General features: G+C 43.6%; 4 long non-coding RNA genes across 8 annotated transcripts in view; 2 read left to right on the top strand and 2 right to left on the bottom strand.

The window, feature by feature from the left end:
- Positions 1-4,835, top strand: part of LOC144366951 (uncharacterized) — a 6,919-nt gene extending 2,084 nt beyond the window's left edge. The window contains exons 2-4 of one of the 2 annotated variants that reach the window (XR_013426170.1): positions 1,641-1,719; positions 2,258-2,348; positions 4,310-4,835. This is a non-coding gene — a long non-coding RNA (uncharacterized LOC144366951). Of the gene's footprint in view, positions 1-442; positions 1,720-2,257; positions 2,349-4,309 lie in introns of those variants that run through there. The other variant, XR_013426169.1, reaches the window with a different exon arrangement.
- Positions 4,836-5,391: 556 nt separating this feature from the next.
- LOC110599138 (uncharacterized) lies at positions 5,392-9,061 on the top strand. Of its 3 annotated transcripts, XR_013426168.1 has the most exons (5): positions 5,394-5,642; positions 6,605-6,753; positions 6,895-7,002; positions 7,611-7,720; positions 7,793-9,061. It is a non-coding gene; the product is annotated as an uncharacterized LOC110599138 (long non-coding RNA). The 3 variants fall into 3 exon arrangements; XR_013426167.1 differs by having other exon boundaries at positions 5,392-5,642; positions 7,145-9,061; XR_013426166.1 differs by having other exon boundaries at positions 7,611-9,061.
- A 27,692-nt stretch (positions 9,062-36,753) lies between these two features.
- LOC120892598 (uncharacterized) lies at positions 36,754-54,669 on the bottom strand. Its single transcript, XR_005737373.2, has 4 exons — positions 54,321-54,669; positions 40,375-46,654; positions 37,905-38,115; positions 36,754-37,044 (listed from the first exon to the last, which is right to left on the bottom strand). It is a non-coding gene; the product is annotated as an uncharacterized LOC120892598 (long non-coding RNA).
- A 16,503-nt stretch (positions 54,670-71,172) lies between these two features.
- LOC144366546 (uncharacterized) overlaps positions 71,173-71,574 on the bottom strand; it is a 6,469-nt gene continuing 6,067 nt past the window's right edge. For both annotated transcript variants that reach the window (XR_013425600.1, XR_013425601.1), the window contains exon 2: positions 71,173-71,574. This exon is cut by the window's right edge. This is a non-coding gene — a long non-coding RNA (uncharacterized LOC144366546).

The raw sequence follows: 71,574 nt of genomic DNA, 5'->3' as shown, positions 1-71,574 counted from the left end.
GCACATTCACTACATGTGACACCAGATTGTCACCAGAATCAGCCTGGGCCTCCCCTTGTCAGAAGGACCATCAGCATCTGACCCCAGTCTTCCCAAGTGGTGCAGTCTCCGGCAGGTGTTACAAGCTAAAATTGAGTTTTGTGGCAGCTGCCCCTGGAACCTCAGAGCCAACCCTGCACGCGGGGACCGAGGGGAACAAGGAAGAGGCTGCCGGTCACTGTCCTGGCCTACTGGCCGCTCCTCCCCCCCTGCAGAGTGTGGCAGCTTACAAGGAAAAGTTGTTTTTTCTGACTTGCTTGTTTACCCAGTGTTCACCATTTAAAAATAATGCAGCGTCTTCATTAGGGGTAAACTTACAAAACATTACTCCTACTTGCACATTTCTGTAGGTGCCAACACACCTCCGCAGGCCTTCAGACAACAGTCACCTAGCAACAATTTCTTCATACATTAAACGCTTTCAAACTCTCACATTTCTCTTCATGAGAGCTGTATATTTTACCTTTTATTTCCTCCCTGCAGCCTAAGGAAAGAGCAATCAGGAAAGAGCATGTCTATTCGACTTAATCATAAACTATCCGTTTCAAATAACTGATTTGAAATGTATGAATGTTTTCCTTAATAGTTCGTTAATCCACTTGTGACCTTTTATTGTAGTGGCCAGGTGTTAATTGGGATTAGGTTCCAGTGCAGGGGACAGAAACACCAAAACGCAGTGAGTTTAACCAGAAATGAATGGGGGCCTGTGGTCCTGGGCTGGTGTGGTGGCTCTGGGGCCACTGGGGACCAATGGCTGTCCGTCTCGATTGATTTACCACCTTCAGCACCAGTGACTGTTTTTGTCTGAGATGACTGTTGGAGGTTTGGGTTTTGGAGCCTCATTTCAGGCACCAGGAAGAAGGAAAGAGAAGCAAAAGCCGTGCTTCCATACTCCATGGCGACTTCCCACAAGTTTTGCCATTTGCTGTATTCCACTGGCTAGAATTGTGTCCCATGGCCACTCCTTGCTTTAAAGTAGTCTTTGTTTTGTGCCTTCATGTGACCAATTAATCTTAGGGTTTTCTTCACTGAGAAAGAAAAGGGTGGAACTTTGGAAGACACTTGATAGCGCCTCCTGCAGGTCAAATATTAAGTTTCAGGCAAGCTGCAGAATTTACATTTCATCCTGAACTCTTTATTTCTTCCCGAAGAACAACTGTTCTGTTTTCTTCTTTTGAGAGCAACAGATAATTTAACAGAGGTGAAAATGCAAACAGGATCCGAGTTGTGCTGTTTAGGAGGTTTAAACAGAGTTCTAGAGGATTACACAGAGTTTTAAGGCCCATAAACAATATTGAAACAAGACTGTGCTATTTGTCACCCTGAGGAATTTGGAGGAAGGCCCATCTTGGTGCCCATCCAAGGGCATTTTCATTAAATGTTCTATTAAAAGAATTTCCCATGAGCTGCGTGTCGCAGCAGGGAGGCCAGGTTGAAGAGTGCGGATCATTAAATTAAACCCGTTTAAACAGGAATGTGTGCCGAGAAGCGTCTGGGGTTGATGTGAGTGCTTAGTGACCTCATAGTTAATAGTTATATTCGGGTTTAAAGACAAGGAGCCTATCAATCTTACCCCAGGATGTGCTTCTGGGCCTTTCCAGCTGCCTGTTTCTGGGGTCAGCATGATCATGCCTTCGTTGGTTGAACACCTGCTGCTGGTTCAATCAGGGCAGTTCAGAGGTAAGTGGGTGCCTCTTCTTTAGCCTGGAGATGTGCTTTATTGATCTGGGGTGGCTCCAGATGGTGACATTTGTTCAAGGTTTCCCCAGGGGATTCTTGCACTCAGCGAGGCTTGAGGACCAGTGGGTTAAATGCCTCCAAGCCAGACTCCTAAGAGGCCATGAACCATCTCTTAGGGAGGGAGCATCATCGAATTAATATTAATCCCTTGAATAACTTTCCCATATTTGAAAGGTGGCTCAGTCCAGCCATTAAATAATTTCATAATTTTATGTTTCTATTCTGGAAAATTCAGTAGCAGCTATAAGATTTGGAGTCATATCTATGTGTTTTCCAAACTCCATTGGGTCAATTGATAGCTGTGCAATTGGGACCAGTTGCTTAATCTTTTTTTCTGTTTCTGTATTTGAAAAACAGGATAAAACAATATCTTTTGGGTTTATGTGATGATTAAGTGAGTGACTTGGATAAAATGCTTAGTGACATAGTGATTACATCTGAATAATCCAAGAGCTTATAAAATATTTTTATTCCACAGTTATATTTTTACAGCATGTCTTTAAGATTGATAGGCCAGATGTCATGAGTACACTGGTGAGAGCACTTACAAGATCAAGACCTCACTCCAGGTAATCATAGAGACTTCCCCATGTGGGAAGCCCATCTGCTGTATACCCGATGAGAATGTGAGGTGTACATAAATACGGGCCATAGGATGGCAGGTCATGTGCAGAGAAGGGACAGGGTAGAAATGTAAGGCAGGATAATTGAAGCAGGGGTTGCATATCAACCACCAAGTCCATTTCTCCATGTTCCATCTTAGAGCATCGTAGGATATTTCCAAACCTCTTGCAGTTATTGTGATTAGATGACAGTTCTTTCAATTGGAATGTGAGTAGAAATGACATGTGTCACTTCTAGGTCTGGACCTTAATTTATAGGGATAACTTTCCAATTCCTACCAGATGGGAACTGCATGTCAGAGTTCCACCTTTGATCATGCAGAAAAGAATGTCCTGCGGAATGGTGGAGCCACAAAGTGGAAGAATTCTGTGTCCTGAATGACAGTCCTGATGTGAGCTGTCCTAGGTCTCCGGGAAAGGGCTACGTGAACTTTGTTATTGAAGCTACCACGCTGTTAGATTTCTTTGATAGCAGTGTACAGGCTTCATCTGATGCATTCTGTGTGTTAAATCCTAAATTAGCAGGCTTTTTTTTAAATAGACAATGAGTCTGCAGCTCAGAAGTTCTCAAAGCAAGGTTCCCTGGAGCGGCAGCCTTTGCACCTGTGAATCTGTTAGAAGGGTAAAATCTCAGGCCCCCCCACCCCCAAGGCCTTCAGAAACTTGCAGGTAGAGCTTGGTAGTCAGTGTCTTAGGAACCTCTCTAGGTTATTATGAAGCAGATTTAAGTTTGAGGAACACTGTTGTGAGGGGCAGGGAGGTCAGGATGGGTTAGGAGAGTTACCCGAAGAGGCTAGTACTGCTTAAAGAGAATGTCCACTGGGCTCGAATCCTGGCTCTGCTACTTGCTCTCTGGGTGACTTTGGGAAAACAGCTTCTCTGTTCTACTCAAATTCCAACTGAAAGAATTGTCATCTAATCACAATAACTGCAAGAGGAATAATAATCAGACAACAATCCTAGGGTTGTCATGAGGGATCAAATGAGTCAACATGCAGAATGCATTTACAGTGGTGCCTGCCACTTAAGGTGCTACCTGTAATTACCACGTAAGTGATGAAGTTATGTTGAAGAGTGGGAATTGACCCACACCAAAAAAGGTGTGGAGGCAGGCCACGTAACTTGGCTCTGATGACAGATAGATGACACTCCACAGTTCACCTGTATTTATTGACCTTAGCTCTATGCATGACATACTCTTTAGTGCTGGGATGAGTGAAGGGGAAGACTTCATAGGTCCGCGGAAGGTTTTATGGATGGGTTTTTTGACTGCCAACTCTGGCCTAGACTCCACAATCTTGAAATGATCTAATATCCATAATTCCAGGCAATTTTTAGTCAATTTCAAAATGTGGTTCTCAATTATTCTCATATACATCAGAAGACACACCAGGGGGCCAGAGTTACAAAGCACAAAGGCATTTAACTGCTTGTCTATCTGATTTTAATGTTCCATAAAAGCTATTTTTTATCGAAAAATCTGAGCTTTTACATCGAGTGATGATTTGACATTAATGCATATTCCTCTCAGAAGTAATCAAAGAACTGAGGTTTTCTATCAAAGCACCTGATTGCACTTTAAACTTTATTTTTCTATGGCATTGCGGGAACGGAGAATTCTTCTCATGATTTAGGAACGATTATGCACGTACTCTCTATATAGTAAGTGTACTATTCCACCGTACCCTATATATAGTAAGTGGCGAGCTGAGGCTTGTGCTGTGGTAAACCAATCACCCTAGAGACCTCGAGTTTCCCTCCGAGGCACAGTTCAGCACCGGGGCTGGGACAGGAAGAGGCCTTGCTAGTTTATTTGAGTCTAATGTACACAGAAGAGACCCTAGGATTTCATTTCCTAAGCAAAATTTAGTCAAATATTAGAAACTCTGTCCTCATATTGCTTTCAGATCCAGGAGATGCTGCTTTCCTGTGGGATTTATCCTTTTTCTTATTAGAAGCTCAACATCTGTTCTTTGGCGGCTGAAGCAAAATGTGGCTAATGGATTAAAAAAAAAAGGAAGAAGAAGAAGAAGAAGAAAGAAGAAAGAAAGGCAACTCGAATCAACAGCAGCTTCAAATCTCAGCAGTTAGGAAGTAGCACTCTGTGACTTGGCATCCTGAGAACTTATATTTCTGAAATAGAATAAAAGAAAAGAAAGGTTTAGGTTGAATATCAGAAAAATTGAGAAGAACAGCAAATATTGGAAGAAACCAAAAGCCTCAGGGGTATTTAAGTATACTCTTGGACTCAGACGGAAGCAGGCATAGAAAAACAGACTGGGAGACAGCTGTGGGTCAGCAGCAAGAATCAGCCTGTGACCCCAAGGAGGATCTCCCCATTATTTATATGTGAATTTTCCAAACTTTTTAGGAAAATTGGGTACTATGGTAAATGTTTACTGTTGTATTGTGATTAAAATTATGCACAAAATATTAGATGTGTTTTTAATCCTTTTCTCTTTGATCTTCTCCAAGTGCTTGAACCAAGATGAATATAATAATGTCCTATTTATAAAAAAAAAATGTAAAGACTGAACCTTTGTCTTTGTGGAGGAGAGATTTCTTTTCAACTTGCTGTCTCGTGGCTCCTCCTAGAAATGAGCCATTGTTATTACCGAGGAGAAAACACCACTTAGTTATTTAACTACACGCAGGGGTGCATGAGAGACGGAGCAGGCGTTTTACACAGTCACAGCTAATCTGTCCTTTTGGCAAATGTAGGTAACTGAAAGCTTATCCCTTTTTTTTTCTATTTTATTAAACGAGAGAGAAAAATTCAGGTGAAATTCACTAATGTTTGGTAGCAAGCCCAGCAGCCTCTGTGCTGATTTGTTCTGATTTACGGCTTTGAGGAATAACTGTGCAAGCTCCTGAGTTTGGTTAATACAGGCTTTGCTTTTCAATTAATTTAGGATTTCAGACACAGTGTAATTCCAGTGTTAACAACCCAGTGTTACCAATCAAAACAGAAATCTCTTCCTGATCCCTGCTAGTTTGCAAAGTGGAGAACATAGAGGATTATGACTTACCTCTTTGTACATTCTCGGCAAGCTGCAAGTTCCTTTAGACAACACCCACACCAGCCAGCCCAAGGCCCCCGCCTCCTGCCTCCTGTCTCCTGTCTCCTACTGCTCTTGCTCAGCTCCACCCCAAATGGGGGCTCACCGTGGGACCCCGTGCTCCCTCTGATTTCCGCTTCTTGATTTGATTCATTCTCATCGGTTCTAATCCCCTCTCAAGGTCAGTTCCAAGAGCCACGTTCCCTATGGAGCTTCTCCAGTTCCCTGCTGCTGCGAGCCGAGTCTCTTGTCCCTGTCCAGTGTTTGTGTCATAGTCTGACTTTGTCTTGGCTTCAGCTTTCCCTTTTCCTCCTGTAGAAGATACCAAGGGAGAGACCAGATCTTAGTCACTCATCGCTATGCATCATTTCTGTGTGGCATGAAACCATCCTCAATAATGGAGCGTACAGTCTCTATTTTGGGCCCCGGGTAGGCACAATGAAAGACTGTAAATTACTACCCCGAAAACTCAGTAGTTGGTTGGGTAGTTAAGACTTGGGCAAGGAAAACTGTTCCATGGGGAGGAATGAAGAAAATTCAAATGAGAGATGATAAGTGCCATGAAATATTCACAGAATGGAAATGCTATTGTGTGATGGGTAAAATGTGGGGTAGTTGGAGCATGCATGAAAACCTTCCGGAGAAATCGTGAGCTAGCGCATGAAGGACACTGGGGGCAAAGGAAGGAATCGATGGGGAAGCCAGAGTTCCAGAATTCAAAGAGATCTGAGGAGCAAAAGACGGAGCTGGATGAACAGGGGTCTTCAGAGCTCTTGTAGGCTGAGGATATGCTTAGAAATAGCTAAGAGTGCCAATCACAAATCATGGCAAGATGACTTTCCAGGGAGGGTCATTTGGTGTTTGTGTATAAGATAGAAGGTGGGAGGTGAGGAGGTGAGGGGGATTGGTGAGGTGAAGGAGGTGAGGCTGGTCACGTTAGCCTGCTACCCATATCGCGTAGACCTTCCCACACGAGTAGGAAGAGGTTCTCCCTGTCAAGAGCAACAATTATTTACACGTAGGTAACAGTAGAGATGTTCATGAAGGAGTCGTTGTTTCACAAAAGACTCAACACTCCTCTAAGGACAGTGAGCTCTTCTGGTGGGTACAAAGTTATCTTTGTCTTTCACAAAATGCATTCAGGAACAACCGGGGAGCAGTTTGAGGAGCATCTGTATCTGCTTAGAAAGTGTCTTGAGCAGAGTTCTCCACTGCTTCCCTTAGGATTTCAGGCTTCCTCGGCGGTCTGACCTTCAGTGATCTCCAAAGTGGATATCTTAAGCTTCACGGAGGTAATCAGGACAGCGTACACATTTATAAAACAATCTTACAGATATTTTTTTTCTTAAAAAGCATTGCACTGACTTCTCAACTTCCATAAGATACGTGAGCTTCACAAGGCCCACACAGCCATCTGTCTTTCTTGATTTCAGATCATTTCCATCTATTCCAGGACCCAGGGGCAAAGGATGCATGTGCATATGTGTGCCTGTGTGCGTTGCAGAGAGCTCGGGAACAAACAGGACACACCCATGATTTAGGTTGTATTCTCCATTTCTACTTTTGGAACAATTTCCTTTCTTTGGGTTCTGTATAGTTAGTTATTTAGCAGAACTATTTGCTTTAAAGTTATTATTTTTAAAACAAAAAATTTCAAACCTTTTTTTCCCCCTCTTTTAATAGCACAAAGCAGCTTGGATGATTATAGCAAACTTTCAAAGTCATTGCCTCCAAGTGTCCTTTTCACGGTAGCAGGATTTTCACAGTAGCAGCCCTGAAATCTGACTATTAAAAGAGTTCTTGCTAAGAATTGTGAGAATTGTGTCCTTACATATTCTGAGAGTGTTATGGTTTGAATTTTGTTCCCTTGGAACTCAAAGTACGGCCTTAGTTGGAAACAGAGTCTCTGTATATGCACTCAAGGTAAGATTGTCACATGATTGTGCTGGTATAAGGAGAGAGGGGGCACAGAGACACCAGGGAGAAGACAGACTTGGCCATGTGTAATCAGGGGCCAGGATTGAGGTGACACCTGTAAAAGCCAACTGTGCTAAATATGGCCAGAACCACTGGAGGGACACGCTCTTCCCTGGTCTTCAGAGTCACCGCGGTCCTGCTAACATTTACATCTTGGATGTTTTGTTTCCAGGACTGTGTGAGAGAACATATTTCCAAAGTTTCAATCCTTCCATGTCTGTGGTACTTAGCTTATGGTCACCCTAAGAACTCATCATGGAACACAGGACTTCAGCTATGTAGGTGGGTGAATCTAACAATGTCACGGCTGATGATGGTTTCACCCACATGGCTGAGGAGAGCATGTTCCTCTAGGGAACATGTCCACCATCGATTGTCCTTGCCATGGCCGGCCATCTAAAGGAGAATTGTCAAACGATGAACAATACCAGTCCACATTTACTCAGCACTAAGTTAGTCCAGTCTTGTCAGAACTTGATGTCTGTCAGCTGACTTCATCCTACAGCTACCTGTGTGAGGTGAGACACCTTTGACAGGTGAGGAAACTGAATAGTGTGCCCAGAGTTACAGAGCTGGGGGAACTACGGTCTGAACTCAGTTTGACTCCAGAGCCTGCTCTTGTACCCATTGTTCCCTTCCTGTGTACTCCTTCCAGAATTCTACCATGTGGTGCTTTTTTAATTTTTGGAGGGGTAAAGACAGAAGGAAGCAATCGACCACGGTGTGTGCATATGGTGCACCTTACTTCATTCCTTAACATTCAGTCCTTCCAGGTAGTTATTCTTGTGACCCAGAGACAAAGAGACTGAGGTCATACTGAGAAACCTGCCCTTGGTGAGTGGTTTGCAAGTGATTTGAACCTGAAACCAATAAACAGCATTTCTCCAGTGCCTTCTATGTGCAGGGTGTACCTTCTCTTTATAATAACCTTGTAAGGTAGGTGACTTGGGGAGACACAAGAATGAAGTAGCAGAAATTAAAGAAAGTCTAGAGTGGGCTTTGAGATAGTCAGGGACCACCACAGGGACAAAGGGCAGATGCAGTCCTGAGACCTTAACTCATGACCAATATGTTCCCCATTAAAAGTACCACGGAAACTGAAGGAGCCCAAGCCCCAATTATAACAGGGACATAGAGGCCACCTGGGATAAAGTGCTGACTCTTCACTGCCCTGTGGGTAGCTGGAAGCAGGACAGATCTTGGTATCTCTGCCTTCATTTTCCACCTGTCCCCTTTGCCTTCAATGTTGGATCAGATTCCTGCTCAGCTCTGCACATGGGCATGCTAATCATTTAAGGAGTGTTGATCTAAAACTGATAATGCACCCTTTCCAGGCTGAAGACACCAAGACAAGACTAACTCAAGTATTTTCAACAGATCGTCAACTGCCAGCTTTCACAACATCCTGTTCCAGATCCTTGGAGTAGCCTAGAAGTCTCTAGAACCACCTAGAAAAACCAGAACGGAAGTAATGATCACCAGAACCTGGTCCATCCCTGCCACCCCATAAAATGCCTGTCACCTCCCTGTTGGGGGCTCAGCTTGATCACTTTCTCCCTCAGGGCTGTCCCCCGTCTCCTGCAGGTCAGACCCAGCAATTAAAGCTCTGCCTGTGTTCCGGTTCCTTGGCCCAGCGTCCTTTCTGTCATCCCTGGGTAAGAAGTTCCTGCGTCAGTTCCAGCTGCGGAAGGCAGCGCCTGCCCCAGGGAACCAGCAGGATGTAGATCTATCCATCAGGCTGGACTTGCTTTGGTTAAGAGAGAGGGTGGGAAAACGGAAGAAAGGGCCGAGCCTGGGATCACAGTAGCATTGCATGAAGGAGAGGAGATGAAGTGCGTGAGGATATGGCTCCTGCTGACTTCTGCAGCAGCATGACTGATCTCCAGGTAGTCAAGCTGCTTTCTCTGTGCTTCTAGATCAGCTTGTTCATGGAGCCCGGTGGAGGCTGCCATGTGCAGCTGGTGGGGTGAGCAGCCAGTGTTCAGGACTAAACTGTTCAAGATTCAGAGCTTGGGTTGCTCGCGGGCCCTTTGGCCAAGGAGGGAGGTCCCTGGTATCAATGGCGGTGTCAGCATACCTGGAATTGTCATTTTCCAGGAGAGAATCTGAAACTTACAGAGTGCCAGTACCTTGTCTAGGTTAAATAGTAAATAAACGTCAGCTCTAGGGCACGAAGTCAGGTGTATCTGGAGTGTTAAACCACGCAGCAGAACATAGCAATGCTCTCTCTTGCATGCACGAGTTTCCATGGGCCTTCCTTTTGCAATTTGTACATAAGCAGTTCCTTCTTCTGTTATCTAAACTTTGTAAGAAGAGATTCCAGAAGCTTGTGTAGTGGAGAAGAACATCAGATGTTGGCCACACGAGATTTAGAAACTACTTCTGATAATTTTAGCTTCTTTGTTTGACATTAAAAATCAGAGATTTTTCTCTTTCTACCCCTATGTCTCAGGTCCTTAAATGATTGTAGGGTTTTTCTGGATATGCTTCAGTGTTCAACTTCTTTCTTTCACAAAAAAAAAAAAAAAACTTGTTAGGGGGAAATTATTAAAACATATAACATCTCATAAACCTGTGGCAGTTCACCACTGCCAACAGCAATTACTTCTGGCCTCCATGCCTGTGAAGCATGGCTTGGACCATTTTAAATACCCGGATGCTCATGTTTCACTCTGGAAAAATACTCTTAAGCTGGGTTCTTAGTTATGTATATATATAAATAATTATAAGTTATGTATATATAAATAATTTTAAAATCAGATATGATTATATGTACAGGATAAGCTCACCGCCCACCCCCACCCCCAATCCCACACCACAGGGCATTCATGAAAATACAAAGTCCCCACGCCCAGGTCTGAGGAGCCAGTTTCTGCTGCAATTTTGTTCCTTTACAGCAGGCTTCAAAATGCTGGATAATGGCTTTCATAGGAAAAACTTCACAGGTGAATCTGACCATTGCAAATACCGATTTGCAAATGAGGGCCAGACTCACTGAGCGGACTTCAAGGATCTGATTCCCCAGGTCAGGTGTGTTCAAGATCCTGGTGCTTTTCTGGCCTTGTTATCTGAAACTAGTATGTCCTAACCCCTGTGCCCTGCCCATTATTATTATTATTTTATTCTTCCTGCATTCACTTAAAATACAGTCCCTTTATGGAAGTATCTTCTAATCTATTTTCATTTTGACTTTTCTTTGTCATTTTTCTTGACACTTTTCAGAGCACCAATTTTATTCTGCTTGAAAGGATTCGATGACATTGTACCTTATGCTCATTTAAACTCACCCTCATCCAATGTTAGGTCTTCCAAAGAGACAAAGGAGAGACAGCGGCCGGTGCTGAGTGGGGACCTGTTGTTTCTGTGGTCAGAATCAGTCCTCTGGTGCTTTTTTTGGTCTTGGTCCTGGTGAGGCTCTTGAAGTACAGCCCGATTGGTGTTCCCAGGACTGACCGGCTGTGGATGCCCGCTCTCCTAGCAGGTGCTGGTCCCAGTCTTGTCTCTGTGTTTGGCCGTGTGCACACTGTGTGCCACGGTGATTCCCTCATTTCTTCGTGGTTAGTTGGGAAAGGAAGTAACTGCTACAAACAGCCTAGTGCCTGGGGTCGCAGGCGCCTAAGCCCATGCGCTTGGGTTTGAATCTTACCTGTACGAATGGTGGAATGGCGAGCCCAGGATAGCCCCGTTTTATACCCACGGCCCTTGTGTTCTGACCAGTTTGTGGCTTCTTTCACTCTCAAAAATACCCTGGGTTGGATGACAAACTAGATTATTGACATCTTCTGGGGAGACTTCCTTAGTCTCTTTAAACCCTAGCTTTTTTTATCTATAGAATGTGGAAAATATTTACTTAAAGGCTGTTTCTAAAGCATGAAGAGTAGCACTTTCTAATAAGCAGGAGCCGTATTCCTTCCCTCTTAGTTTTCACTTGGTGGGGTGTTGCCTAAGCTGTACAGTCCTGAACTTCACCAACAGGTGGAGCTGTGCCGACTCATGCAGTAAATGCCCTGCTCACAGTAGTCACCTTTGACCCCAGAAAAGTGCTAGGATAACTAAATTGTTTTGTTAGATTGTTAGAATGAGGCATTACTTCCACATGTCAAAATTTCTCTCCCTCTCTCTCTCTCTCCCTCTCTCTCTCCCTCCCTCTCTCTCTCTCTCTCTCCCTCCCTCCATGTATATATATATATATATGTGACAAACTAGATTATTGACATCATATATATATATATGGGGTAGGTGGGGTGGGAGAGAGAGACTACTTTCTCTTTCTCGCCTATCTATAGATATATCGGTGTGAATAAAAGCACGAGCTTATAAGGTTTTAATGTGAATGTTCCTGCCCCTTACATAAGGGCTCTTATGCTCTGTAAAACATGGGCAAGCATGTGCAATCTTCAAATAATCTCAAGAATAAGGACAGCGAGATAGCATCCATCTTTTATGGCTTTGTAAGCCCAACTCTCAGATGTTTTTAGAGTTAAAAGAATTGAAGAAATCAGAAGTTAAAATTACTCATACCTAAAGAAATACTAATTAGTTCTTGGATCTAATAGGATTGGGGGTTGAAAAGCACATTTTAGGAAAACCCCGTACATAATACAAGGCAGAAGACAAGGCAATGAATAATTAGGTAACAGGTACAGCAACATAAAACTTCATATGCATTTGAAGATTTTTAAACTTCTTATTAGGCCTTGGTAATTGGTGGGGAGCCTGAGCTGTAAGAAATGAAGCTCACTTAAATAAATATCTGTGGAGCTGAGAACACACATGCTTTGCTTTATAAACCCTGCTCTGCAGGCCTCGGGAGCTGAGGTACCATGTGGAATGCAGATTCACGCAGCACCTCAGAGAAGCGTGTCATTACTCTTCCCACCTTGAGAGTGGAATCTGTCAATCAACAAGCTTATTTTGCAGGTCCTGGAGGGGAGGCATGACATATTAAGTTTTACTCCCTCTTATTCTTGGTAACACTGGATCTCAAGTGCCCATTAAGCAGCATGTTCAATAACTCAGTCTGAATTATGATGAAGGAGCTCTCTGGGGGGCTCAAGGCTGGCCCCAACCAGCCACTGCCATTAGTCCACAGAATGAGCCTCTGATCATAGCCCAACATAGTGACCCCCCCCCCCCCAGACCACCTTCTGGGAAACACAAAACACCCACCCGCAGGGAGGATCAGAGGAAACTCCTTTGTTCTCTGGTTCTCATGCAGCGTCACCCGGGCTGTCTTAAGAAGCCAGTGGGCGACACCTCCTTTCTTCTTTCTGTAATGACATATGTGGCACTTCAGCCTGGGATTCAGATCTTAATTTTTCAGTTCTTTTTTCATGTCATGATAAAAAAGTTCTGGGGAATATATAGTGTCAGGTTCCTTTCAGATTCATCATTTCAATATTTTCATCTGCTGCGACTGTTTAATTAGGAGAAACTCCTTTTGGTAGGCTCCTTTTGTATAACTTTAATGAAACTGAAGAGCATGAAATGTGGTTTCCCTGCTTTTAAATGAAGCTACTTTTATAGAAATAAGATGAGAAATGGAGAAATTGTTGAAGTCACAGTGCATGAAATTAAGAGAGCCCAAACTGTATTGGCAATAGCGCATTTTTTCCCCCCTGCTTCTTCTTAAGTTGATGTTTTTGAAGGCCAAGGTTGTAGTTGCTAACAAACTGGGCTGATGCTGTTCTCTTTTTTTATTTATTTCTTGAAGTTCATAGGATTCTGACAGACATGCCTTTAAGGATTCAATTTGTTGTTGTTTAGGAAAATCGTATGAAGCAAACTACATGTGATAGAGGGCTATTTTCAAACAACAGGAAAGCGAATTAACGATGGCATCTAGTTATGAGGTAAAACCTGGAATTGTGCTGACTCTCACGTAGAGCACGATTCAATGCGTAGAATTGAAACAAAATAATTACAGAAAGTTTTCAAGTCACTTACGCTATAATCATAAGCCATATATTAAGAGGCTACGCCAAACCAGTAAGGTGTTGGTATGTGGGTATCTAGTCTTCATCAAATTTCCTATCATACTCTGCTATTTCTACAAATATGAAGAGAGGAGACAAAGCAGCAGCAATTTTCTCTTACATTTAATCAATGCAATAACCACTTAGGAAATTTAAGTAACAAATTCAGGAGGTCCACATTGCCTTGTTGTACAATTCAGAGTAACTCAATAATCAGCAAAATTATTTTGGTAGGTTTTGGAACTGCTTCTAAGTGCCAGTTAAAAATTATGAAGATATTGAGTGAGATTTTCCTGCTGATTTAGAGTAGGTGATTAGTGTTCTAAGCTGGAAACAAAGAGGCATTAAGTACCTTCACGTTTAGAGGAAGAACTTCCAAGAGCCAGTAGCACCCAGAAAACCCCATCAGGGATTTTTAGCTCACTCCCCACCCCTCTCTGCGTGAAGGAGAACCGGGGGCCACGATTCATAGGCTTGCTTTTCAGGCTGCCAGGGTCTCCTTTTCTCATGAGGAAGCTGGGCACTAGTTGGCTTTGACGCCCCCCATTTTGCTCTTGGGGAGTCAGGAAGTGATGGGGGCAGGTGTGGAGCCAGACATACCTTCCTTTTGGTGAGAAGACTCTCCAAGGCACCCAGGTAAACTGAATAACAACTGCCAGAGTCAGCACATCCAGAGGGTATAGATGGCCGCTCAAGGTGAGGCAGGAAAGCATCTGCAACCAGCCTCAGTGGTCAGTCAAGAGGACTCTGCCCCTCCTTATCTTGGCTCCCCTCTACTCCAACCCCAAAGAAGACGTGCATTGACAGGATGGAATGAAGTAGGGTCCCACGCCCTGCTCCACCCAAAGACGTGGAGGAAGAGGAGGAGAGCTGACCTTGCCCTGCTATGCTCCCCGGGTTTCTGCAGCAACTCATCTTGGCCAGGGGCCCCCAAGACAGAGATGAGACTTGAGAACTGCGATATGAGAACAGTTTTAAACCAGATATCGAGGTAATAATTTTGTGTGAACTAAAATGCAAAAGACTTACTAAAATGTTGGACCAAACAAGTTGAAAGAAATGATTAGGGAAAAGAGTAGTCTACGTTCCAAACGTCAGCTTCTGTTTGGTTCCTTGGATCACGTTTGATCTCCTTTTGAAATTTTCTTTTGAGTTTAGGGTAAAGCTACCAAGGCAACCCCTCTTAAAATTACTAAAATTAAGCACGCAAAAACAAATACTGACTTTTTTTTTTTTTTAATAACCAAAGCCTACCCTCTGGTTTTCCTGACATTAAAGCACATTATCAAGATTCCCTAAGAGATTAGATTTCTGGAAAAAGCAAACAGCAACAGCAGCCGAAAACAACAACAAAAACTTTGACAAAATAACACTCTGCCTTCTTTATTTTTAACAAATTACTTTCAATGGTGCAAAATTAAGTTTATAGTGTTTTAGTTATCTTTCTAGAGGATTAATTTCCTGTTGTAGCTCTGGTTGATAAATTTCCTGCCCTTCTGCGTCTGTCTGGTTGAGGTTTATAGAGAAGCAACTCAGGCAGAGACTTGTGTGTGGGAAGTACTGGCCAGAGCTCTCCGGGTCCACACCCAGAGGAACTGGAGGAGGCAGGATTAGGAACCAGACTGCAAGATGCGATCATAAGGAGACCCGAATCACTTTTATTGCTCTCCTAAAACAGAGCCAGACCAGTCTTGGGGGCAAACTGTCCCTGGAAAGGCTGGAAGCTTTAGTGGTAGATACTCCAGTGCACCAGTGAATGGCTCTCCAGAAAATAGGAAAACACAGTAAAGGACATTTATAGTGTTTGCCAACGTTCATGGTGTAAATACTCCCATTGTGGCTGATTTCAAAACACTGTCACCATGTCACTGATCAGTACTTGTGCAGAGACCCTTGAAGTTGACTTTGGGGGAGGCTCCAGCATGGGAGTAGTCAGTGCCTGGGGAAGGGATCTTGGAACTGCAGGTGGTATTTGCCATACTGACTTCTTCTCATATAAAGAAATGCTTTTCAAACTTCAAAAATGTTCAGCTACATTGGACATCCTGTAATGGATAGTTCCAGGTTTCCACGCAGTGAAATTAAACCACCCGAAGTGAGAAAGTCATTGACATTCCCTGGTATCCCAGCAGCCTGTTCTGATTTGGCAGTCTCCGGCTCTGAACCAACAACATCTGCTGGCAATTTATTCTCTATTATCTTCTACCTACCACTTAACCTACTGGATCAAACAATTCTATGTTCACTGTTCCCTATTCACCTGTAAGCTGGAGTGCTCACTTGTAAAAATTTAAATGTAGCTGTAGAAAATTTCTTATTGCAAAGTCCTTAAAAAGGTTACAAATATATAATAATTTTATCGATTCCAAGCCACCCCTGCCTATAGTCAATTTAGAGTTTATCTGCCTATGATTTTGGCTCCATTGACTTTCTGAAGACTTAGGATGGGAAAACCGTGTGGAAGGATGGCTGAACTCCACCTGGAGAGGTGCTGAGTGGTGGAACCCAGAGACAGGGCACACTTCCAAGCTTTCCTTCCTTTTTCTCCTGTTTCCCAGAATTGGCCTCTTTCCCATCTGGGATGCTTTCTTCCCTGTTCATGTAGAATTGAAGCTAAGGAAAGATGGAGTGCTTAGAATGTAGGAGACACATAATAAATACGTATTGTAATTCATTTCTCTCCTTGTTTATTTTCCCATTCCCCTCACAACCTCTTATATGTAATTTTGTGTAGCAGTGAGGGTCTCCCTTCATTTCCATGCAATTTCCCTTTTCTCTCCCATTCCCTCCCATCTCATGTCTCTGTTTAAAGTTAATCTTTTTTTTTTTTTCCTGCTCTTCCTCCCTGCTCTGTTCATAGTTGCTCTCATTATATCAAAGAAGACATTTGGTATTTGTGTTTTAGGGATTGGCTAGCTTCACAAAGCATAATCTGCTCTAGTGCCATCCATTTCCTGTAACCGATGTGATTCTGCAATCTGCATTTGGGGTAAAAATTGGGAGTTCATAACCCACTTCAATCTAATGTATGAAATATGATATGTCAAGAGCTTTATAATGTTGTGAACAACCAATAAAAATAAATAAATAAATAAAATACGTATTGTTTTGTTAAGTGAGATTGTATTGTTCTGGCAACTCCAAGTCCCCTGAAATGATGAAAGGGGTTTGAAAAGTTAAGGTGTTTGCGTCGTTTGTAGGAATAGTTATCTCTAGCCTTCAACGAGTTGTAGAATAGATCTCAGTTTCTTTTTCCACCCGCTTAGCTTCCTAGTTTGCCTTCTGCAAGTTGGTTTCATTTATTTCTGGAAATTGGCTCTCTGGAAATGTTTTACCTGAGACAAAAACATCCCACAGTCCCTGAGAAGGGATGGAAATGGGAATGGCGTATTAATTATGGCAAAGGCAGAGCTGATAGAGTAAAGCAGGCCAGAAATAACATGGTTTCCGGAAAGTAGAGCTTACTCTTGAGCCAGTCTGGCTGGGGAGACAGGGGCCGGCTGTGGTCTGTCATGGGCAGCCCTGATGGACACGTGCTCTGTCTTGTTCTGCTGTCTGTGGTCACCCTTCTCTACAGAGCCGTCCTGGTCTACAGAGCCCACGCTGGGGAACACCGGCCCTGGGATGCTGTCTAGGTTGTATTTTAGTTGACGGAAAGGGGAGTCAGTCATCTTTGCAGCAATGTGACGATGCAGTTTCAAGGTGTAAGCATTACTTTAACTCACCTTCCACGGGAGGCTGGAAAGTGTCATTTCTAGGTGGAAGGCCATGATTTGAGCACAGCTCTCTGTCTTCCAGCCTGGCCCTCTCTATGTCCATCCACACACTTCTTGCCCTGTCCTCCCAGCATCACCAGGAAGAACACCCGAGACCCACTGCTTACGGGGTCCGGTGGAACCTTAGAATCAGATGAAGGGTTTCTAACAGGTCTAGACAAGTTCTTCATGCTCTGGTGACTGTAGAAACAGACAAATTATTAACCTACCAAAAAAAAAAAATCCTACAACTAAAACGCTCCCTTGAGAAAAGGGATAAGTTGGAAACACAGTAGCCCTGGTCATCACCAAGGCTTCTGGCCCCAGTGGTGGAGCGAGGTCTGCAGTCAGTTGCCTGAACTCCCCATTTCTGTGTTCTGGGATAGCTCCCCCGTTCCTGTCCCTCTGTGGAGGCCAGCGCTGCCTTGTGTAAGAGGAGTGCCCCTCCACGGTGGACCTTCAGGCGACGTGGGTGTTGGAAAGTACAGTGTTGCTTCTGGTTGAAATAGGCCAACGCCTCGAGTTTTCCAGACTTGTGATTTCTCAGGTAACATGAAAAACGTGGTCCTTCTTCTACAGACACACCTCCGCCTCTGATGGGATTATGTCACCATATGTCCATTTTCAACTGATAATACCCTAAGCCGGAAACACAATTAATACTTAACCCATAGCATGACATACCTTAGTGACACAGGACCCTGCAGTGCATGGGCAGGGGACCCTCAGGATCTCCTGCTGACTGGGAGCTGCAGCCCTGTCCAGCATCCAGAGAGGGTGTTGCACCACACATCCCCAGGCTGGGAACAGATCAAAATCTGAAGCCCCTTTGCCACTGAACAGAGATGGTTTCTGCACCACGTAAAGCTGAACAATGATCAGTCAAGCTGTCGTAAGTCAGAGACCACCTGCATTTGCTTTTGCCCCTGCACAGAGAGCTCTTCTAGGCTTGGACTCAGGCTGTGGGGTCTCGGGTGTCTGCTGCAGCATTTCCCAGTGGGTGCCCCTGTTCCTTAGTTGGGCTTGGGTTAGAGGATAACTCCCTTGGAGTTATCTGTCCTGATGCCTCTCTCACCAGGAAGTCTTCAACAGAGGCGTGTGGGAGAGGCTTCAGGTAAGGGGCTTCCATTCTGCTCTTCTTAGATGTAGAACCAACAGTTCTCTGAGGCTGTGAGGCTCCAGATTTCTAGTTCTCAAGAGATTTAGATTTCTGACTGCAGGCAGAAGGGAATGTCTCCACATCATTTTGAAACTGGAAAATTCTTGCCTCAGTTTCTCTCTTTCCTACAGATCTTCCCAAAAGAGGTAGGAAAAATTATCCCTTGTCTCCTGGTTGTTCCCACTGTTTCCTCTGGGGCTCCAGGACCCTTGGGCACGCAATCTGCCTCCTAAGTTACACAGGTGACAGTTTACCAAATGTGGCAGAATAGGGAGTACAGAAGTTTAATAGGCATTACCCATTTCTTTACTGTCTAACACCTAATTTTTGGACCGGTTTAGAAACATTTTAGTTTTTTTTTTTAATTATCTTGCTTCCAGGTATTAGTTTCTGTTTTATTATTTTAATTATGTATTATTATAACTGTTGTATATCATTGCTAGTTTCTTGGCTAAGCCAGGATGAAGATTATATTTCTCTGACACAGAGATCCCCAAATGCACCGACCTATGATAAGTATCAGTCTGGCTGATGCAGGCTCCGAGGGCAGTTACGCGGTACAGGGTCATTGATGGGCCTCGATTTCTTCCGTTTCATTCTCCCACAAACCTCCCCAAATGCCTGTTTTTATGGAAGACATGGAGAATGTCTTTGAGAGAACTAATAGTCACAAACCATTGCTAGTAGGCCCAACTATTTCAAATACGGTTTAGTAGTATCACACAGATCATTTGCTGTGCTGTAATCTTAGCCATTCTCCACAAATGCCTTTTTAACTGGGAATGGTGAACTTACTGTTTTTCAACTGAAGGTAGTCCATCCCTTTCGAAGGCAGGTGGCCATATGCAGGGGCATTTGGGGTACTGGCCATGTCTGGTGCTGTGATCTGAATCTTTGTGTCCCCTCCAAATGCACACATAGGTATCTAACCACCAAAGCATTGGCATTAAGGCATGGGGCCTGTGGAGGTGGCTAGGTCCTCAGAGAGCTGTCTGGCTCCTCCACTACCTGAGGACTCAGTGAGACAGGGACATCTCTGAATCAGAAAGTGGGCCCTCACCAGATTTCCCACCTTTCAGGATCGTGAGGAATGAATTTCTGTTGTTCATAAGCCACCAGCTTCTGGTATTTTGTAATAGCAAAATTAAAATCACAAAATTCCTGGGTGGGAGAGACTGAGCCCTTGGCAGTGGGTTGAGAGGCACAAGGGAGGCTTAGTGTTTAGGGGACTGGAATCAAGAAAAGAGGGAAGGAGAAGAAAGAGAGAGGCTCGGAGTCAGGGAGTCCGCCTGTGTCCACACAGAGCCCAGCCCAGCTGGTGTTCATCTAGGCAGGTGGTCGGGGAGAAGCTGGAGGCTAAGGCAAAGAAGGCTGTGCACTCAATGTCACCAGGCAGCCTGACACCCCTCTGATTCCTGCTGCAAATCGAATACCAGCACCTGCACAATAGAGTGGAAAACAAACCAGCAATGTCCACCAGGGTACAGCCCAGGAACGGGGTCCCAGGGAACAGGATCACAGCACGTCGTTGTCATCAGCCTGAGCGTGCTGGGGACCTAGTCCAATCACCACCCCAGAGGGTCAACGTGCCATTTGGCTTAGTTTTTTTGTGTCCTTCCCTTTCATGTATTGTTTAAACAGTGAAAATAAACCTGTTAAAAATAGAGATGATGGTTTTTGAAGAAGAAAATATAAAACTAAATACATTATGCATCTATGTATACAGAGGAGTCCCAACAGGACTGTGGAAGGGACGCACCTGGAAGATCCTCACTGGCCACAGTCTGCGCTGGGCGTGGGCACACACACGCCCTTTTCTGTGGGTCCCGAGCTGTGCATTTTCGTCGGGCGCCGTGTGGAGGGTTGGGAACATGGGAGAGTGGGATGACAGGACTGTGGCTTGCTCTGTGTGGTCTATGGCTGTCAGCTCTGGAGCGCGAGTTCCTAGGGTGTTCTGATTTCAGGTGGCTTCACACACTGCATGTACACGGTGACAAGTGAGTGTAGATGACGTCCTTGCCTCCTGTTCCCTCCTCGGTGCTGTCCAGTTGCTCTTTACGGGCCTCTTACAATCCAGTACCAAGGAATATCGCCTGTAGGGACGTGGCCTGTGCTCTTCTTGAATCGCAGCACAATGGGACTTTCCTAACTTCAGTCCTTCCTCTGCTAATGGTACCTTCCTATTTCCAGGCACAGGGGTTTACCTTTTCTTTTTTTGATGACGACTTAGTCGGTGTGTTTGGGACATGAGGTGGCCAGCTGCTCCCCGGTCCTCACTAACCCTCCCTTTAGTTCACACTGACCAGCCTGAAATTGCAGAGTTTAGGGAGGGAGGAAGTGGCATCCAGGTAACGGGTGTTGCAAGACCATTGTTCTCCCCCCTCCCACTGAAACCTCTCACTGCTGTAACAGCAGAGCCACTGTTGGCTCCGGGCAGCTGGGTGGCAGTGGCAGTCACTGCAGGCATGACCAAGCCGTTCTGGAGCCTTCTGGGACATAAAGGCCGTTTGCCTTCCTCTGACCTTCCCCGTGACCGAGGTGCTTGTGGCATGGGCTGAGATTCATGGGGGAAGGTCCTGGGAGGTCAGAGCTCACAGGGACTTGAGGACCATCTGCCTCGGCTCTTTTTTGCAGACTGGGAAATGGAATCCCTTGGAATGCTAGTGGGTCCCCCTCCAAGAGGCCTTGCATGTCTCCTGACATCAGCAGGAGACTGCTCACGGGTACTCAAGTACAGACACGTCTCAGGATGCTTTATTAGCAAACAAGAATGCTTTCTGTTTTGTGACTTTTCTCCGAGGAAGACCTGAGCAGAATTGAAGAAGAGGAGAGATGTTTGAATCTCCCTGCTTCTTTGCCCTGTATAATTTTTGTACTTGGAAAAACAATTATATACTTGTTCCAATTTCCTGAGAAGATGGTGGAATTCCTCTGTCCCTGTTGGAAATCTCCTTCTCTTTTCTTTGTATCAGTATCCTTTCAGATTTAATCTTGAAGTGCAAAGTGCTGTTTGACTGCCTTGGCTAATATCTCAAGTAGCTACATGCCACTGTCACTGAAGTCATGGAAATCATTCCTTGCCAATAGCCGGGTCCCCTTCTCTCAGAGACTGCGTCTCAGCTGACGTTTTTTCAAGTGTGCATCTCCTTGTAGGTGATAGGGCTTGTGACTGCCCTATGTTGTCAGGAACAATATCTGCACGGACATCTTCAGCATTTGGTAGGGATTTGGAGAAACCCCCAAGTCTGGATCTGCAGGCATAGGACGGCATGTTCTATTTTGATTCATTTATTTTCATTGAATGGATATTTGGGGAGTTCCTACTGTGTGCTTGTCACTAGGATTGCTGCTCTTAAGGAGACTGGAGCCTGCTCTTCAGCAGCTCATGGCACAGTTGGAAGGTGGGCAGGATTATGAATTGCTGCCGGACCTGGGGTGACACCCACTCTGAAAGGCCTATTGGAAGAACCCTAGTGGGAGAGCAGAGCATCTGCACTTCACCTTGGAGAACTGACCTGGGCAGGAGGCTGGGTTGTGGGGAGCTGGTGAGACCAGGCATAGAGATAAATTGAGTCAACCGTCCTAGCCCAAATAGAAATGCTGGTGGCATGAGATCAGGACGTAATAGTTGGGGTACACTGAGGGGGTTCAGAGCTGTTAGATTGTAGGACTGGGTACCTGGCTGAATGTGGGGAACGAGGCCGACTTGAATGACTTCCAACATCTGAATCGGTACCATTTGCCATGATAGAGAGAGGATGCAGGTTGCCCAGTGTGGGCAGAGTTGGGGTTGGGGAGCAGAGAAAAAAGCCAGTGGGACCCTGAGGGACTGTGTCGAGGAAGAAGGCAGCTCATCCGTCTGCAGCTCAGTGGAGATATTGGACTAGAAATGCAGATGTGCTGGTCACTGGCACACTTTTGGTAGTGGAAAATGTTCATCTGGATATGGGAACCAGGCACCAAGGCCCAACGAAACAGTGGGTGTGAGTCAGGCTTCCAATCTGAGTCCCAGCTGCAGCCCTTAGGGGCTGTGTCACTCTGGGAAAGTTCCCTCACCTCCCTAAGACTTGGTTTTCTTATCTGTAGAATTCGAGGACACACAGTAGTTCCCTTATGAAGCATGAAAGTTCTTGGTCCCAGGGCTGGCACCTGGAAATACCAGTCCACACTGGCTGCTGCTCTGAGGAACATTCCGTGGAGATTCTAAAGTGGGAACTGGAAAGAGGATTGCAGATGGGGGGCATTCAGCATTTCTGAGGGAAGCGGGAGGGAAAGGCTGCAGGAGGGATGGGTAGACCCTGAGAAGAGGCAGTCCAGAAGTGGGGAGGGGGATGCATTTCCATAGTGAGGGGTCAGCAGTGTGCAATGCTACCTGAGCCCAGTAGATCTGGCAAACAGTGGGAGATATTTCAAGAGTAAAGATAAGACCAGCAAAGCAGTGGGGGCCCAGATCACAGAGCCTTCTCAGCCACACCACTGTGCCATGTAGTAGTTGGAAACAGTGGATTTAAAAGAAAATGGAAGATGCGATGATAGAGAAAGGAGTGCAGAAGATTGTTTTAAAAAGCCTGGCTACAGAAATAAAGAGAATCTCAGTATCTAGAAGAGGCTTCAAAACAGGAAAGAGGGCTTTTGTAAAGATGGGAAGGATCTGGAATGTTCCTAAAGTGAGGGAAAACATAAAAATGCAAGATGCTGAGATGCAGGTTAAATCTCAATGTCGCTCCGTCCGATGCCAAGTCAAGTGTGTTCGCTTCTGAGTCCAAAGTCTCAGGAGCAAAGAGGAAGAGAACCAGCACTAGCTAATTGCCAGGCACTGGGCAAGAGTTTGCTGTTCAGCCATTTTCTATATCTGCATGGAGACCGGGCAAGCGAGTTGCCCATTGGTAATTCACATTTCCCACCCCAAGAAACTAAGGCTTAAAAAGAGTAGGTGATTCAATCGTGGTCACAAATAACAGCTGGACTTTGACCAAGTTCTGGTGATTTCAAGGCTGGTAGCATGGCTCCTGAGCTAGTCGGTGGCTTCATTTACAGGTGGATTCTTGGAGGAAGTGTCTTTATTTTGATGGAGGGCCACGGCAGACCGTCTGTCTCAGCACACTGCCTGCATCCCTGGGATCCCTTCCCGTTTTGCTGCACGCTGGATCTCACTGCTGGCTCCTTGCAGCCAGTGCCTGCCCCTCGTTGCTGGAAGTTGTGGGCTGTGAAAGGCTTTCCAGTGCAGGGGTGGAAAATTTCTGGAAATTATATTGACTCCTGCACTCTGTGCTCCTAGTCCTAGCAATGCTCGAGGATGCCGGACAGTGGCTTCCCGCTTTCTGGCCCCCGTAAGTGTGACTTACAGTGTCGCGCTGTTTCCTCCAGGGCGTAGAGCTAACAGCTACCCTCTACAGCACTTTCTTGATGTCATATTTTCCGTTGGTGTCGTTAGTGTCCCTGTCAGTGCTGAGACAAATCATCACAACTTTCGAGACTGAAAGCGACAGAAACTTATGACGTCCTATTCTGTATTTCTGCAGATCCGAAGTCCTGATGGGGTTTTGCTTGCTAAAAGGCATTGACTGGGACATACTCGTTTTTGTAGGATCTGGGGGAGAATCTTCTCCTGTTCACTCAGGTGCTGGGCAAAGTTCAGTTTCATGTGGTTGAGGTCCTCTTTTGTGCCTGGCTGTCAGGTGGGCCCTCTCTCAGCTTCTGGAGGCCTCTCTCTAGTCTTTGTACTTGACCTTCGACCCCCAGAGCACAGAGCCTCTGCTCCTCCTGCTGCCTCTCCCTGGCCTATTCGTCTGCTTCCCTTCTCATCCTGTGATCAGACTGTGATCCACACACTCCAGGGTCACCTCCATACCCCATGGTTTGCTGATCAGCAACGATCATCCCATCTAGAATCTCAAATCCTTTGGCTGTAGAAGGCAACGTATCCATAGGTTCTGGGTATTAGGAGTAGACATCTGGGCAGGGGACATTATTCTGCCAACCTCAGGCTCCTCTCCTTATTGTCCCCACTCTCTGTCTACTGTCTTTTCCTAATAAGTCACATTCACAAAAATATTTATCTCAGGGTCTGTTTTCAGGGAGTTCAACCTGGACAGTGATGAATCCTCAGAATCCAAGGTTAGCTTTGGTTGGTGAGTTGGGACTATCTGGTGGGAGCAGGTGCTCCTCCAAGTAGAGTCAGGCAACAGCTTCACTCCGCCTGTGCCCATCCTTGCTGGGCTCAGTGGCCTCTGGCAGCCAAACAGGAAGAATGGGGAGATTTTGCTAATGGGATCTCCCTGCTCACCTGCAGCCCTCCGTGCCTCAGCAGCACGGCACCCACAGCCTCCCTGTGGGCCTGTCTGTGCACAGCACTTACAAACACAAGCAGGCGATTTGCACCACTGTCAAAGGCGGGCGCTCATTACTTAGCACAGCTTGGAGCCGAGGCTCTCCTGGCCTCGATGTTGTGTGGAGAGGCATAGAAAATGAACATGCCACCCAGTTCAGGGTCAGCGTGCAGAACAGGAAAGGGGAAAATGGACTCTTGACAGCCTGTCGCGATGATTATCGGCTGCCTCCCTGAGCCTTGTGGGCTCCCATCTCCACGCACATATCTAGCGGGCAACGCTCTCCTCACACTCCTCTTGCTGGGGCATCGTTGGGGTCTGTTCCATCCTGCCCTGAGCACCTCCTTCTCCAGGTACACAGATGCTCCCCCTGCCCCACTGCAGCAGGGTCCCCTGTGACACAGCTCCATGGATCCAAGCTCAGGACGCTGTGTGGTGCGTGAGCCAGGTGGATCATGGGCTCTGCCAGGTGATAAAAGAGGGAGGGGGTTGGACCAGCAAGCCCTGCTGAGCGGAGTTTACACCTGGTCCTTGAAAACGCCACTTCAGAAGCCATTAGCAGGGAGGCGGCGAGGAGGGAGGCCTCGGTGTTAATGGCTCTGATATGTGCCCCACACTTACTTTCCTTTGCCTTCGCTCCCTTTCTTTCCCCAGACCCAAAGCTCCAATTTAGACTTCCACTTCCCTTACAACATAATCCTCACTCCCTGAAATGTACACCTACATTCCCGGCTCCACAGGACAGATCTGTTCATAATGCTACTCGTGAAAAGGCTTTTATCCTCTCAGATTTGATACTTCTCAACATTTTTTTTTTTTACTACTCCCTTCAAAATATACATTCTTAATATCCCAACAAAGGGGAGCAGATTAAAAAGAGAAATACCATAAAATAATTCGGTGAAGAACTAATAAAAGATGCAATCAATCAAGTGAGTGACAGTAGTAGTTTCTTTTAACACCAAATCTAATGGTTTCTTTTTCTAGTACAAAAGTGCTCCATTAACAGTGTGAGTCTTTTATTTAGGTAATTCACACGAGTGGTTGCCAGATGTAGTTTATTTTCAGGAGGGCACACTTATAGAAGCAGCACACTGAGCCGGAGACCAAGTTCTCTCTCTCTGACGTACTCTCTAATGACCTTTCAGAGGGAAAATAGCATTGAAATCCTAAAATCGAAACCCTCAAAAACAGATCGGAGTAGCACTTCGCATTGAAAACGACGGCTGGTCTGCAGAGAATCCCTGAGTGAGCTGCGCCATCTCTACTCATCTTCCCCTCTTCCGTGTGGCCGCCTGCTCTGGTGGACAGGCCTGCAGCAGATTGCACAGCTATTCCGTTCCCTCCTGTCAATCAAAGCCCTCCAAGGCGTTGGCATCAGGGGCTCCAGTCAAATCCTGATCACTCCCGGATTCACTGTGTGATGACGGATAAGTTCCTGCTCTGAGAATCCTTTAAGAAATGAGCACCTTCCCCAGTAAGGCCTTTTACCCCGAGAAGCAGCTGAAACAGTGTCCAACAGAGATGGCGGCAAATGGGCTTGTTCTCCAAGAAGCTTGGGTGGGAATCCAGCCGCGCTGTGTGCTAACCAGTTACTCATTTCCCGGGACACTTGCGTCCTGTGTTGATTGAAAGTGTGGACAGCAGTCCCTAAGTTTCATTCTGTCATCCAAAAATATATATTGAAGACCTAATTTTAAATGAGAGGAGGTGTATTGAGATACCTAATATGATGTCTGTCTAAAAGTCATTTTCCTAAGAAAGTGATCTTTAAAAAGTTTTTTAGGTAGTGAAAATTTCTGGAAAGACAGCTTTGTTCTTTGGATTTATATTGTCATCTAGCAGCTCACTCTGTTGACCAGTGTGGAGCTGGCCTTGGGTGACGGATACCTAAGTGCTTCAGGGGGGTTTTGGGGACATTGAGATCTGATCTTGGTGAAACGTGACAGATGATTTTACCTCAGGAATTCCATCAAATATGAGAAGATAGGCAAGTATCTTAAATTAAAGGTAACTTCTTGAGAATGGATGGACGAAGGCTGCTTATGTTAGTAACCTAGGAGGTACAAAGGTTTAGGGAGAGGAACTTTGTCGTAAAAGTAGGAAACTAGAGTTTAAATCTTGGGTGCGCTATTTAGCATATATGTCCTAAGAGCAATCTTGAAACTTCCATGCTTTAATTTTCTATACATGTAAAGCATTTGGATGTAGTGGGCGATCCCTAAGATTTTTTCTAGGTTAAGAATCATTGCAAACTGTTTGTTCTCAACACATCTCACGGCAGGAGCTGGCGTGGCCCCAGCTTTATTTGGGTCAAGGCCCAATAAAACCCCTGTTAGCACTTCCACTTCCTTCTGCATTTCTTTGGCTGACTTTGCTCCCTCTTTTCTTCTCTCACCCTCTTCTGTTCTATCCATTAAATCTGTTGGGTTGGACACCTCAGGCTGTGAGTAGAATGTACTCAACACAGTGCTTGCTAGGGAATCGCCTCCCCAAAGGATTCCATAAACGACTCTGTTAGTATGATGACAAAGGGAAGAACGGTTCAGACAGATGAATGCAATGCCTTCCAATGTGTGAGGAAGGGCTTGCGAGATGACACAACTCCCGGATGAGGACCAGTGCCAAAGGGAAGCGGAAGGAAGAGAAGCCCAGGAAAGTGAGTGGCTGGCCCAGGGCCACTGTGAGAGGGAGTTTGTTAAGGCTCTCCTGAAACCTCCAGAAGACACTTTTAGCAACTTGACAAAGAGGAGGAGACTGAAGACCAGAAAATTGACTTTCATTACTCAAAGATGCAGTGCTGGGAAGCGACACAGCCAGCATCCAGATTTGAGCCATTCTGCAAAGCAGGGGACTTTTCCCTCTGGGTTCTCTGGATTTCCAGGCCCTGAGAAGAAGGATTTGGGCAGAAATGAGGTAGGAACCCTGCCTGGGTTTGACTGTGACAGACAGGCACCCAGCCAATCAGGAGGAAGCTTGAGGTGGGTGGGAGGGACCTTCCTTTCCACTGTCATCCAGGTCTCTCTTGGTGGCTTCGCAGAGGGAGGGCTGGCTTTGCCTGCTGCTTAGATGAAAGGGAAGTGTGGGATATTAAACGGTAGCACTCATGAGTTTTCTGAGGTCGGGTGGCCACAGGCAGCATGGGAAGACAGAAGGTGAAAAGCGTTTTGAAGTGTGAAAGTGTGTGCGTGAGCTTCCAAGTGTTATTTGGGTGACTCGCTGAGAAGATAGGTTAATGCATTCACTAAATTTTTCAGTTGTTTAAAGAATAATCTACTCTCTTGCCTTGTGCCGGACTAACGGGGCTTCCCAACAGTCGCATAAAAAGTGAAATAAGATAGACCAAACCGCGTTGTCCTTGAAGCTCTCTTCCTAAGCTTATTTAAAATTAATACACTTGAACAGAAGAGCCCACCTCTCTGTGGCCCCCGGTGGCTGGAAGCTACGTCTGATCCATATTAATGAGCAAGGAGAATGTGGTTCCTGCCACCCTCGTTCTGTTTTCGTCCTCCTGACGCTGCTCTTGCTGTCAGGGCTTCTCCTCTGATAATGAAAGGCAGCGCCAGACACAGACACTCATTCCTTCCTCCTCTCAATCCTCTGCCCTGTCATCTCTCAGCAACGGAAACTTCCATTAGCGTTCATTTTAATAAGCTCGTTTCTTGGGGTTATAAGTGACAACTTTTAAATTAGTGGGGATCCGTGCCAGTTTTCAAAGGGGAGCACCGACATGTTACTCTCTCACAATTAGGTTTTAATTAGCAAGGTCACTGCGAATTCCAAGCGAAGGCAGCAGGGCACTCTTTCTCTCCCCTTCCCTCCGTTGGCAACGTCTGGTGGATAATGGGACCATAGATTGTGTCAGGATGCTCCTAGGTGATGTCGATAATGTCAACAAGGCTGCAAGCCTGAGCAGATCCCCACAGTACTGATGCATAGATTTCCTCTCATTATCATTCCGCCTCGCGTGTGTCCTGCTTCCGTGCCTCAGTGGATACTCATCAAGAAGACTTTACAGGGCTATTTTCAATTCTTCTTCTTCTTCTTCTTTTTTTTTCTAACTACAGTTAAGACAGAAGAAAGATTTCATACTAAGTTTGGGCAGAAGTTTCAGGGGAAAACCCCGGAAGGTCTGTTTAATGAAGAGAACCTGTTCTCACTGGAGAACTCAATAAGAGGGTTTGTCAACTCAAGGCCATTTGCTGGGGCCTGCTACCCATGTGGGTCCTTTCTGTAGACTGAGGGGAAAACTGAGGGCTGCTTTGTCCTCTGCAGTCTCTGTGGCATGATGGCTCCCAGCTGCTTCCGACACCCCTGGCCACCCATATAGCTGCACTGCCCTTGCTAGCGGTCATTGATGAACTCTCCAAATCTCTGTCCTCAGCCCCTCCATCATGTGCAGAGGGCTTTTGAATTAGATGCTCGGATTGAGCTGAGGGAATGGCACATCGCTTTCTAAAGCTCAGGTGCGACTGGGGAGGGCAGGCCTGCTGCTCTAACAAACACAGCAGAACCCTGAAATGAAGTTCAAAACAAGTTCATGGGTTTGTACCTAATGGTCTGGGAAGGTGCCCTCAGTGGTGTGCTCCCTGAAGAACCAACCCATACCAGCAACCTCAGCTCAGACCCGTGAAAGACAAACGGTACTTGTTCGTTTTTAGAAACAGTTTTGTCCAGTCTCATACCATATTCCCTCTTTTGAAACTCCACAGAACACCTTGATGTGAGATGTTTCTAAACAGATTAGTTAATTAGTTTGTTATGTGTTTAAAATAATCGAAGCTTGAGTTTGATTTGCAGTCTGTCACCGGGAGCAGCTGTCTAAGCAGTAGAGGACGGGGACCACCTGGTATGCAGTTCTCAGAAATGGGACTTCAGGATTGGAAATCACCAGGCTTCCAATGCACTCGTCTGGTCCTGCAGGAAGCCCTGAGAAGGGAGTGTAAATGAAAAACATCCCTGCAACCGCAAGTTACAGGGTCTTCTTGCACGGGGTGAATTTTTAATTGGATCTGAATTCTCACTTTCTTTCTTGGAGTCTGATCACTGTTTCTGCAGCAGCTTTGGAAAGAGTGGAATATCTGAGTGGAAGAGCACTTGGGTGTGGGACTTACCTGATGAGTGATGACCTCGTGCCTCAGCATCCTGGAGATGGTCACCTGTTGAGATTTAGTCCACAGAGCGCTTTCTTACTGAGGTCCCCATCTTCTGGGTTCTGCTGTGGCTCCTCCTGGCCCTTTAACTTGGGGTACAAAGGTGACATGACAGTCAGGAAAGAGAGCCAGGGCAAAATTTCAACCCAACACAAACAACTTCTTTGTTGGTGCCGCTCAGTCTTCCCTTGACTCCAATTATTTCAAGTTTCAAAGTAATTGCTTTGTGCTATTTGGAGCTTGTTTATGGTTAGGTACTTTGCTTTTCAGACCCGTATTATTAAAATATCAAATACATATTTGTAAGTAATGCTGGCAACCATTCTTCTCTCATAATTGCCAAAATTCTTTGGCATGATAAGAAACCGCACTGTGTTACTCTCGAGGAAGGCTCTCATTTTCTCCAACGAGGCACCGAGTGTTATTGCAGAACCTTCTTGACAGTTTTGGCAGGAAAAATGTGTGGGGAGCAGAAAGCAAAGCACTGCGGCTCCCACCTTGGGCTTTCCTGCCGCATCCCAGAGAGCTATTGAGCTCCTCCGGGAACTCATCGATTTTATCTGTAAAACAGGTAAAAACGTATCCCAGCAAGATAAACCCTGAACGTGTTCCCGAGTTAAAAAAGCAACAAGAAGATATGAGAATGGCTTTGGAAGGAACAGAAACACATGAGATGGTGTCCAGTGACAAAGTGGAAATGGCCTTTCGTCACAGTGAGGGTTGAATGCCAGGGTCAGTCACACCGAGAAAGCACTTAACGTTGTCATCTGTATAGAGAGCTCTGTTTACAAGGCAGACTAGAGAGTCACCTGTTTTCTTCTACAGTCCTTTCTAGACTCAAGGTCTTTGTGATAGTAGATAATTCAATTCAAAGGGTGTTTGTTGAACAACTATTATGAGCAAATCAGCATGTGAAAGTTAAAAAAAAAAATAAGCAAGGGTTGAAAAACCTAAGCCAGATATAGACCATGGGATAAAGGAATTATGAACCTGATAAGAGTAAGGCAGAGTGAGCAAGCCCTGGGTTTGCTGCCAGGGCTCCAGACAAGCATAGACTGACAGACACTGATGGACAGTGAAAGGTCTCAATGAAACTGTGATATTGACTTGTACGGTTGAATCACACACTGACTTTAAAGAGCAAAGGCCACGTTTTATGTTCTTCATACACACAGATAATATATTTTGTAAGTTTTCAAGTCATGGGATGTTCATTAACAACTGTCACTCCAAGAAATCACTGGAAAATGACAGTGTGTCGTGTGACCAGATGGACTGGCCCCACTTAGTGGATTCTTGATGGATCCTGATGAAGAAGAGAGTGGACTGAATTTCAGGGATAGCTATAGAGCCAAATTCAAGTCTTGCATCCGCTGAGACCGGGGTCTCCCTAGGACTGGCGGGTCCTGAAGAAGCACCCAGGGTAGACTGAACCATTTGTGTTTCAACATTAGCCTGACTGCACTTAGAGCATCTAGCGTGTGAAGACCCTAAAATAATCTTGCCTCGACCTTCGAAACCATGGAACCTTGGACTGCTTCTAGTTTTCCAATTGTTCTAGAAGCTTCTCCTCATGCAATTGAATAAATACTTAGGGTTCTACTGGAGATGCACGTCTTGGGGTGGGCTTATGAGAGAACCTAGAGACAGGGTGGCTTCAGCTTTAAGGCCCCCTGTTAGCTGAGCGCTGGGACCAGCTTTAAATGGTACTGGCATCCCAGATGCTGCCACTCACTAAATATCCGTGTTGCTTTAGAAGTCCCAGGTTGGGACACTGCTACTCAGGTGTTCAGTATGAGGAATGACCGCTCATTGTTCCAGCTCTTATTTCTAACCTTTTGCTTGTTCTTGTTTTTAAATTATATCATCATTTTTGTGCTGCTCAGACACCAGCAGATGCTTTGCCTTCTTGGGATTTGCTAGTCTGTGGCTGAGAAGGATTGGAACACGTTTTCTCACACGCCATGTCCTGCCAAGCCAGTGAGGGATGCAGACAGCACCAGGCTCTGGCCTTGAGTTCAATTTTAAAATTTATATCTTAACACATTAAAATACATGTGAGGCTGAATCAGGCTGGGCTTAGAGTTTGCTAACGTATCATCTTTCCCCCTCATTGTGTAAGGGTCCGGCGAACGTCGGAGGAAGAGACCACCAAGAGACCAACTCATGCAACAGCAAAAGGGGTTTATTGCAGATCCAGCACGCTGGGGCTCCATGCTCACTTAAGAAGGGAGAGCAGCCCAGAGCCTCGAGCAGGGGTTGAGCAGTGCTTAATTACACTTTTTTAGGGAGGGCAGGGACTTTACATACATCAGAGCAAATCATCATGAGGCGCGGGAAAATTGAACAACAATTCCTGAACATGATTAGTACATTCATCGGTGGGAACAGGTTGGGCGGGAGTGATAGGTCAATCCTAAGGAGGGGATACATTTAAACTGATTGGTTTGGGCCCTGAATGCCTACGTGCCAAGCTGCACAGGGTCCTAGGTTATTAAACAACTAAATGGTCAGGGGGAATATCTACTGGGCAGTCCCGGGAATTGTCCTAACAGCTACAGGAATTTCAGGTTTTGAGTGTAGCATAGGAACTTAACAATACCTGGTCCTTTACATTTTAACTCAGGCTTTGCAGCTTAGAAGCAGCTTTACAATGCCTGGTCCTTTACATTTTAACTCAGGCTTTGCAGCTTAGAAATTTTACCCTTTCAAATGCTCTGATTTTAAGAACTGGCAATTGAAAACTATAGGCATAAAAAATTAGGCTCAGAGTGAATTTTAAGGAATCATCTAGTTAGTTCATTCTTCTGCCTTTGGCAGATTTGAACTAAACTCCTCTTTGGTGGGGAGAAACTCTCCTATTTGAAAATACCTGCTGGGAAGGAAGCTCTAGTGTTCCCTGTAATACCATTATGAGCCACAGAAACGACTTGTTTCCTTCCACAATAAATGATTTTCTCAGCTGTTTGGTTTCCAGCAATGTCCATTTCAGGAATAATAAATTCCAGTGTAAACGCCATATTTCCTAAGAAGTTTTAGTAGAATAGATTAAGTGGAGAGAAATATGTACTTGACGGTGGAGAAAAAAGTTCCTTTCTTCCAGATCAAGGTTAATTCTAATAAGGAAATAGAAAACCCATCACTAATGCCTCTGCGTTAAAGCTCACTTCCTCTCGAGCGAACCCAAAGGATGCTCTTGCATATCAATGTTGTACCAAAGGCTTTCATTATCTCTGTGGTTTTGTTTATTCATATATTTTCCCCACATGTGATTCCTTCATGTAAAAATGAAATAGATGAAAAAACATGTCTTTTAAAGACTCTATCAATCTCTCTTTAATTGAAGGTACCCTTCAGAGCAATAGACCTATTTAGGGATTGTTCAAAGATGGATTTACTTTCATTAATGTTTTTTGTTTTTATTCGACTTTTGATCAGAGTTGGTAAAGTATAGATCAAACAGAAACGACATTTCTCCTTTTTTGATATTATTCAAGGCTCTTCACCTTCCTGGTGTCCCTGATTGCTGACTGTTCTCAACACAGCAGGACCTAGTTCTATGTGGAGAAAGAGTTAGAATAGCCACATGTTGGTGACCTGCACCCCCCAACTGAGTTAAGCAGGGGAAAGAATTGTTATTTAGTTAGTTGGTATAATTTAAAACATGAACCGCATAAGCAGGGCAGTGTGCTGTAACTGAAAAGCAAATAACTCACCCTTGTCAAAAAAAAAAAAGTAGCTTTTTTTCTTCCCTAGCTATGAAATTAACTATCAATTCATATGCAATCCCAGACCAAAATGGTGGGGCACCAGATGCACTAGTGCATGAGAATGGAAGTAATTGTTTGTGGTTTTCATGAGAAGATTGCCAGTTTGTAGCATTTAAATTACACACAAACTGGTTTTTACATCTCTAATTGTAGCTCTGTTGTTTTCAGGGAGGGTTGAATTGACATTGACAAACATAGACTTCGAAAGAATACAAAGACAGGAAAACAGCACTACATTTGCCCCAAAATGATTCAGTGAATAATGCTGCAATGTTCTATTTATTCCTTGATATGCCAGAATTTCCTTTTTTCCCCTAAGGAGCAATGCTGACTTTGGTAAGTTAATGAGAAATAGTTACTGCAGGGACGTTGAGTAAATCAAACACATGACTTCTGTGAATTATTATATGCCTGCTCTTTTTTTTTTTTTTTTAAAAAGAAAGGCTTGAATTTAATGTAATCTCTTGCCTGTTTCTTTTCTTCAACTCAAAATGTTCCATTTACTTTCAGTGCTTAATTGACCGGTCCCAGGTTTTACCCATTTAAATTTGTCTATGACAACTCATCAGGTCTGGGCAAACAGTCCGTCCCACTGGCAATATTCTACTCATCACTCTTTGCTTTCATCCCTGACTCCTCTGCAAAACAAGACCACTGGCCCCTCGGCCCTGAAGAATGTCGACCTGGTTTATCAGAGAAATAAAACAAGAGAACAAAGAGGTAATTCAGATTTTGAGTTTATAAACCCAACTGAGTGTGTGGTGTTAATTCTAGTGTACAAACAGCTGCAAGAAGGAAACCATCGCCAAATCCACAATTCAGTATTGGGTTCTTTCAAAAAAATACTTTTGATTCTTGGAGGCTCATACTGAGTTAAAATATGTTATGAAGATAAACAATGGCTTGGCAAGAGGGAACTCAAGTCCCATATGTCGGGGGAAAGGGCCATGTGGAAAGCAGAAAACAAGTGAAAAAAAAAGAGAGAAGGAAGAAGAAAACCCTTGTACCTGTGGGCCACATTACCAAGAAAACTGCCTACATTTTGCATGGCATGGGATTCTGCAAGTTCACGCAGAGAGAATAATTGACGGAAACCATTTGTGTATGTACTTCAGGAGAGCTGGGCCCCAGGCACCTGTACAGAGGACCCCGCTGGGCAAGAGTCATTGTTTACCTTAAAAGCAAGAAGCCCAGTGCCTCATGATGTTCATGATTCTGAAAGAGGTAGTGACATGGGGACGCTGACACCGCCAGCTAATCTGAGGCTTCTCTAAGAAAGTGTGCCACCACCAAGTCACTGGATTTCTTTTATTTTTACCTTGATCTGGAGTGTGGCCTGGGGCACCCAGACCACTGAGGGATCCCCTACTCCACCCAGCCTCCTGCCCACCTTCCACCTCTTCATGGTAGGACAGTGTAAGACTGGAACGGGCTGCCTTGGGAAGTGTTCTGCACCAGGACAGGCACATGGACAGGCAGATGGACAGTCAGGGAGGTTTTACAGGAAAGTGAAGGGAACCTGTAAGTTCCTTTCCTGTCCACTGCATCATTGATTTAGAAATTTGTCTTCTGATTTTGCTTCCTTGACTTTGGGTCACCTCCTCTTCCTGGTTGTCTGGGAGCTGTGGCATGCAGGTGGCCATGTGGTGTGGAGGTGGAGGTGGCCTCAGTGACACAGGCTTCCTATGTATCCTGTCCCCTCCTCTCCTAATGCCAGCAGAGTGACCCCTACCAGATAAGATTTGGGAATGCTCTTGAAGATGGATACACATGTCCCTGGGAACCAAGATTTCCTTTTACTTTTTGGAAACCCATCTCCTTGCCAGCCAGTCTCACATATGGTTTAGAATAAATTAGAAGAAACTGTAAATCACTGCACTATGATTTAATTTTGAAATGATTACACAAAGCCATTATCATGACCTCTTTGGTTTACCTAAAAACTTGTCTCCCTTCTCTACCAGAAGCAGGGTAGTCTTGGCAAACGGTTTCTCAAACACAACGCTAATTGTACCAACCCTGACTGAAAGGCAGGGGACCCCAGCTTGTCTTCTAGTAGATTACCAGTAGCCCGTGTCTTCTCTTGTTATTATTTGGCTTCTATTTTTATGTGAGAGATTTGGGCTGAGTCACCCGAACCTTCGTGTGTTGGTCTCTCTGTGGCCAGGGGCATGTGCGACAGGAGAATATTCTGAAATATTAATGTCTGAGCTTTCTTCCTTCCCGTTTCTTCTCAAGGCTTTTCCTCTAGTCAATCATGGATACCTACTTTGCCTCTGGGGAGATGTGCGATTGCTTCATGGGAATGGAAATAGCAAGAAGCAATCAGAGTGTGTCCTTTAAAAAAACAAAACAAAACTCCCCAAATCAAAAGGGAAAGCCTCAGGGTACCAGGGAAAAGTGGTTTTTTTTTCCTATCATAGAAATAGATTTGGAAAAATAGAACTATTTTGTCCTCTTCTTCTCTGTGAGTGAGGATAACTAGATGGAGGAACGGAGAAGGAGGTGGTGGGGGATGGCCAGGGAGGAAGTCCACAATGGCCATGGACAGGATTTGGGGACATTCTTTGGGGGAAAATAGGCCAGTGTAATGGCATTTGAGGGCATCCTGCAGGGTATGTGGGAGCAAAGTATGATTACTTTTGTCTGGAATAGTTTTATACAATGAAGAATTTCTCCCAGGTTGATTGTATCAATGATCTATTACTCTGTAACAAATTAGCAAAAATCGAATGACTTAAGACAAACATTGAATCCCTTATGATCTCTCACAGTTTCAATGAGTCAGGGATCCAAACAGCTCTTAACAGCGATGGCCTTTTCTGCTCTGTGATATCTTATGAAATGGAGTATTCAAAAATCGGAGCCTGAATTGTGTTCTACCAGAATATTTGCTGACAGATTTTAGTTACACACAGAGAAGAGTAACCAGGTGTGATGATTGATATGCTAATTTTCTCATCTATAGTTGCTGCAGTCCGGCTGCAGCAGAATAACGGGGGTGGGGGGGGTGGGGGGGGTGGGGGGGGTGGGGGGGGTGGGGGGGGTGGGGGAGGTGGGGGGGGTGGGGGGGTGGGGGGGTGGGGGAGGTGGGGTGGGGGGTGACGAATAACTTCTGTACTTTGATACAGCAGGAGTGGGAGCCATTTATTGTAGGACAACAGAGCTATTTATACATTTTGCACAGCTTATCTTAATTAGCATAAACTAGATACATCAGTCAACCTATAAGGAATCTCTACATATAGTAACCATGTTACTGTGTGTAAGTATATCAAAACTATGTTGTATACCTTAAATATTTATAATAAACAGTGGGTGCTGAAATCCTCCTAAGGCTCATTTGCCCTCGTGCTTGGTGGTAGACGCTGACTGACAGCTGTGGGCCTGGAGCAGGTGCATGGGACTTCTGCACAATACCTGGGCTTCTTTACAATGTGAAGGTTGGGTTCCACAGGCACACACCTATATAGATAAAAATAAAGGAAGAACTCACACTGACTTCTATGGACTAGCCTTCAAGTCTAGCAGCATCGTTCTGCTGTTCTACCAGATAAGGCAGTTAAAAAGTTCCACTCAGGTTCAAGGGGAAGGAACATAGATCCTTTGTTTTGGTGGAAGAATACCAGTGCTACAGGTTTAAGGTGTCCAGAGTGGGATCTATATTAGTATAATCTTCTGCATAGTGGACTGGAGCATCCAGGTTACAATAGAGAACGTGATGGATTCTAACAGCACAGTTTCCAAAGAAAAACAATCAAGAACTGAACACTGTTCAATATTTTATAATAAACTTCTTTGGGAAAAGTGACATTCTCCTGAAATAAAGAGAGAGGATTTCATCAAAATTGACTTTCAATTTCTTAGATGCGTAATTAATTTGTCTTGGAATGTAATAGAGATATTGCACACTGTCATGATTTATATCTACCAATTTTATCTCAAGATGGCTTGTCATATTTTTCTACTTTCCCTGTTTTTCTCATTTGAAATAATACTTCTTGATATTTGAAACGGGAAGATACATGCAAACTTTTAAACAAAGTTCTTTGACTATACAGCAAATTTTATTATTTTATGTATTTAATTATAATGTCTATGCGATGAATACATAAATGATCGAACGGAAGTATACGGAAGTTATCTAGATTGAAGAAAAGTAATTATTTCTTTTTAAAAATTTTCTGTTGAGTTGCTTTAGCTCATGACCCCTAAGGGCTTAACCAGTGTGGCTGTGTGTTTCATCACTCTAAGAATTCAAGATGTGGGACCTTCCAGGGTATTGTGGGTCAGGATCTGAATCCCCTTCTCTGAGGGTCCCTTACCTTTGCTTTCTTAGTGTGCTGACTTCGAGTTCACCCAGGAGCTGGAGCTCTGCTGTGGTGCTAGGCCTCTCCTCTGCAGACTCCCGGGAGCAGTACCAGTAGCTTGCTCTGTTCTGGTGTTTGCTTCTTAGGAATGAGAAAACCTTCCCAGGACATCTCCTCTCCCCCATGGCTCTTGCAGTAGACCTGGGTGGCATGCCCATCCGAATGACTATTGGTAAAAGAATCAGACTGTCTTGGTAAGTTTCCATCTAAGCTTTGACTCTGAGGGCTGGGAAAGAGTCCCGCTTTCTAAATAAGGAGTCGGTAAACTATAGTTGTGGGTCAAACCCAGCCCTCAGTTTTTTTTTTTTGTAAAAGTATTTTATGGGTCATAACCATATCTATTTATTTGCATATTGTCTAAGGCCCCTTTGTACTCAACTTGAAGAGTTGAGTAGCTGCCACAGAGATCATGACACCTGCAAAGCTGAAATTATTACTTTCTGTCGCTTTATAAAAAAAAAAAGTTTACTGACTCTTAAAGAATGAAACTGAGGCTCTGTTAACCAGGAAAAAATAAAAAAGGAGGAAAATGTGGTAAAGGCGACTGTGACTACCAAAGTTCCCATTTAATTTTCTAAAATAGCAGTGTATGCCAGTTCCTAAAAACCTTACAGAAATCTCACAAACCTTACAAAATTCTATACTGTGACATTTTATGTTGCCATTTATACTGGCTGTCCTGTTAGTTATTAAGGGTATGATGTAGCTAGACATCATTCTGTGATCATCCTTTGTCATAGGCTCAAGATTGTACCTTTTCCCTTGCTGTACAGAACAGCCGCTAGGCCCTATTGACCTCTGATCCCATTGGTAACCACACTATTTTACTATTCAGTATTCAGACAAAATTCATGGAAAGAATTAACTAGGGGGAAACTTTACAAAGGACTCATTCTATTTAAATATTAATGTGTTTTTTATGTCTACTGAAGTCAATTTGAATGTAAGAGACCGATACAAATGAATCCTAACGACTTCCTGAGAAGGAAAGCCAGGGTACCTTGGGGTGCCTGGTGCCCTCAACAGGTATGTATATAGGGGAGGGGTAGCAAGTTAGCCCTCTGTTCCAACCTGGACTTTTTAGAATAGAGAATGTGAAGCCCACCTGTATGTAAGGATGAACTGGTTATAAGGAACCTAGAATATCTACTTTCCAGGGAACATTGGCTAGGACATGTTGGTCTAAAAGTTGAATTGAGAGAAATAAATGTAAGCTGAGGGCTCTGGGAGACTCTCAGTCCTGTTACATCTTCCCCGCAGACCCAGATGTTTCAAAGTGCTTGCTTCACTACAGCTTGATCATCGGAGGACTACGTGACTCACAGAATATTATTCAGACTCTTCTTAGAGTTATTTCCAGAGAAGTTCGGGCGTTCTACCCTCATTTGGTACTGAGAAGTGCTGCTTACCTGGACCACAGAGCTATTGTAGAAGACGAGTCAGCTCTACCCTCTGAGAGCTGTGTGACCTTCTGTACCATGAAGCTGTCCCTCTCCTGAATACCTGGACTGTTTCTTAACTTGTGGTTGGTGATAATTTTTTACGATATCCTGTCTGTAAATATAACTACATGTGGCCCTCAAGTCAAACACGTCAGAGTGACACGGAGCCCCTACTGAGACAGGGACAGGGGCTGAGCTGAAACCCCGAGCAGGGGCTAGCTTCCCAACATGCATAGAAGCCAGTACTTTAGCACCAGGTATCTGCATGATGTAATTTGGTCGATTGCACTCCCAGTACCTCCCCTTTCACTGTGCATGTCCATCCTGGATAAGCCCGTTTGAGTCCTGGAGTGGATTCTGGGGGCACTTCCTGAAAATCAAGCTCAACACTTTGTTATAGAAGGAATTTATGTCTGGGTGTGTCCAGGCCTTAGAGGATTTCTGATGCACCCATTTCCCCTTTCCTTGGAGCCAAGACAGCTTTGGGAGAAACACAGGTTTTGCTGAATAAGATGGAATCCACCTATAAACCTACTGTGTTCCCTCCTGGATTTACTCATCAAAGAGCCTACGTTCAGATTTATGGTCCAGCTTCAAATGGTCTAACTTTGCTTGACCTAATGATTCAACCCTCACATTTCTTTTCTCTGAATTCAGTACCTTTAGCAGCAACAGCAACATAATCGTATTTAAAAATTATTTTTATAAAATACTTCAAATTCTTTTATAGAAAAGATAAGGTATAATTTACTATTTAATAATATTTCTAGGATTGTGAAAAGAAATTTCACCAAGGATCTATAGCAAGCTCATTATATAAATGTTTTATACAGCATAATAAGCCCTCTGTCAGATTCTCCCCACAGTGTTCTAAACCACAAGCAAACACACATTAGCACCTATATTTTAAAGGTGTTTTTTGACCTCCCTCTCACCTGGAGGCACAGCTGATAACAAGTGAGAATTGCAGGTGGAGGCCTCACCTCATAAAAGTTGTTCTCATTTCTTGCATGGATTTTCTTTTCCTCTGAAGATTCAAAAATTGTATCCAATCTGGGTTCCTGCGTTTCCATGAAGGTGGCTGAAGTCCTAGCTGGGAGTGTGCTCCATCTCTTCCTCTGGTGGCTTTCATCGCAGTGGAACGGCAGACCTTTCAAGGGGTTTGCTTGCAAACTCTCTGGGATTTTGTTCCTGCACTTATAAAGACTCAGCTTTTGAGAAAGCATTCAGAACTTGTACCATGCAAACCACCAGAGTCTTTGACACCTTTCTATGTAGTATTTCTCTAATGTGGCTACATCTGTAAAAACCCAGGTCTCTTTGGAATCAGTGGGAAATATGTAATGTTTTAAAACTTTTTCTTTTCTGTTTTAGAGAAGTAATGTAAAGACATCTTAGCAAATTCTGCCGTCTCTGGCACAGGCAGTGGGGGAGGTCTGAGCATCCCTGAGTGACCGCTGGAGTAGAAATAAAGCACGTGGGGGTGCAGGTGTATTTCACTGGCATCCTTACCTCCTCTCAGGCCCCCTCCTTACCTCACAATCCGCATTCCAATATAGGTCTGGCAATGGTTCCATGTGTGACTGGGATTGTCACCCCCTTCCACTATTGGTCCCAGTGACGTACACACTTCTGGGTATGTAACTAAAATGTTGAAAACAGGCTCTTCATTCTAGATTTGCTAGTCTCTCTAATTGAACAGCTGCATTCAAAGAGTGACGTTTAATAGATAGATTGAACCTGGGCAGATAGATAATGTGAAAGATAATAGAATTTTGATCACTTTCATTTCAACCCACTCCCAGAATAGCTACATTCTCTGAATAAAAAATAGTGGGGGGGATTAGCTAGTTCATTAGGGCCAGTGATAACCCAGAAAATGTATAAAGTGCAAGGTCCAGGAATATTAAAGAAAAAGAACATATGAGAAACAGGCAAAGGAACCCAGCATTTTACCCAGAGCTGAGAAAAAGGACATGTATATATGTGGTGTGTGTGTGCATGCGTGCGTATGAGTGAGCTGATGGAGAGAGGAGTTTTGATCGCTATCGTGTGGAAGAATCAGAAAAGATCTTAGACTCAGACTGTATTTGTGGTTTAAGAGGTTGCAATTGTGGTTTAAGAGGTTGCAATACATTACACGAAGTTTTCTTTAGCAATTATTTGATAACACCTGGGAAAGGCATCATTTCCAGTCACTGAATTTACAGTGGCTGAGGGGTTTCCAGTAATTGTTGTGTGGAAGCCACCTTAAGTTGTGTGGAAGGTGTCTTGCATACAGGTTGATGTTGAGAATGTGAGCTAACATTCTCCCCGACGCTGAGATTTCGTAATTCTCTAGTTTTGGTTCAGAGTGATATTTTTGGTCCTGATATCCCTAGCTACAGTTATGTAGATTCCAAAATAGAAGAAACTGTGATATGCTCCCCGGTGTTCTTAGCTATTGCTATGGGATTATGTCTTCTTTGACTTCTTGCTGATGATAGGAGTCTCAGTCACAGAGAAGCTCCTCCTTCTCCACAAAGAAGCACTAAACCCTGCTACTTGTGGTGCCTCTTTCAAGGTGATGGGTCAGAGTGCTCTTCCTGTGGCCCATTCTGGCATTTGCCAATGTCTTCTCACCACAGGGCAGAGCAGCTTCCACGGTTCCGCAGAGAATCAGCTGCTTTCCTCAGCACTTAGAGTCCTTCTGCCTGAATGTTGCGGGGGTAGAGAGAGTGGGATCCAACACATTCTAGGAGTACAGGTTATACAACGGTGGAACGCTCCCTCCTTTCTCTCTTAATGTATGGAGGCCCACAGGGCTGGCACCCTGCTTGTTTCTTGAGGGATCCGAGCTTCAGAGTTTGCTCCAGGAATCTGTCCTATGAATGAGGACATCGGACCTTGTGTATCAGACGGAGTCCAAATGGGCCACTCAATCTGGGACGGCTCAAGGGAGCTTCCATAGGTACAGGCTGCAGAAGCGTGGGAAGGGGGTAAAGAAAGTTCCAGGCAAGTACAAGGGGCAGGTCCCTGGGCCTCCTACTACCTGGGGGTCTGAAGGGAGGGGAGGAGGCAACCTCTGGACTGTAGGGTAAATATTAGAGGCAATTTAGCAGGGAACCAGGAGGTCACGGTAGATCTGATCGTTCTCTCTCTCTCTCTCTCTCTCTCTCTGAAGCTACATGTTGCCGTTCCCACGTGGTATCCCTCAGCGGTTTCCTCTAGTATCTCATAGGCCCAGACTCCTGGGGCAGAGGCCCTGAAGAGGGGGGTGGCTGCAGGCACCCAGCTCTCCTGTCTGGCAGTAGGGGCGATTCTTGGAGAGCCCTTGATTGTGTCTCCTGTTCTTCTTCTGGGATGCCAGGATCAGACTATCTTGGGAAGAAGAAAATCTTTCTGTCCCTTGTCCTTCTCTCACCAAGAGGTCTCTTCCCCATCACAGGGCTGCAGTGGCCCTTCATTTCCTTTCTGATATGCGGTTGACGGTGTCCTGGGGGTAAAGTCGCAGGCCCTCCCCGAGCTTCCCCTGGCACTGAGAATGTCAGGGGCAGAATCCATAGCCATCCTGAATTCCTCAGGGAGACTGACGACCCTGAAATGGCACTCAGAAGACAGACCCGGGGACTGTGCTGGAGAACGCGGGGCCATTTCTGCAGCTTCAGTGCTGCTCTGCCTCGGGCAGAAGGTCAGCCTCTCAGGACGGCCCTTCGCTTCCGTTCTGGTCAGGGAACAAACATCTTAAAGAGGTGACATCACAACCTGTGTTGGACATCTGCCTCTTCCTCACGTCTCGCCAAGGAGAAATCAAGACTGTTCAACTCAGCAAACCCAGGGCAAGGATTTGGGCTTTACTATCCTCAAAATGTCATGCTGAAAGTCACAGAAGGGTTTTCAAATAGACATCGATAGCTTATCTAAAAGAAATCATAACTTATCTAAAAAACTGGATGGGAGTTGTTCAATAAACAAAAGGAAAGGCAGCAGGCTGGGAAAGATACCAGAGAAAAACAAAAGGCAGGTGTCATGGCGATGGGGTACCACTCTTCCTGTTTTCGGTTGACCTTAGAGCAATGAGAGGACCAGGGTTCTGAGGATGCCTGCTCTGGTCTTGGTAGACTTGGAGGAGGTAATAGTGATGGGTGTGCGCTCAGGTATATATCATTGGTACAAAATTGGAAGCTGGAAGATGTTGTATGTTGTAACATAATACACGTAACATTCATGATTTTGTATTAAAAAAATTTAAATAGGTCTCTGGCAAACTATTTTTCTATTTGTTAATCAAGTCAGTTCTGAGGTTGGCAAATGTTTTGTGTAGAGGTGCAGACTGTGAACGTTTTAGGTTTTGCAGTCCAGGTGGTCTGTCCCAGCTCCTCAGCTGTCACTGTGTCTGAGTCACCACACAGGGCCTAGTGAAAGGACAGAGCTAGGTTCCCTTTCAACTTTATTTATAAAAACAGGAATGGGCTGAAATGGGTCTGCAGGCTGCAATTTGTGGACCCTTGACCTAGATATCAAAATTCTTTTTGTCTACCATTTCCCATTTTATATTCTAATGACCTCAGCAAAGCTAGGCAAAATGCGGAAGCTGAATCCTTCTTTGCTCAGTTTTAGAGATACTCAATAAATTGGTAAAAATGTCTGGATTTTTACTGTTCCATTTTAAAATCTTAGGAACAACAAGCTTTTAGGTCAACTTGTTAACATGGAGTCACATTTAGTCAGAACAGAGTATCAGGAACCCTTCACGTCCCCAGCAGTGACCACCAGGAGAGGATGTCTCCAGGCAGATGCTGTCACCTGGACAAATTCCCTGGAACTTCTGATAGTTCTCTGTTTCAGAACGAAACATGTTCTTCCCTAATAATTTCTTGATGCGATCCATGGGTTCAGCACAGAGAGGCATGTGTTTCTTATTGGGGGTGAATCCATCAATGACTAAGAAGCTACCCTAAACAGGAATAGGGGAAAATTTCCTCTAATCTGAGAAGTATGGGATAGAAACTGTGATTTGTCTTTGGGCTGGGTCTCTCTGTCTCTCTCTCACCTTTGTCAGGCACTGCAGCCCCAAACACGACCAGGACACCCTTGTATGTGAGCAGGCTGAGCTTATCACTCGTTGCATGTGAGGGAACACATGTCACGGTGCCTGGACGGCTCAAGATGGCCTTTGAGTTCTCCTCAGTCTGACTAAACTCCAGCTGCAGTTCTTCCTGGCTTTAGGCACCTGACCTCTTGGAGAGTCGACTTCAGAAAACTTGCCGTGGTAAATTCTTTCTCTCCCCCATTGAGGAGGATAGATCTTCTGATAGTCCCTGATAGTTCCATAACCCAGAAACACCTTGCTCAAGAGCATGTGAGACATTTCTTAGGACAGGAATCATCAGGAGGACAGAGGGCCCTGGTCCCCAGTCTCTGTGGGGGTGCAAGGCTAACTTGATGGCTCTACCATGTGGCCAGCATCTCCCCGAGCCCTTCGGTGGTTTCCCATGAGCTCACTTGCCTCTGGTTCTGCATATTGAGTTCCGTCGTCTCTCTCTGTGGGATGGTCTTGAATAATGTCTTCCTTGCCTGTTTTACTCCATCCAGTATAACCAGCAACTATGGGCTATGTCATTCGGGGCTGGTAGAATAGAGGATTTTAGTTTGGTTGGTGCACTTTATTTTGTGGGGGTGGGGGGTGTTCTAAGAAGCTGTGAGCTTACGCTGTGAGGAGGCAGACATATTCCATGAGCCACTCCGTCAACCTGACTCATAGGATAAGTGTGGGGACTGAACTATAATCCGTAGAGAAGTAGCAGTCACTCACTTAACGAGGGAGGGAACATCTTGTGTTTTGTGAGTTGCATAGTGAACTTGCTTTTGTCTTCCACTGTCATGGTCTTAGTGACCTTGTGTGAGGCTGATGTTCTGTGAAACCACTTAAGTGCAAGCAGAAGAACAAAACGACCTGACTGAGCAAATGGGCTCACAGTGGCCGTGAGACCTACCTGGGAGGTCAGACTGGCTCTCACAGCTGGGGGCGGCTTCTCTCCTCATCGCCTCGTTACATAAAAAGGGAGATGTCGCTGCCGGAAATGTAAACTTTTAAAGATCTAGGACAAAATAATGGTTTTGGAATTCATACTTTCAGCAGTGCCGAAGGGTCCATTCAGACATACAAACACATACTCCGTGTCTCTGATTCTCCTAAGAACAGTGTCTGATTATCCGGGATCTCGATAAACTAGGAGGAAGCTGTCCCTTAATCCTGGTGTGAGTGGAGCACCCACAGGGAGCCGTAAGCTCAGGGCTGTTCTATCCGCGCTCAGTTCATATACTCAGAATCAGCGTGCTTGGATGTTGACAGTAGTCAGGTTAGGATTTATTTTACCTTGGAATGAAGTTCTCATGATAAATACCCCACAAACTCATGGCTTTTGCTAAGGTGAACAATCTCTAATCAACAGGGTCTTTGCCAGAGACGGGATGAAACTCTTCCTGGTTGAATGACGTTCCAGGAACCAAACCACCGGTTCCTCAATTGGACCTTCAAGGCCTGTTCTTGCTTGGCTGAAGGGACAGTGCATGTGGCTGACTTCTGCAGGTCCACCTTGGTCTCCATGGAATATTCTCAGTCCGTTGGACCTTCAGTTCATTGCGTAACAAACAGGGTGCACTCATTTATTCACCCACTAATTCTTCCAAACAATCACTGAACACTTTCTACACAGCAGGAGGCAACCTAGATGGTGGATACACAAAAGTTAAATAAAACAGACTCTCATGGATCCTAGCATTCATGGAGAGACAGACAACAGAAAAACACACCATTAAATAATGGCGTGAGATATAGATAAAGACAACAGAATTAGGTTGGAAAAAGGTGTATAGAATTGTCTCTGAGGAGCTGAATTGACACTGAGACTTTAAAGGAGGGAAAGCATCAGTCATGTAAAGGTTGAGATGAAGAGCGAATTCCTTCCTTGCCCTTTCCACGGTTGATCCAGCACAGACTTAATTAGTAGCCGGTTACCATTGTTTTATTTATCCATCATTTGCTTGCTTTGCTGAATCTGCAACCTTATTACATTTTGTTCCTTTCCATTACATTTACACTTACATTTTTATCACACAGTGTGGCAGCTTGACCCATCATGTCTCACAGATACGTGCTGCCTTTAAGTGGTGGAGCACAACCTTCCCCTATCTTGCTTGTGGTATTCACTTGGTATTTCCGTGGTGTGAAGGACAGATTTTTTTTCTTCATCCAAGTTTCTGAGGGTGAGAAGTACCAGCCTGTATTTGTAAAGATTTGATATATAGGTTAGGATCCAACAGCTTATCACAGTTTTATATAGATCAATACCTCAGGAAAAGACCTTGGTACCTGGTCAGTTTAAATCTCTGTGTCATTTCCCATGTCCTGCTGACATGTTTAGGAGCTGTCTATTGATGCAGGAGTGGGGCACACACACATCCACATGCACACACACCTTCCTCTCCTTCCTCATTATCCCCTCCAACGATTTTCTCTTCTGTACTACAGACTGTGGCAGCGACAGGCCCAAATTTCATTTTCCTCTGATTCTGAATCTCCACATCAGGTTTCTGCCTCCCTTTCCTCTTGGACATCTACACGGTCACAGAGTTTGTTTGCTCAATCTGTTTTGCTTTCTCCCTGGTAGCCTGGCATTTTTCTATCTGGAGTACCTATTGTTCCAGGTCTGTGCTAACACAAGAGCCACTGGCTACATGTGGCTATTAAAATTCAATCGCGTTAATTGAAATTAAAAATTTAGTTCCTTGGTTGCATTAGCCAGATTTCCAGGACTTTGAAGTGTTCTGTCATCACAGAAACTCCTATTGGGCAATGCTTCCCCAGGCTGTTACCACAATCTCTCAGCCTCCAGAATTGAGTGGGTTCTCAAGCAAAGCCTAACATCATCTGCTATTTCTTGCTGTCAGAATTAATCTTCTCAAAGAACTGTTCTAGATATTTGCTCCCTTGATCAAAAATCTTCAATGGCTTTCTCATTAACTTCAGAATTAAATTCAAGCTTTTGGTCTGGATGCTCATAATGCTGTAAGAACTAATCTCTTTTTCTACTCATACAATTAGCAAACTTTTTTTTTCTTTTATTGATGATACTCAGTTCTGGCAAAGGGAACAGGAGGACTGGTTCTATCCTAAGCTGGTGATAAATTGACATTATTCCAGAAACAAATATAGGAGGTAGCAAAGTACTTAAAATAAGTACCTAGTTGACTAATTTCATTTCCAGTCATATCATTTTTAAATCCAGTTAGGATTTAAAATCCTAACATCATCAATAGGATGATGTTCATCACAGCTCAATATTTGGGAAAAGTCAGAAATACTCTAAATGCTCAACCCATAGGAAAATGCTGAAGTCAATCAGGCTGCACCTATACCAATGCGTCTCTGCTTTGTAATCTTGATACCACAAAATATTTTACAGTGTTATTTCTTTCCACTCCCCATTCTTCCATCACTTCTTTATGTACATCAAGTACTTTACACGTATCCTCCATTTTTTTTGTATAAGCTGTTCTGCTGCTGGTAATGCTTTCTCTCTCCAGGCCACCAAATGCCCGCTGACACTTTGAAAAGGGGTCAGATTCCATCTCTTCTCTTGGACTCCTCCAGACATGACAGTTCTTCTCTTCATACTCCGTGGCCCTCCGGCAGCGTTTATCATACATGGTTGCAATCCAGTATTATGCCTTTATATTTTCCAATTACCAAATAAACAATCTCAAAGGCTGAAAAAGTCTTTGCTTTTTAAATTTATCATTGTGTATTTAGCATGTGACACGGCACCTGGCCCATTTTAGTATTAAATATTTCTGAATAAAGGAATGCAGGAATAATACTAAAGGTAGCGGTACTCATTAGTGCTTGGAGGATTCAGTGAACACTGTCAGATCTTCCTTTTCTTTCTTTCTTCTTCTTCTTCTCCTCCTTTTTTTTTTTTTTTATAAATGATAGAGTTGGGTAAATCAATGTGGGCAAAGAGGAGATAACCACAGAAATGAACTACAGGAATGCCAAAGGTTTAATTTTGTGTTATTGTTAGTGCTAATCCTCTTCAGGCTGTGTAAACTTTGTTCAGTTAAGCAAATACTCCAGAAGACAAAGATTTTATATTTACTGGGAAATTCACAGTTGCAAGTGCCTGTGTGTTTTCAGCGTCCTCAGGAACCTCAGCAAATAACTAACAGATTTGCATTTTCTTTCCACCTAGAGCGAAAGGTCTCTAGGTCCCTTACTGAACAATGACATTAAATAAATACTTAGAAAACAGGACCAGAGTTGGTAGAAGGGATTTGAGTTGATCTTTGATTTTGGAATAGATTACTCACAAATACTGTAGCTCGGTAAGGAGAACAGAATTAAAATTACATTTATAATTATATTTGTACTCACTCCATATGCACTGTTAACTTAAGGTTTTAAAAATCATGAGTTTTATATATCAGGCAGGTCAGGTAATTTTGAAACAAATATTCAATTCAAAGTCAAGCAAACTCATGGAGTTGGGGAAAAGTGGCTCCTGGGTATGTCTCCACTGGTATCTTAAAAAATCATATTAAAAAATTCATGCACAGTGTTTCACCACCAAATCCCCCAATTTTATAGCATGTGTTTAGGTTTTGGGAACTAAATTCATCAAGCTTATCTAATTTTTGATGCTCCATAAATAAATAATAAAAGGAAAGTCAATAAATCTAAATCACCTCTCCACATATTTATTTATATAAACTTATATTTTCAGGAATTTACATAATAATTTATATGGAGAAATGCTCTGCAGGCATTTTTGTCATCAATACTTGTCAGAGCATTTTGACTTTACCCAAATTTATGAATTTTGCTTTACATATAGTAAAAAAGAAGACAGAAAGATGGTGATTTCCCGAAAATGACGGATCAAGATGCTGGAAACTGGAGTGGAAAAAATTTCTTGGTTTCCAATTGAAAAATTCTTGAATATCAGTGTTTTTTGAAGCCAAGAGGAGCACTATCAGTGAGAAGTGGGCGCAGACGCCACTCTGTGTGACCAGTCACCATGACTTGGGAACAAAGACCACAAGGTCAGTGGAAGGGTGGTCTGACTTGCTTAGTAACCTTGGCTGGCGCTGACCAACTTCTGATTTTCAGTGAGTTGTTAGTTGTTTAATGGTTTTACATGTATTTTTTTCTGGTGAAATGTAAATGCAACTTTTGAGTTGTTTTATTTCTTAAAATAGGCTACCCAGTTGTGGAGTGTCCTGGCCATGTGGTCTTTGTTCCCAAGTCATGGTGACTGGTCACACAGGGTGGCCACAAATCTGAGAGAGGAAGCAAAACTCTTGGCTGGATTCTTAAAAGCCTGGTAAAGAGGTAGCTCCAGGGACAGAAGGAGTAAGAATGTCACAGCAGGTCCCAACAGACACCTGTCCCAATTACCCAGGAAGGGAAGAGCAGGGAGCTTTTGAGGGACCCTGCAAATAGGAGCATGAGGGCCCAGTGGTTGTTCTTCTGGAAAATGGTCCAATGTGGGGAGAACTGCTTCGCTGTTCACTTTGACCAGAGCACGTTTCCTCCCAGAGGCACAGTGAGTCTCTGAGGGAGACCACTGGGCTCTTTGGACAGTTCTGAGAGCATTTCAGAATTTTCTAGTGAATTTGTGTTATACAGTCTTGGCCCACTTTAGAAAATAATACAGTATATTTTTGCCTCTAAATACATTTGATTTTTCATTACATTTTCTTGGCCTGGATCCTGGAACTAGGTGACAATTTACCTCAGCAAGAGTCCTCTGTTTCCTTTTATGCATTGCTTCTTTGGAAAGAGGAGAAATCATTTTGCTGACAAAGTGATTTCTAAACCTCATCTCTACTGCATTCATTGAGGTAACCGGGTTATTCTCTTCTCCTGAAATCCCCACGACTTGCTCTTGGTATTGAATTATTTCCTTTAGACTCTCATCTGGCCTGCCTTGTTTATGTCATCAGCATGATCTCCTGATGATCTGTTCATTTTCTTCCATCCAGAAACAAGCCTCTTCCCCTAAGTCCCTTCATCTGGTGCCTTCAACTTACACTAAATGTCCTTAATCTTTATATATCTAAAGAGGGTGATTGTCCTCTCTTAATAGATACAAACCACCTCCTGAGAAGTCTAGCTTCATTAGTTAAAGCAGGTGATGAGCCCTCGTTTAATCAACTAGGGCTCACCACCTTGATCAATTTCTCAGTATGATTGTGCTTAGCTTCAGGAAATATTGTCACTACGGTTTCTTAGACGACTTCTTCTTCTGTTCCCCGTGCCCCCCCCCCAATCTGGGAAGGAAAAAATGCTGGAGATTTTCAGTGTTGAGTGTAAACTCAGTTCTGCAGGTGGAAGAGTGAAAGAGAGGGGCATACGGCTACACGTTCTTTTACTATCTGGTGCAGAGAAGCCAGTTGCTATGGTCCTGGGAACGAAACGATACTTGGATTCAGTGTTAACTGGGGTAAGGAAAGCAGGGTCATTGTAGGAGTTCCAGAATGATCCCTATCTCCTTGAAATCTAAGATTTCTTCATGGAGTGGGTTGGAAATACCCCACCTCTATGAATATTCTCCTTCCTTGATGACTGTTTAATTCTTTTCACCACTACTTTCCATGGTAGACTGTGGTGTTGGTCAGTAGGGACACATGTTAATCTAACTCTTCCACGGCTGAGCACTGGGCCTGGTGTGTGGCTGGGGCCACGTAAGAGGAGTGTCTAGAAGTCAGACAAAGCTTTCACACTGCAATGCTTTTGCTCCCCAGCTGATCCTGATATATGGTTCAAAGCCTCTTATTCTTATGATTGCCAATTGAGCACTTTTGCCACCATAACTTTGATTTTGATAGGTGCCTGGATTCAAAAAGGGAGATGATTGGGGAAAAAAACCCTCACTATTTTTGCACTTTTCTTCTACAGAGAAAGATGCCTTTGGAGCCATTGAAAGTGGGATGTAGCTGTTTTTCTGTTCATCAATAGAGGAGTCTGCTGAATTTATCAGGTCATCATGGATACACGTAAGGTGAAGGACATCAGTTCCCTGCTCAAAACCTTCTGCTGGCTTCCTGTCACACACTGAATGAAGCTGAGTCTTCACCACAGGGTTTAAGACCCAACCCATCATGTCCCTGACTTGGCCCTCCCTCTTCCATCTCATTTCTGACCATCCCACCTTCAACATTCCTCGGGCTCCGTTGACCCAGCTGCTCTTTCTTGAGTGCATCCCACATGGTCCTGTCTCAGAACCTTTCTGCCTACTGTCCTTTCTGCTTGGAGCACTTTTCTTCCAGATGTTCCCCTCAGGTCTCTAGTCAACTCCAGCCACAGTCTTTAGCATCAGCTGAAGTTATATTCTATAAACTACCAGATCAGGGACTTTGCCCAATCCATACTGTCATAGTCCTCAAAGCCAGGAGCAATGTGCGGCTCCTAGGAATCGGTCAATAAATAGTGACTGATTTTGCTGTTGTTAATGTGCCGACATCATCACCATATTGTGATAATGGATTTCTTTACCTCCTTTAGTCCCGAAGGGGTCATTCCTGGGATGTGTGGTCTTCCGTTTATTGCTATAGAAAAAAAGAAAATGATTTTGTTTGGGTTTGGGGTGCTCTCTGTCTTGATCCATTGTGACCCCGAGCCGATTTAAATCAGTTAGGTTGGGGGTGTTCAAAAAAGAAATGGATCCTTTAGAGAAATTTAGTAAAATTTACGGCAAAATTGATAAGTCTGTATTAAAATTTCCTAGTATTATGGTTTGAATATGAAATGACTCCCCAAAGCTCCCGTGCTAATGCAGGAATATTCAGAGGTGAGATCACTGGATTGTGAGCACTATAGCCTAATCAGTCCATCCTTGTTTGAACCCACTGATCTGGGTGGTAACCGTGGGCAGGAGGGGTGTGGCTGGAAGAGATGGGTGACTGGCAGTGTGCTCTGGAAGGGTTCTTTTCCCCTTATTTGGCCCTCCCACCCTCTGCTTCCTGGCTGTCATGCATTGAGCTGCTTTCCCATTCCATGCCCATCCGCCATGATGTTCTGTCTCCTCTCAGGCCCAGAGTAATGGAGTTGGGTGATCATGGACTGGATCTCTGAAACCTTGACCCCCAAACAAAAGTTTCCTCCTCCAAGCTGTTCTGGTCAGGTACTTTTCATGAACAGCTGACTAACACACCTGGGAAAGCTGGCACGTGGGTTTCCCAGCGCACACATACAGCCACTTTCCTTTTCTTCCTGCCGGGGAGGCCGGTCTACCGATGGGCTGACATCTACTCTGTGGTAAGGAACACAGAAGGCAGCAGGGGGGTGGGGTGGCTAGAAACATCACAATGCCAAACAGAAGAAAGTCCCCACGTCCAGGGACAGTGCTAGGAACTGCAGAGTACAGATGGCTTTTGCGAGCCTGCCCTCTCCTATTCTGCATCATTCATCTTAGAGAGTCCCTGGCCTGTTCTTTGACCTGAGTTGCAGTATCACAGGCTCTTTCTAGTGCCACAGCTGTGCTCTCACAAGGATAGTGGTAGAAAGGAAAAAAAAAAAAACAAAAAAAAAACTGTCTCACTCCACAAAATTTCCTATGATTTAACCGTATCAGAATTTCTTTTAGGAATTCTCATAGAAGGGTAATTTAGTTAAGTACAAATTACACATACTAAAACTGGCTGGAAAAGAAATATTGTAACTCATATTCTTCTCCATTGTAAAACATTTCCTATTTGACCATGAATTTCATCTCAGTAACAGCATTAAACTGCCATGTGTAGATTTTAATTAGATCCCAATTTTGACTAATAGGTGTGGCTTTTTATGTATTTAGTGAAAAAATTCCTTTCTCTCAGTGAATTACAATCCTTGCTGTATCCCAGCGGGTCCAGGCGGAGTTTGGTCTTTTTTCTTCAGTTGCTGCTATAATCTGTATTCTTAAGGTTCAGAATGCAAAGCCTGCAATCAGCTCATTAGTAGATTTGGCCATTATGCTCAAATTATACATTAATTTCACCTGAATTACTTGGAGCTAAGTAACAACAAAAAAAAAATCTGCTTCAATATCTGCTGCCTTAAAGGTTATTGAATTCAATCGTATTGAGATAATAGTTTTAAATTAACATTTATATTGAACTTTACAGATATGCAGTTCTTAAATTATTGAAACTGGTTGCTCACATCACAGAAATGGCATCCCAACTAGATTTTGCTTCTAGCCTTTCCCTCTCTCACTCATTCATTATCTTGTCACCACGTCTTTTCTCTGAGTCACAGATAGGGTTATGTGTCTGCCTGCTTGAAAACTGGCTTTGACTCCTTCCAACCTACAGAATTCTGTGCAGACCCCTTGGCTCAATGTTCCACGCTATTTATAATTTCAAATCGAGCTGCCTGGCTCAGCTCATCTCCCGCATACACTATGCTTCTCCCACACCTACCCTCTTCACACTGACCTTAACAACGAGCCGTAATTTTCTAGTCATGCACACATTTTCCTGTCTCAGGCCCGGCCTCGTGTTTTTAGCTCGGTCTGATGAGCCTCCTTCCCTTTTCATTGGGTTACATTCAATTCCACCAAGATGTCGCCTCCTCTGGGCTGCTGACCCTCTATTTATTTGCTGACTTCAGAAACAAGTTATTATAGTCTCTTTGAAGATTCAGAATAAAGAAAAAGTTCTTCCTAAAAAGCAGAAGTAAATCCCCCTTCTGTACTGACTTCCCAGGTAAGCCACTGGATGCGTAATATTGTATTATTTTATTTAAGCTTAAGAACCATCCAACGACTTGTGCATAAAATCTGTTATTTATGTTTATACAACAAATAAAAGCCGCGTGTTGCTGTCAGCTGTGCTCTTCGTCTGTGAATCCGCTGGCCAGGCGCGGGGACCCCTGTGCCCCCCACTTCACCAAAAGGCGACTCACCCGGGAAGCTCAGGGTCCAGGGCTGGACTGGCTCCGGCTTCCTGCGTCCCCTGGAAGGGGACTGAGCCTCGGCTCCCTCTCGGTACAGACCTGTTCTCACCAGCTCCTGTGCCAGCGCAGAGGAAGCTCAAGCAGCACCAAGCGAGCTGTGGCACGGGTTTGCAGGCTCAGGGAAGGGTTCCAGGAGGAAGGATCCGCAACGAGACTCCAAGTAGGAGCTGGTGTTAGGAATTAGCCAGCGAAGCAACAGGAAGCAGCGGATCTCGGGGGAGAGGAGCCCATGTGGGACCTGGAAGTCAAAGAAGCCAGAGCGCAATTGTCACTCAGCCTGGCGGCGTCACAGCGTCTGCCTGGGCTGTGCCTAGTGTGTGCGTGTGCACAGCCGCTGCCCAGGGCCAGCAGGCGCCAGGCAGAGGCCAAATATTCCAAGGAAGTTCAGTTCAGTTCAGCAGCCACACACTTTTTTTTTTTTTTTTTTTTTTACAAAAGTAGCTTTTAAACGTTTTTCTCCTTACCTGGTTATTGTTAGAATTCTATCAGATACTTAACACTTAAAGAGAGCCTACTATGTGCAAGGCACTGGGTTGACTGCTATGGCGGACCAAGGAATTTGAAGATCTCTGCACAAAAGAGATCAAGTCTGCATACAAATAAGTCTAATGCAAGGTAGGAAGTGATAAGTGCCATACGAGGGATAAAAATAAAATGCTACGGGAGTTCAGAGGAGGGAGAATTCACACATTTATGTGTCGCTGACCTATTTTTACTAACACTATGATAATCTTAGCTCTGCGACTCATCTCAACCATGGTGATGTTAATTTTGCAACCACTTTGACCTTCGACAGAGGACAGTCCCTCAAAAAACATCCTATTTATTGTACAAACTTGGTCCCACTCCTGAGTGTCTGCTTGCTGGCTGACAGCTAGAATGGAATTAAAGACTTCAGAGTTTCAGTGGGTCGAAGCTATAAATGAGAGGAGGTAATAGAAACAGAGGTCGCCATCAATCAAACCTGGCGTCCATGCCTCTTAAGTGTGGGCCATGGCAGAATTTTAATTGTTGTGAATGGACAGAGGGGAAAATGAAGAAAAACCGGGAAGTATTATTAATATTGTAACAGTAGGTCTCTATTCTGAGTGCAGTTGCTATTGCTTTGCCCATAGAAGAACACATTTAATGTGTGAAGAGACACTCATCCTTTCACTAAAGACACCTTCTAGGCACACTGAGTGGACACTACCAAATCAGAGGGACTCTACCCTATCTACAGCTGGTGGTTGCCAGCTGTGGCTTCCTCAGGCCCCCACAGGCCCAGTTCCACTGGGTGGCGAGCCTAATTCACCAGACCTGCTAATTGGATGCCCCAGAGCACCAGATGAAGAGATCAGGATTAGTTCTTCTAAGTCCAGCTTTGTGCTCACTGAGTGTGATAATTTTATCCTAAATTCAGCTGAGCCTACCTGGCCTTTACGACTGGAGTTTACATCCTTCCATCTTTGAACAGGTGGTGCTAAGCCTGTCAGCAGAAATAACTGTAACTTTCCATTCCCTTGAAATAATACTGGTCAGAACCAATACCTTGTACTTAATCTGATCCCTCAAGCAAACATTTCCAAAGAGGCAAATAGAGCAAATGCTGCATGATGGAAAATCTCCCATTCAGAGCTGGATTCCTGACTCTTTGGCTGAGTAATCATGTCAGTAGGGCAGATTGGTTACCTGGTTGAGTCTCTGTTTCATCACCAGCAAAACGGATTGTTGTGGGATTAAACGTGAAGTTTAAACACAAGGCTTAAAATGCTACATAAGGGAAAGTTTTATTTATTGAAGATCAAAAGCCTTTTGGCATTGAAAATGCTTTTTCGTTTTCCTGGCTCTTACACATATGGTCATTTATTATCGCTATTTAATTTACAGATCAAAGTGGGAGCTCTGTTCTTCTGGACATGCAGTTGGAGACACTTCCAGAGAGCAGAGATGAGTGTGATTTTGTCTGCCCTTTCAGGGGTTTGTGCATGCAGGCTCATTAAAGCAATGGTCATTTTGGTAAATTCAGTCAGTTGAAAATGAACCTTACATTCCTTGTAAAAATGGCATATTATTCCATCAAACTTCATTTTCATACATTTCACGTAGAATATGAACATTTAAGTGAAATAACATTTCAGGAGAAAGAAAAAAGGACAGGACAGTAATTACAACCAAACTTTCCTTGAGCTGACAGCAGCCAACTCATTTATTAAGTCAATGTAGTCAAGCAACACAGCACCATCACACTTGATTGAAATCTTGGCCAAGTCTGACAGATGTTCTCTACTCATTGTCAATCTCAAGTACGTTTTAATGAGTTTCAAGTGGTTGGAGCGCCCCTCTGCAGATGCCACTGTTGCTGAGATTGTGAGCAGATTCTTCAGGGCAATGGGTTTTGTGTTTAATAAGCGGTGCATGGTAGGTAACGGCAGAGATCATTGCGGCAAATGCACTCACAACTTGGGAAACAGCCGCTTTTGGTCTGCAGCTGATGAGCTTCCTTCAAATCAGTTAAATTCAGAATAGTGCCCCAAAGCCAGTCTGTGTGCACAACTGCTCCCGTCTCAAAAGTTGATAAGAGTATTTCAAAACCGCAATCTCTTTGGAGAATTAAGAAGATTCCTACTTTAGGAGACTCGCTGGAAACATGTTTAAAATGGCTTTGCTATTTTTCCCTTTGTTTGTCCATGAAATCTCAGTGTTCAAGAGTGCGGGGAGGCGGGCAGCTTACAAAGTAATTCCTATTTATTTGTATGTTTTTTCAAGTAGGTGCAGCATACAGTTTCAGATGGTTATTTTTTAGTTTTCAGAGAGATAGTTTGATATTTATACTGGTTTATATAGACCTGCTTGTTCACTTCAAAAATTATTACTTGTGCAGAGAAAAGCTGTGAGGATAATATTTCCTTTGGTCAATCTCTATCTCAAACAAAATGGTTTATATATTTTGTATACTATGCCATAAAAATGAATATTGCTTAGCTGCTGTGCTGTATTAGTTTTTTCCACACCAGGATAAATCTACTTTCAATTACCAGCCTATCTCTCCAGTTCAAATGTAATAGCATATGTCCCTTTTTCTTTCCTTATAAGTTAGATATAACTCTTTTCATGATCTAAAGTGTTTTTTCAGGGTGGGTCTGAGTTAAACAAATAATTCCTAAAAAAGAGAAAAAGAAATTTGTTTGGTCCTAAGATGCACATATTGTTTAAGAGCAGAGAAATGTTTGAGAGAGGGGACACACTTTCACATAAGTCAGAGGAGGTGTGTTTCTGTCCTAATTTCATTTATCTGACTCATTGTCTAAAGTAAATGGAACCTGCGAACATGAAGGGGTGCTTTGTCGGGCTATTGATATTTATAACTCGTTCTGCTTCATGCTTGATTTAAAACCCAGAGTCTGTCAAAGCCAGATGGCAGGTAAGGACATCTTTGATACATGAATATTTAGCTACCGTGAGGTAGCAAAGGATGGAAGTGTGAGGTGGAGAGCTGCTGCCCTGGCATTTCATGACTGCAAGGGTTTCTGTGTGCGGTATTTTCTTTAAAAATGCCTTATTTATTCTTACCTGTTCGGCTTCCAGAGCTGCGTGCCCTTGGAGTATCCAGAGCCTGGCTGATGCATGACGGCAATTAGTTTGTACCTGAGAGAAAATGAGTTGTGAGGGGAATCTTGGGGCTGAAATGTGTGTGACAAACACAGTGGAATCCGCAAGAACTCCTTGTTGGTTAGAAGTGTGTCTGGGGCGGGCTGCAGGTGGGCAAGTCACGACTGTAGGTGGTCACTCTCTCTGTGCTTCTGTCAGCCCCGGCATGCCCTCCAGGGAGCTGTTCATGGCACTGCCCAAAGAACACAGTATTTAGGGGAAAGCCAACTGAGAAAAAGGCATTACTTGTGACCAGGAAAGGCAATCAATAAGGGGGTATGGAGGCTGGGGTGGGGTCTTTCCTCTCCTCCAAAGAGAAGGGCAGTGAGGGCTGAGGTTGCCCCTCTTAGGCTGATGGGAGTGCAAAAATGGCAGGTTGGTGGAGGCTGTGTACACAGACCACAGAATCTATTTATCTAGAAAAGTACATTTGTGTGTGCTCATTTGAATGTGAGGCTGAAGGTGGCTGAGATCAACTGCAATATTGAAAGTTATTGTTTACCAAAGCAGCATTCCTGCGTCCTTGGCATTCTTATGAATTGTGGGCAGGATCTATGGGCTGAAAAATTCAGCTCCAAAAAGCGCAGCTTTGAAGCTTTTGAAGCCATTAAACTGCCTCTGCTGATTACATAGCAGGCTCTTCAGCCCGCCCGTCTCCCGGCAGGCAACCCTGCCTCACATTTCCCTATTTATTTTTACTGAAACTCCACCTTGGATTTTAACCTGAAAGAAAAAAACATAAACATGCAGGCATTTGTTTAAGAAGAATCTGGGACCTCTGTGATCCGCTGTGTGAGCCGAGGAACACCAGTGTGGCTGCCTATTGTGTGCCACCACCTGGAACCACTTCCACTGGAGAGCACTTCACAGTGTTCTCTTTAAAGCGGTAATTGGTAAGTATATTTTCTGCCTGTTATCAATAGCTTTTATATTCCACGTAATATTTCTCTTTGTTTATGTGGAATATAAAAGCTATTGATTGCAGAGAGCCGATGCCTTTTCCACATGCCACTCCACGGGACGAAATAATACGGAAACTCTATCATGCTACCCATGTGACTAATGCCTCTGTCATTAACTGGTTCTCCAATCTTTGAGAACCAAGGAAAAGGAAATTTCTTTACCCAAATCTCCAGAGAAACCATGACCTTTGTATAAAAATAATGCCCTTTGATATAAACCTCCCAGAATAAATTGAGGCCTTTTTTTTTTCTCATAGTAAGTTCTTGCGTAGATGTGTGTGTGTGTGTGTGTGTACCTAAAATATGCGTGTGTGTGTGTTATGTATCCACATTAGTTTTCCTGATCATCCACATGGTTGAAATGGATGCTGTACGTTTGTGTGTGTGGATGGGTATGGACATCTCCCCGAGCCCGTCTTGTCTCCTCCATGACTGATAGGCAATCAGCTCCCTCATCATATCTGTGTCTGCATCTGCATCCCGTTTCAGCTTGTTTTGTACACACACACACACACACACACACACACACACACACACACATTATATTGGTACTGATTTGTAATCCCTCCACTGGTCTTTCACATCATTAATGGTAAACATTTCCAAAGTAGCTGATTCTGGTTAGCAAAGGGGATTCTGAGCAGAGTTCAATTTTTTTTTTTCTGTAAAAACGAAGGAGCTTATGTCATGATATTTACTTTGGTTGAGTAGCATTGGCCCATGCACACCGCTGTACCGGTTGGACCCACACTGGGCACCTTGCTGAGTGGGGCAGGGATATGTAATCCGCATTGGCTGGCTGAACTCCAGCTGCCTCCCTGTGAGGAGAGAACTCCTTCTAAATCTGTGTGAAGACATCCTCTTCCATCCAAGCCATGGTGAAAGAGGTTTCTGTGGTATGGTGGCCATTTTCTGACTCTGCTATATGGGCTAGCAGGAACCACCCTGGCACCGTGTGGCATGAATTTACCTAATGAATGAGGCAATAGCATTGGTGTACGTAATAAGAAATTCAATCCCTGAGTGATCCTGAATTGGAATATGCGTTATTTTCAAACTGAGAAAAATATTCACAGATATGAGATTTTGTAAACTGTAACTAATCTAATAAGAGGGTAGAGTCAGATATAACCGAGAGAAATTGAAGTAATCAAAAGTCTTTAAATCAGAAATTGAAGATATGATGCAGCTCTTCTATCATAGACTTCATTATGATAAAGCCCATTACATAAACACTAAGACATGATGGAAATGTTCTTCTTCAGATCTGCTACCCTGGAAGGGCATTCTGAAATACAAACATGGGGGGCGGGGTCAGGAAGATTAGAATGAAGATTTTTTTCCTCCCTATGAATAGAAAGGGAAACTAGAGGAACAGCACATTCTTTTAAGTATTTAAATCTCTGACCATTAGTCATAACACAAAATAATGTGAAAGTCTTAAAAAGATGAGTTTTGTACTGGGCTTCACACACGCCACGCGTCCTGCGTTAACACAGGTCGTCACTGAGTGCTGTCAGGCTGTGGGGGTTGAGCTGGCCAGCTGAGATTTCCTCCTGACCTATTCCTTAGCTCAGAACCCACAGTCTCAGGGCCAGTGAAGTCTTTAGGGACAAACAAGAGAAGCCATCAGATAATCTCCCACCACGGAGAGCGGCTGCCTCTGGAAAGGGGCTGCAGAGGAGAAAAGACAGCTCTCTGAATTTAGTTGGCACTCGAACAGAAGAATTCAGGCTCCAAAAGAGACCACCTGCTACCCTTTATAGGTGCTAAGAAATACCAAAATTAAAAGTACAAGAAATACGATTCTCTAAATAGGGAAGGGAAAAGAATGGTAATGAACTTTTAGAATAGACAAGTAGGTTGCACGGGTTGCTATTAAAATACTCTTCCACAGGCAGAGGAACAGTCCCCAAGTTGGACAGCGATGCTCTAGCCCTCCGGGGTTATGCCTTTAACTTACAATGAGGCAGAACAAAAACTATTCACTTTTTGTGCTTGTGTCTATGGATCTGTGAGTTCAGTTTTTAGAAGACACACTGCTTTTTTTGGGGGGGGTGTTGTGTATTGGGGGAAATTTATTTCTTTCATAGTGCTTCATTCCCTAAGGGAAGCCATGTAAGGTGAGTTGTTTGATGTATGGAAGAGTGTTTTATATAGCATTAAATCCAGGTTTTTATTATTTGGGGCCAGACTCACATTTCAGGGCAAGACCAGTATTCACCTTACTGTATTCTATCCTTTTCTTGGCAGAAATATCCTGTAGAGATCTCCAAATAGCAATTCCCTCAAGTCATAGAACCAGCAAATATCTTACTCACAGCACAGAGTCATTTTTCCTCCAAACATGCTCTGAGCTATGAGATTCCTTGGTGATGGTAAATCTTAGGTCTCCCAGCACTCAGGGGTAGTGCTGCAGGGTTCATTGATGATGAGTTGAAACACTAATTAGTATGTTTGCATTAAAGTTTTAAGTTTCAAATACTACACATTAAAGAGTTGGGTGTGCATAGTTTCAGACACATGCATACTCACGGACCCAGGCACTTATATGTGTATAGATCATAAGTTCCCTTATTCCAGTGTAATAGTACTAAAAACATTTGGTCTAGCAGAATAGAAAGAGAATCAATAAGCCAATTAATAAGAAAAGTGTTTGAGTTCATGACTATTTTCAATTCCTTGTGCAAACAGAATCTGACATGGCAACATCAGTCAGAACATTTCACAACCATCAACCTCATCACAAGCCAGGTGACACGTCAGCACATGTACACATATACATCGTATCTTTCACATATCTGGAATTCCTAGCTTCTTAACTTAATATAATCTAGAAGTTACTGTTATTGAATAGAATATGCAAAAATCAAGGCTTTTTCAAGCACTTTAGAGACAATTTAATCCAAAGGTAGAGTAGGAGGCTTTAAAAACAAACAGCGCTTTTCATTTGGATAAATATATTCCTTCTGGTAGAGACCTGAAAGCTTTTTAGCCGTGATATTATTCATTACAACCTAGACTGTTGCACTTTAGGATGCGACATTCTTAACATATTAGATGGGCTTCAGATGAAAATTGCAGTACTTTTCTGTGCTGTAAAAAGTGGATCTGTAGGTAACAAGGCTGAATAATTTTACGTGCTATGCACTGACACATAATGATTCTCATGGTGTGACCCTTGTCTAAAGCTAGTGACCTGCTTTGCATGTGAATATATGTAGTCAACTTAAATATGCTGATGCTATAAATAAGAATTAGTGGCTTTTCTAGGCACAGTTGAGAGAACATTCCATTTTAAAACTAAAAACTCTGGTTTAATAAATGAAATAGAGCAGCCAAAGAAAGAATTTTTTTTTTATATAATCTAGACTTCATCCTGCAGACTTTCATAAAAAGGTGAGATGACAGACAGCAGATGGATTTATCTTTTTACTTAGCTGCAAAACTACAAATCAGTTTTATATAAACAGATCTCTCAACCAAATATAGCTTGACAGTAATTCTATGAGATTTATCAAGTCAAGGGAGGTGATTATGTCTGATGACATGTAATAATGTAGAAGTGGGACATATCGCATGATTCCAACATATTAGGATGGGAATCCATTCAATATAACCTTTTTCTTTAAATGAAAATGTTTTTTTTTCACCAAATGATTTCCATATTCATTTTCTTTTTAGAATGATAAGCAATATTTATACCTTTTTCACACTTTCACCACCCAGAAAGATCTGAAAGAATTACTAAAATGGGTTTTGGCTTCCAAGTAATACTAAATGTTTTTACATTGAGAGGTCCATGTAAGGTTTTAAAAATATTTTTTTGTTTCATTTAATTAGACTAACGCATACTTAGAAACTGCATATGGGCTTTAGGTAGTTTTCTTATAAGAGAAAAACTAAAAGGTAAGGTGCACAAAGCACTAACCAATTGTAGGTTAAACCTCTTTTTTTTTTCTCTTTTTCAGGGCAGACCCACACCAACTTGAAAACAGTGATGGAGAGAGATTCTGTACATTAACAGAACCTCTCAGGCTGCACTTCATTCTGATATAGTGACATCTGGCCAACATTCTTAGATGAAATTTTCAATAAGTGCTGGCAACTAACACAATTCATTATGCTTTCTCCTGATAAAGGATGTGGGCAAGAATTGCTTTGGCTCTAAAAAAGCTTTCACTTCATTATGGGCCTGGATCAATCACCATCCACAGAAGATACACGCCGGCGACTTCTTTGCACTTGTTATGCACTTTGTCTTTGGGGCCTGTGAAGATACTAAGAAACTGTTCTTATTAGGCAGGCATTATTGTTAGCCTCCTCTAAGCTAAATGCGCTTTTAAGTGTATTTCTTTGGTAAAGAGATGAAACCACTGTCTGAACTGAGACTGGCGTGAGGTCACCTGCTTATCCCCATTAAAGGAATGCCATTTAGAAGATGTTTTATTTGTACTTCTGCACAGAAAGAAGTGATAACATATATTTTCCATTAAACTGAGAAAGGGAAGTCAGATTACTCAATGATCATTATGCATTATGCGATAAGTGGAGAGGTTAAACCTCACGTCCAGTGACTCCTTCCTTCTCTCTCCATCTTCCCACTATGTAAGGAAAATTTAAACACTGCTCTAGGTTAGAGCTGTGGTTTAGAACTAAAGCTGGAGAAGCCTCAGCTAACTGCTTCATTGTTTTTCACATCTTCATTGATTTTATGTTCGTATTTTAGGGATGAGACAGGGAAAGAATTAGAGAAAATAAAAACCTTCCTGAAAACAGGTCTTCTGACATTGAAATGAGTTTTAATAACTGTCTCACCAAAGACGACCTGATGTATAAGCATTATTTTTCATTGTACACTTGTGGTTTCTGAGTACTCCACAATATATTGTAGCAGATTCCTTTGGACAAGCTGTATTTAATTTTTTACTGCTTGCCTCTCTCCTTGGCCCTCTAGAAAAAAAAATGCAGAATCTTATGTTACCCATAGAATCAATTAATTCCTTTGGTCAGATTTTCTTTACCCTCAAAGAAAAATTCAAAAGGTTGCCCACCATTCCGTAGGTAGTTTATTCTGAATGTGTCTAAAGAAAAACATATAAATTAAAATATATGAGTATGTACAATGGTTCTTACTTATTAAAGAACTATAAATTATTGCAAATGAAATAAGAATTTGAGAATAAATGAGCATGCTGCAATGATGGAGAATAACAACTAAAATATTCCAAAATAGAGCTTGCAAACCACCCAAAATAACCAACATGTGATTTTGTTCTTCTACATCTCCATCAACAAACTAAGAGAGGCAGTGTGCAATCCAATGTCAAGCTGCTTAGTATTTCACCAATGCTAAGGCATAAAAGTATTATTGGATACCTTTATCCTTATTGGGTAAGGAAGTGAATAATTGGCTAGAAAAAAAAACAGCTGGAAAATTTTTTTCAAAGAAAAGAATTTTCAACTCTCCCATACTATCATATTGGTGGTGTATAAAAGTCTTATCAGAAAATATATTTTGATAAATTTATAGGCTTCTCTATGGCCCCTAAATGGAATAGGATTTTGTCTCCATGTCTGATATAAATCAATACCAAATTCATTGTTCCTATGAAACATCAATTGACACCACTAATAAAATACATCTGAAGTTTTTAAATGGCAAAGGAAAAGAAGAAAGTAGGTCAGGGAGCTGGCACATTTGTACTAATTAAGGTAGCATCAGTTGCTATAACAAGTGAACCCCAAGGTACTTTAATGGCTCAAAAGTGCAGGGGCAGTTCCAGGTTGCCCAGGTGCTTTGCTCTGCACAGGCAGTCAGGACCCAGGCTCAGAGGCTCTGCCATCATCAGTTTGAGGATTAAGATTGTCTGGGGAATCAATACCCAGCAGGTGGATGGCAAAAGGCTATGCATGGTCCAGACCTGGAAGTGGTCTGGACTTTACCCCGCCTCACATTCTGTTGACTAAGAACTCAGCCACATGGTCACAGCTAATTGTAAGTGAGGATGAGAGTGGAGATCCAGATGTATGTTGGAGAAGAAGAAGGAAAGAGTCACCTATTGTCAGCAAAAACACTGTGCTGTATTCACGAGTGCTTGGGAATACAAAATGGAAATTTATTCATCTGGATGCTACAGAAATTTCCACAAAACCACTTCATGAGATAGAATCTTGAAGGATAAAACTTCTAAGTTGGGACAAAAAGGTGGAATTTTGCATAATAAAGCGTCCATTAAGCAGAATTTGAGTTTAATGACTGGCCACCAGCCTTCTTCCTATTCTTCTTTCATCTCTCCCCTTCCTATCTGCTTCTCTTCAGAAAAGCACAAATTATATCACAAGCTATAAATACTTCAGCCAATGTTTAGGCATTTTTAGCAGTGGTATTTATGCTTTTAAAACATTTACTTATCCTTACATAATAAGATGAGGGCCCTTGTTAAAAACTGAAATATTACACAGAACCTCGTTTGCAAACCATGCAAATCTGAGTTGTTTTGACTGAAGTAACTTCAAGGAGGCAAAGTCACTGCCATTCAACCCGCCTGTATCCCTTCTCCTGCCCCATGTCAGACCTTAAAGAGTCTCTAAGACACAGGGTGAGATCAGCTGTTCTATTTCCATACTACTGACAGTCAAATGCCAACGGCCAGTTTTTGTGTACCTACTCCATATTTCAGGTGATCCTATGTCTCCAGGTTCTTTCGCATGTTTGGTCATTCCTTAGGTGATGTTAAATAAAAAAAAGTGGTCAAGCATTTGTCCACCTCAACTTCATCTCTGGTTTGCTAAACAAGATTTCCTAAGAGTTTCAGACAGAATCTCCTTTCCAGTGTGGTTGAATCTAATACATTCTTCAGTGGTCTTTTCCACTGATGGGCTTTTCTATTTCTACTTCTTGGTTCTGAGTCAATCCAGTGGGTGATTCAGCTTCCCCACCACTGTCCTTATCTTTAGCTGCACAGGAGACAGAGTGGGAGCAGGCTCTCAGGAAGGAGAGGGTCCTTCTGGGAGAGGATGGCATGTTTTCTTAGAGCACAATGGAGAGATGTTCATTTTTCCCGTTGCTTGTCCCTGTCCTGAGGTGGGGCCAAGTCACCGCCAGGCACTGCTTGGAGCCCAGTTTCCTTGCCATTTCTCTGAGATCTCTCCCCTTCTCCTCTCCTTTTCCTGGTCTTATGGACCCCTGTCTCCTTCTCTTCAGAGTGCATCCTGTGGAAAGTCAAGTTTTTTCTTTTCTTTTTCCCCCCACAGGGTTTTGTTGGTCTCATTCCAGTATGTTCTGCTGATACCAAGGAAACTATTTGTATATACATAAAATAACTTGTCAAGGCTTCTGTTGGCTAAAAAGCACAACTTTTTATGTAAAGAATTTTTTCCAACAGGTTTTAAACACCCATTTTAACTCCTTTCTACTGGCTAAATCCTGCCCTTCTCCTCCTGACCTTGTACAAAAGGAAGCCTTTACATGTGGACTCATGGGTTCTTTCCTTTTAGAACTCAAGATTAAAAAAAAAAGGTTTGGAATGAATGCACAGAGGGACCCGTATACAGAGACAAAGACACTGCATGGAGGTTGATCATAATGTTCCTCCCTGGAACCCAACAGCAGAGAAAGCAAATGTCCCATCACCTGCACCTCAGCCATTTGTCTCCTTCCCATGAGTAGACTATCTTAGGTTTTTAACTGTGTTCGAAGCATTGTGTTCTTTGAAAAAATAATGTATTATGGCCAATAGTGGCTCCTCAAATATGTTAAGCAGGAAACTTGACCAGACTGTTTAAAAAGAAAACCACATCTGAGGTATGACACTTGCGTTTTTGCGATCTCACCACATGCACGTTTCTGCCCCTGTTACTGCTCTCCATCTGATTTCCATAATGCATGTGCATCCTGCACATGCTTATTAGGACAGATTGCTGAGTTAACTTAGCATGGCTTTCCTGCATTTATATTTTCTCCCAATTTAAAGTTTTAGGAGACACCAAGGCAATTTTGACAGTTACCTAATAAAGCTGAAATCCTGCCTGCGGTTGGAGCGTCCTGGGACCCCGGTTGCCTTGGGCTCTGTGAACGCAGGCTGTACGCCGGTGCTGCACTGATCAGAACGAGTTTGCCTGCGGTGAGCCCTGGGCATGCTCTGGGCGGTGGACGCCAGGGGAGCCAGGGACGGTGTAATCATCCCGAGGGCCGCTCAGATATCGATGCTCGTGACACCAGCCAGGAACCTCTCTGGAGGCGTGTGCTGCAGCTGGGAAGTCAAGCAAGCCTGAGTGTGACCGGCTGCAACTTCAGTTTTTCTCCATGTAAAAAAAACCAGGGCAGGGGTCACAGCTGAGGGATGGACAAGCTTGGCTCTCTGGGGTGCCTGGGAAGATGGGCGAACATTCAGGAAACCTGCTGATATTTCCATAAAGGGCCTCCTTTAGTTTTAAATATATACCATTGGGTTAGTAGGAAAAGGAAATCTGCTGCGCTGCAGACAGGGAACCTTCACACTCTGAATTCGCTGGACAGTACGCACCGGTGGGGCATGGATGGGGGAAAGGGAGTGACAGGGAGCAGCCTGCTCCAGCGCCAGGCAGGGGTCACTTCAACCCACCCGTGGGACCTCAGGGCACGCGCCTTCTAAGAACGCTCCAACTTCCTTTCCTCGGATTTGTACTGGGCTGAAATGCGTCTTCCTATTTGTGGCCCCTTCATTATTTAAGTCGCTGTCTTGTGGTCAACCCTCGCGTGGTGGTGTCTTCGGAGATGGGGAGCCCAGAGCAAAGGACAGTGTTCCAGATTTTGAGGGGAAAAGTCACATCATAGTGGGATGGTCACGTTTCCTTTGGTGGCATTGCAATCTACCTACAACTCAAGGTCACCTTAGCTATTTTGGCAGTTATGTGTAGTTATGTCAGTGTGGGTGATTTTTTTTTTTTAAATAAAGACTGCTTTTAAATTGAATAGTTGATTGTCAAAGGATACTCATTGTTGATATTTATTCTCGTCAAGTTATACACTCTTAGCTACAACCTGCTTTAGAACCCAACACAAAGTTTATAAATTTATTGTTAAATGGACCCATCTTTTAAGATGTATCATCAATACATTCAATAAAGATGTCTGCACATTTTCTAAAAATACCTTCTATGATAATTAAATCACTGATTGAAGTTGGACAGGGCAGGGTGGAGTGTTTCAACTAGCTTTCTACATTGAGCTGATATCAATTTATTAATATCGTTTGGATTTTGTTCACACAGCTATTAATCGCTTGAATTCCGCTATCATCCAACCTCCATGTCTCCTAAGGAATCATGGGGAAATTTGTTATTTGTTTCCCCTGAAATTTGTATTTACTTGTGTAGGTTATTCATCTTTGCTAATGTAGGGATCCTGTTGCAAAGAAAATGAAGTTGGCATGGTCTGTTCTCAGAGGAACCATGGAGCGGCTAGTAATTGCTTTTATCTAAAAAATGTCTGTAATATATAAATTAAAAGTTCTGCTCTCAAATTTTGCCAGAGGTGGATATGAAGTTATCAGAGCATTTGGAGATGGCAGGGACAGGGGCATTGAGAAACGGCCATGAGACTTTGCATGTACATAAAGGACTCCATTCTAATTCTCACTGTAGGTAAGACTGCCATTTACCTTGTCTTGGTTGGTGGCTCTGGAAGGAGATCAGATCCTGTCGGGGCAGAACAAGAGACAGAGCAGGCGGTGCTCAAAGGCTGACAGAATGCTGTGTGCTGTACTTCCCAGAATCCACTTTATCTCACTTATGAAAATTGAATAAATTTTTGACTCTCAGTTTTTCTGAATCCTCTCTCATTGTCTAGACAGTTGCCCCTAGCCATTCTGCAATCGCCCGTGGATACCCCTTCCCCACCCTTGTGTGTATTTCACCTGCACTTGGAGACTTGAAGGTAATTTAAAGCAACCCAGCTTTTTCTTAGCAAGTCGTTGTTTAATTTGTAATCTAGTCCCCTGGTGGCCAAGCATGTTCTATCATTTCTAATGCAAGTGTCGCTCTCCTTATTAAAGAAATGGAAGTAAAATAGACTTCGAGTACCTTTGCTGCTTCTCTGTCTCTGATATCACTGAATCTCATGTCTCAGTGTCTTCTCTACCCAAGCACCTAAAGCAAATGTCACTGTGTTAACTCTATGTCAGTTCTGGAGCTAAATATTTTATTTATAATATTATTTACAATATTATAAAATATCATTTATAATGTTTGTTTTTTTAACAGATGGAAAAAAAAACTGATATTAGATAAATTTTCCAAGGCCTGTAGTTAAAGAAACAAATTCAGGCTTAGAATCAGGTCTGTCTCTCTTAAAATACTTTTCGCCCTAGCAATCTATTTTGTGGTGCTATTTTAGAAATTCTAGCACTTTGTTTCAGAGGCTCAGGGCAGGGCTTTTGCCGGCCTACTTACACCCCTCCCCCTAAGTCAGTGATAATGTATTTGTCTGTTTTTGGTTAGAAGACTCCATCCTTTTTTTATGCATGTGTTTTCAGAATGGAAGTTCATTGTGTTTATCTACAGCTACCGTGGTGGTTTCTTTTGATGAATCTGTGTGCTCCTTCACTTAGATTGTATTTTCAGCATGAGTGTTGGAATCAGCTCAGACCTGAGCCATGCATCTCAGCTTTCTGTATTGGTGAACTTCGTAAACGGGGTAGTCACTGCAGACCTGTGGTCAGCTGGAGCAGGTCCTTACTGGCCCCCTCACTGCTTTCATCCACAGATAGCCTTGCAGGCGTGGAAGCCACTCCAAAGGCATGAAGAAGCGTGCAGGGCCTGTGACCAGCGCCCCAGTGAGTGGAGCCTGCATCACTACGGCCACATGCAGGGTAGGGGGTGTGTGCGCCCTTCTCGTGCAGAACCAGCTCATTCAGTGTCCACTCATTCAGTGGACCTGGCATCTGCAGGGATGAGGCACCGTAGCCAGATAGAAACTACTGGATGAGTTCTGATCCTAACAGTGAGGACATAATAGTCTGCAGAGGGTGAAAGATGATACTTCATTTTTTAGATGATAGTTTTGTTCTGGTCGTCACCAGATCATTGCTTGGGCCTCATTTTTTGGACTTTCCTCGCCACTTGGCCTATGGAGCAGAATTTAGGCTTCCTGGGAATCTAAACCTTTGTAAATATTAAATTTTATAATCATAAAAATATATTTTCCACTTTTTAAAAGATACCATAAGTCTCAAAATTATGTTTTCACTTACATACAAGTTTTCTAATGTAAGAGCACAACTTTGCAACTATCATCAATGGAAACACCAACTTGTTACTCTGATTTCTTGGTTTATATTTTAAAGTAGAGTTTTTGAGACCTCATTTAAAAAAATGAATTCAGCTAATCATTAGATATAAATTTACAATTTTTCAGTCTTCCCACAATTATTCTGGCAGTAACTCTCTGAGAAGTCTATATGTTAGAGGTAGTTTAAAAAAACAACAACATGGAAATGTGTAGCACTGTAATTCCTTTCTGTCCCAGAGTCTGCCTATACCTCTATATGGATCTCCATCTCCACGTCCATCTCCATCTATTTATTTATACAAAACAATTTAAGACTCAGAAGCAGGCACCTGCCCTCTGAGCTGTGATGAAGGATAGTCATGCTACTTACCTTGTGGCTGGGGTGAGAAGTCAATGAAAAGCCCTTTACGGATGATAAAACTATAAAGACATTAGTCACCTAAAGTTTGGCTTTGCACTCTGGGCACACCTTATGGCTACTGTTGTCCCATGGAAGTTGTATTCTGTCTTCCTCACGGCCCACCTCCAGCCTTTGCAGATCCCTCACCCTGGAGTCATTCAGCAGAGCACCGTCTTCACAGCCAGGTATAGCAAGTCAGCCACCAAGGAGCTCCTCAGTGCAAGAGTGTGTCTCCTATGTAAATCAGCACATCTTGTTCATTAACACCGCTCTGGATAATCAGGCCACAGAGCCAAGAGCATGTTGGAAGAGATCCAGACTTCTACAAACCCAGCCCGATGGAAGCAGATTGGGATGTGTCTGGAAACTAGAGTCTGCCTACTAATTACTACCTGCTTCCCCTGCAGCCTCTGATGCGGGGGGTGGTGGGGTTGGGGGTGTTAAATGCCCCCACCCCCATAGAACTCTCAGATGAAGCCCGACAGAATCATCTCCCCTGGCTTTATATAGATCATAAGAGCATCCTCAAATAACCACTGCTGCATGCAATTTATTTTCTCTTACCCTCTGTTCTTCTGAATGACACTGCTTGGCAGGAGGTTTTGCCACTTTCAGAAGGTTCAAGGCCTGAGTGGGTAGCAGGCTGCCTCAGTGGAGATTTATCATGTAGAATAATTCATTGAGCCATATGTTCCAATGAATATATACAGAGCATTGTAAATACATCCACTGAATTTCTCATTTGCTACCAGAGGGAATCCATCTTTCGCATTTTCTAGCAGAGCACTTGGCTGCAGATGTTAGAAAATATTTTGCTTTAAGTTTTGTTCTGACTGTTCCCTCTGGTATGATTTACCTGGTTTTTATTTTCTGCTAAAGTCTAAGCCGGGTGGATATTTCACTTGGAAATGCCATGAGCACCCTTGGGTATTTGTGGGA

Source organism: Ictidomys tridecemlineatus, chromosome 9 (genome assembly GCF_052094955.1).
Source record: "Ictidomys tridecemlineatus isolate mIctTri1 chromosome 9, mIctTri1.hap1, whole genome shotgun sequence".
Taxonomy (NCBI): domain Eukaryota; kingdom Metazoa; phylum Chordata; class Mammalia; order Rodentia; family Sciuridae; genus Ictidomys; species Ictidomys tridecemlineatus.
This window is presented reverse-complemented; position numbering and strand designations above follow the sequence as displayed.